Source organism: Capsicum annuum, chromosome 7 (genome assembly GCF_002878395.1).
Source record: "Capsicum annuum cultivar UCD-10X-F1 chromosome 7, UCD10Xv1.1, whole genome shotgun sequence".
NCBI lineage: Eukaryota > Viridiplantae > Streptophyta > Magnoliopsida > Solanales > Solanaceae > Capsicum > Capsicum annuum.
In genome coordinates this window covers 70552502-70624590 of record NC_061117.1, presented here as the reverse complement: position 1 = coordinate 70624590, position 72089 = coordinate 70552502, and the positions used below count along the sequence as shown (strand labels likewise).

Sequence of the window (72089 nt, the reverse complement as noted above, 5' to 3'; positions counted from 1 at the left end):
TCAAACACATGCTATTGCGAATCATCGAAACTTGCCCAAGGGAAGAATTGTAAAATGTCATAGACGAATCTCAAATCATATATAAGAAAAAAACTTTCTTCTTTGGGGTATTGCATATCCCATAAGATAGTTTTGAATCCTAAGCTTGAAACCCCAAAACAGAAAGTGTGTAATCAACTTTGGAGGCTTAAATTTCTTAGTTTCTTGTTGAAGAATGAATTCTTTGATTGAACCACATGGTATATCTCTCTTTACTTTCTTCATGAGTAGCTAAATAATTTAGTCTTGGGAATATGTTAAACTAGAGTATAATTGTGTGTGGTTATTGTTGTGTTTGCATGAATTTTAGTTGTTGAGTATTGATTTCACCATTTCTTGAGCTTATGTGTTGGAATTTGATGGGTGAAAATTCCAAATATCCAAATGAGTTTGATGGGTGAAAGCTCCAAGATCTAGAAACCCTTTTTTCATCCTCATCAAAGGAATTTAGGTGAATATTAGGTAACCCATAACATCCTCGAAAGAGGGTTATCGGGGAATAAAGTAATGGTAAACAACTAAGTCTATGGTTTACTACCCTTTGTAATCTTAGAAATAAGTATTTAGGGAATGTAAATCATGTCAATAGAATCATCATAGAAATATGGATGCTTGGTTGAGGTTTTGGATGGCTATATAAACCCCGTACTTGTTAGGTGCTCGAAAGGGCCAATGGGTGAAATCATTGGGGGTTTGTCGAAAGATTGACCCCAATGATCCTCGACCTAGCCTATCCATTAATTAACAACTAACTCCCATGATAAACCAACATTATCCCGCATGCTTCAACTCTAAGGAGATATAATCCCAAGATTTCTCCAAACCTTGAATCCAAACCATAGTTAGCATTCACTATGTATTTATTGAAGTTTGTGTATAGAATTTTCAAACAAATCCTCCATTTACTTATGCATGTTGATTTTATTAATAGTCCGGGTAACCTTATAGTAACTTGAGGACCCATAGGTTGGAAGTCTATAGCTTTCACTCCTTGAGATTTGACCCTAATTTACATTAGGTTACTTAACAATGACCGCCTCACCCCTCAATTATGGGAGTGATTTGAGCATTATCATGTATCACTTTGGGGTGCACCTATCTTGTTTTTTAATAATAAGGATGGATCTATGCATATGTGTATTGATTGTCGGTAGTTTAACTAAGTGAAAGTTAAGAATATCATCTTCCTTATGTTGATGATTTATTTGATCAGTTTGAAGATGCTTAAGTGTTTTTGAACATTTATTTGTGGTTCAAGTATCACCAATTGAGTATTACGTCTTTGGATATTCTAAAGATAACTTTTTAGAATCGATACAATCATTATGAGTTGTTGGTCATGTCTCTTTGATTGACCAATACCCTAACAACGTTCATAGAGTTGATGAACTAGGTATTTTAATCGTATCTCAACTCTTTGTCCTTGTTTATAGATATAACTAGGTTTACTCCAAGAGTATGGTTGACCATGAGGAGCACTTGTGAATTGTACTTCACAGATTGAGAAATGAGTAGTTGTATGCCAAGTTCTCCAAGAGTGAGTTTTGGTCAGAGTCTGTTTCTTTCTTGGGTCATGTAGTGACAAATAATGGTATTTTGGTCTATCCCTCCAAGATTCAATTGGTTTGTTATTAGGCTAGGCCTACTTCTCCTACCAAGATTTTGAGTTTTGTTGGTTTGGTAGATTACTTTTGGGGATTTGTTGAGGGTATTTCATTTATTACGGCTCCATTAACCAAATTGACTTAGAAATAGATTTCCATTTTGTGGTCTGATGCTTGTGAGGCGAGCTTCCAAAACAAAAAGTATTTATTAACCTTACCTCCTACCTTGATATTACCCAAGAAGAGCATTGGCTTTATCATCTTTTATAATGCTTCTAGTATCGGGTTAGATGTTATTTGGTTGAAAGAGGGTAAGGTGATTGCGTATGCTTCTCATCAGTTGAAGCCCCATGAAAAGAATTACCCTACCTACGATTTTGAGTTGTACATAGTGTTTTTTTCTTGAAGATATGGAGGCACTGCTTATATGGAGTCTATTATGAGATCTTGTCAAATCATTATAGCCTTCAGTATTTCTTCACCAGGTGAGATCTTAATATGAGACAATTTTGTTGGCTTGAGTTGCTTAAGGATTATGACCTGACTATTCTCTATCATTCGGGAAAGGCTAATATTGTTGGGGATTCCTTGAGCTAAAATTTCTCTAGCATGGACAGCTTGACATATCTTTTAACCTAGGAAAGGTCTTTGACCTTTGAGGTTAAGTCTTTGGCTAACTAAATAGTAAGGCTTGGTATTTTTACACTTGGATGTGTTTTTGCATTTGTGGAGGCTACATCTTCTATGATGGAGAAAATTTAGGCTCATTAGTTTTATGATGTTGGGTTGAGAGTGAATGGGATACAACATTAAGCTTGAGGCTAAGGAAGTCTCACTTGATTTAGATGGAATTTTAAGGATTGGAGGTCGAGTTTGTGTATTGAGAGTGGGGGATTGAGTGATACTAAATTTGGAGAATACTCATTGTTCTTGGTATTTCATCCATTTATGACTGACTAATATGTATCATTATTTGAGACAACACTACTTGTAGGGTGGCATGATGAAGGAAGAAGCATATTTTGTAGCTTATTACTTATGTTGCTAGTAAATAAAGGTCAAGAATTTGAGGTCTGGTGGTTTGTTTCAGAGGTTACCCATTCTCAAGTAGATATGGGAACAAGTCACTATGGACTTTGTGAATGATTTCTCATACTTCTTATGGTTCTAATAATATTTAGGTCATTGTGGATCAATTAACCAAATTTGCTTATTTACTCATGTTCAGGTTCCTTTTAGTGCTCAAAGGTTGGCCCATACACATATTTGTGAGATAGTTTATCTTTATGGTTTACTAGTGTTTATCATCTCAGACAAGGTTTGGTGTTCACGTCTTACAGTTGGAAAACTTTTTAGGAGGAATTGGGTACTCAAGATAATCTTAGCATACCCCCTAGATCAACGGTCAGTCAAAATGAACTATTTAGGTTTTGGAGGATATACTCTACGCTTATGTTATGGACTTTGGTGGTCAGTGGGGGCAGCATCTAGATTTAGCTGATTTTGCATATAATAATAGCTAGTATTACAGTATTGAGATGGCACCTTTGAGGCTTAGTATGATAGGTATTGTCGCTCTTTAGTCAGTTTGTTTGAGGTTGTTGAGATTAGAACTCGAGGTATGGACTTTCTTCGTAAGTCCTTGTATAGAGTTTGGGTCATTTAGGATAGACTTTGAGTAGCTTAGGGTAGGTAAAAGTGCTGTGTAGATCATAGAATTCATGTCTTATTTAGTGTTGGTGATCAAGTATTCCTTCGAGTATCGCCATAAAGGGCGTGATAAGCTTTGGGAAGAGGGTCAGGCTTAGACCTATGTATATTGGACCTTTTGAGATTCTTTGGACTATTGAGGATATGTCTTATGAATTAGCATCCCCTTAAGATTTATCAGTTGTCCATCCAGTTTTTCATGTTTTCATACTTTGACATTACATTTCCTATGAGTCTCTTGTCAGTCGTTAGAATTCAGTTCAATTAGATGAGAGGTTGTCTTTTGTGGAGAAGTCAGTCTCTATTCTAGCCATGGATATGATATTGTTTCGTTCTAGAGATATCCCAATGGTTAAGGTTCAGTATAGACATCAACCTATAGATGAGGGTATGTGGGAGATCGAGTTTCATATGCATGGAAGTTATCCCAACTTTTTGGTGATTTATGTGTTTTCCTTATCTATAGTTTAAAGAAAAACTAGATTTTTAGAGGTGGATAATGTAATGACTTAAGTTTTGGGGATTTTTTTGAATTATTCAGTTGGATATGATTTGACTATTTTACCCTTCTCCTTATTTGCTTTATGGTACACAATTCCTCATGCATTTTGGTGTGGTATGTGTGAGTTTATGGTTTTTGGAGGTTAAAAAGGCTTTATAGTAGACTTTGGTCAACATTTATTATTTTGTGCATCGGATAGCAAAATAGACTGCGCCAGTAGATCTAGAACATTGATTATAGTTTGGTGACATGGTTTGTGTGGTTTTACGACATTGGTATCTCATTTCAACCCTCGGTTCAAGAAGTTGTGAAATTAGGTCTCGAGGGTCAATATATGTGAAAATGATGTCTTTTTGAAAATCAGCTATCACTATTGAGTCTAGAGCGTTGAATTTGATAAGGTAGCATAATTTGTTTGCATTCTCGAAATTCTGAATGAATCCTGAGTAGTCTGTGGGGACTTGGAATTTTTCAGGTCTCCAGCTGGTGCAAGAAATCTAGTGTGACCACTAAAGTGACCCAAAGGGCGCTTTAGCGACCCTGGCCTACTAGCACGTACTGATTTGGCAATCACCTAGGCATTTCAGAACTAACCACTAAAGTGGCCCATTAGTCGCTTTAGCTCCCTACACCTAATTTTTGTTATCTCTTTAACGGCACCTTGGTGCTTTAGTGGTAACTGCTTAAGCAGCCCAAGTCCTCTTTAACTGCACTTGGGTATGTATATACCCCTTTCTAGATTTTTCCACTATTTTGAGACCTTTAGCATTGCATTTTTGAGTTTTTGGGTGATTTTTCCATTCTCAACTTGGGTATGTTCCAAATTCCTAATTAAATTATTTGTTTTGTTTCTTATCATCTAAATCCTATTAAAAATTAATTTCAGACGTGGAACTTGGGGATTTTTTCTTGAAATGACTAAATTAGTATTCTTCTATTTAACCCTCTTTAATCATGGGTAATATGTTTTTGAACTAAAACTCTAGGTTTACACTTCTTTTTTGAAAACCTATTTTGGGGGTCCATTTTGATCCCAACTTGAAAATAGGCAATATGGGTATCGTTGGCTTTCTTTCGATGTATAGATTTAATATTTACATGTTCTAGTTGATTCCAAGTCTGTTCGTGAGGGAAAGGCTCCATGTTGAAGGCTTTTGGATTCAGTTTTCTTTATTTGAGATAGGTTATTTCTTAACTTTCTTTAGAGTGGGATGAGTAGTTAATACAAATATAAAAACATGTTATGAGTATGGGAACTATTCATCAAAATGGTTTTATTACTGCTTTATACCTTTATGGGGGCCTATATTGTTGTTAGTTAGTAGTTTTGAGATATTATTTTCTATATGTGATAGTGTTGCATCTTATATGATGTTATTGGCCTGGTATTTATTCATTTGGTTGTTTTTCTAGGTAAAAATTTTCTAAATTTGAGGATTATGTGTTATCAAATGGCATATTATGGTATATCTTACTCTATTAGTGTATGGGTTATATTAGATCATGGATGGTTGTCTTATTGAGTGAATTTTGGCTCACGTACTTGGTATATTGGTTGAATTTTGAAATTCTCAATCTGGTTGGTTGTGAGCATTACATCCTCATATCATATATATTCATAAAACATTTGTACCACCATGGAAATGGAAATACTAGTTTTTCTGACAAAAATATGACATCTTTACAAACCTTTTACCGATGTATATACAGAAGAGGAGTTATGGATATTTAATTTTTATTGGTTATAGGATTGTATGGGTTGACGAACCCCCATGCGTCCTACCTCGGGAGCACAACTCGGTAGGTTTATATAGAGGTTATGCAACAAACTTTTGCATCACATCTCATCATCATTGTCATCTTGTTTCTTTATGTGTTGTCTTTCGATGCTTTATTTGATGTTTATCTATTGTGTTCCTTTTCTCGTACTTGTATTTGGAATATGTGCGTATTTTAGAAAAGTTAGTGGAGATGGTATGGGCTATCGATTTTGAAATTTTCTTATTATAGGTGATGTGCCCATAGTTTGTGTTTATATACTTTATTTTCTACTTGGCTTAGTTTCCCTATGATACTTACTAAGTAAAAGAGGAGTGTACTCCTCCTTACTGCACCTTTTTGGTGCAGATCCTGGTACAAGTGTGTTGCACGACAGCTCATTCAGGTGGTGTTTGGAGTATTTTTGAGGTATGGGTCAGTCTACGCTTCCAAAAGTTGGTCTACTACCTCTTCTCATCTAGTATATGTCTTGTTTTTTCTATTCAGAGACAAATTGTGTTTCTTTTTTGTGTAATAGTCGTATATTTTGACTTTGAGATGTATTTAGTTGGTTTTTACACAGTGACACTGGATTTTGGGGTGATTTATAGCATCGTTGTATGTACTTTTCCTTTATTCTCATGTATAAGTTGTTCGGCTTTGTTCTAGAAGTCTTCAATGAGTGTTGGTGTTGCTTTTGTCATTTCATATCAGTATGGCTTACTTGTGAATGTTCACTACGATAAGTACAATTAGAATGTCAAAATATAAGGGTGTGTTAGAAAAATGGAAAAACTAGAGAAAATCCTAAGTTTCTGTCTTGACTACCCTTCTATAGAGGGTGGCAAGCCACTACCACTTTTAACACCCCAAAATTCAAGCAAAGATTAGAATTATGCTTCAAGTATATATAAAAACAAACATAATGTTTTAGTAGTATGAGAAGTGATTTGGACATGTATTAAGGCCACAATTAACTCCTAGCCTATAGCCATGTTGAAACCTTCCTTACTGGTTTGTTTCTTATGAAGAATCCTTCTATAGTCAAATTTAAATGAGCATAACTCCAAGATTCTAAACACTTTTTTCTCTCAAGACTCACCAAATAAAAGGTTTTTGAGTCTTCTTTCTTATGCATGCAATTTCGCCTTAATCCTATTAAGGAGCTAAAAGTTATGGCCATTTTAGTAAAGTATTGTCCAGTAGTGAGATAGTACGATTGTAACCACGATCGTGGGTTGGATCGTACGACCATAAAATCCACTCATCTATATGAAATATCCAAAAAACCTTTAAGGTTACAAGTATACCTTTCAAGTACGAAAGGGTACTATGATATTTGTTAGAAACCATGATCTTGGATACGACCTTGACTCCAAAAGGTCATTCGACTTGGACAACAATCCTACGAACCAAGGTACAATTATTGGTGGGTTCCATGATTGTACCATGGATCATCTGATCAAGACCAAAGAACCCCCAGTCCATCCATCCAACTAAGAGAACTACCTATGATTTTTGGTAGGTCCTGCGATCGTGAGATGGTCTGTTCGTCACTTTTTTGTTATGTATTTAAAAGGGTACATCAGACTTTTCCCACTTTTTAACATCAAAACTAAATTGCTTAAGTTACTCCTACACTGATTATTGTGTTAAATACTACCATAAGTCCTTCATTACCCAAATTCATTTAATACTTAGCCTCAAATAGCAAAAAGAAATAATTCTTCTTCCTCCAAGGCAAACTATGGTCCATCTCCTTCCCGCTCCAATTTCAAAAAAATCACCAGAGGTTCTATCTTCAGGAATGTGGGATTTCATTTTTTTTATTTCCTTTGACCCATTGAGTCCCTAAGTTAACCTAAATTACCATAATTTAGATCCTCCTTCAAAGCCTAGGGTTTATGAGTAGTATAAATTACTTTATATTTCAGTTCCTTGTCATAATTGAACCATGGACCCATGTTACCCCCACGAATTTCAATATCATCACATACTTATAATTATAAACACTAAGTGTAATGTATAATTCAAGATTTTAGACTTGAGTTGTAAATTTTTTTATTTTATTCTGTTTATGGGAATTATCATAGTCGTTGAATTCTTCAATGATGGCAGGTTATGAACACCTCATGACCTAGGATTTTGAGCATATATTTATGAATATACAATCTTTCAGTTTTCATAATTTGAATTCTTTCAGATAAAGTACTTATTTTGAGACCTTAGATTATTAATATTAATGCACATTCCATTTATTAGTTGTTTTTCAGTTTGAACTAGTACATAGTACCGTGCATACACAGAAATGAAAGTTCACCTATTAGTAGGCTGAAGACATTAGTAGAAATCCCAAAGTCCCCAAACTACGAAGCCACTGTAGGTTCTAAGTGGCACTTATCATACAAGGCTTGATAGATTAGTCCTTTTCGACATCAGTTTAGAGGATCCATATCCTTCAATGTTCGACCTTTTGGAAAGGTACAAAGCACCCTTCAAGATGGGTTTACAGGTTTCACCCAGTTAGCTTAGATTAGAGTATGTTGGATAACAGTATCTCCCACAGTACACAGTTTAGATTCAGATAGTGCATGACCTTGTACTCAGTTATTCAGCATATCATATATCACATGTTTATTACGTGGTTTTTCATAGTTTATCATGTTATATGCATCATGTTCAGCCTAAATCAGTTATTTCTGATCTGACATACTCACTACATTTAAATTACTAACCACATACTTCCTTTGCGCTCGATTTTCTGATAATATAGGCTCCAATGTTTTGCATCCCATCAAGGCTAGTATGATTCATCATTACATCAACAACAATATTTAGTGAGCCCTCAACATTTGTGGATCGGTTATTAAGATTTCTTTATAGTAGTATTTCAATTTCAAATTGGAGTTAGTTAGGAGTTTGTCCCAACAACTCATATTAGTAGAGGCTTTCAAACAGACAATAGAGGTTAAGTTTAATGTCATGTTCAGTGATTTCTATTTTGTTTTCAACATTGATTCTTGGGTTTGATTATTGTTATATCATTCAGACTTTAGCTTTCGCATAGTGTTATTTCATTTTATATAGTATTTATAATGTCATTACAGGCTTTAGGTTATCTTGGGATCATATGTGAATCAAAGCACCGTGTTATGACTAGAGGGTAGTCTCAAGTCATGAAACAACTACAACACTGTAGCAGTAATTTCCCCCCTATAATGGGAGTTTGATTTGGTTAATTTTGTCATAGCAGGTGGATCCCGCTATTTTGATGCTACTATAAATGGATAGGTGTCACGATTCAATTTAATGGATCATGATGGCACCTACTAACCCATTAGTTTGTAAGCTAAATCCTAGCAAGGAATGAAAAGTAACGGGCTACTAGTAGAAAATAAAATAAATACCAAAAATATGCTATAATTATATTTCAAGCGATAAAACATAAAAGTAATAGCATCTAGAGATTATAAGGAGGGAGAATAAAGTATCCCACGACCTAGTAAGGTCGGTACAAAATCCTCTTGAAAAATAATAAGAGTACTAGTAGTATCAAATATACAATAGTCTCGAATGGAAAGACCATTCCAAATAAAAGGAGAGAAAGTCAGCTTTGGCTTGGAAAGTTAACACTATCTCTGAACTTTGACCAACACTAATATAGAGGTCAACTACGGTAGCTAGTACTTGGATCTATATCAGAAAAAGATGCAGAAATGTAGCATTAGTTCCAAAATAATGGGTACTCAGTAGGAATCATCGGCCGACTGAGTTAAATCATAATAAAAGTATAAAAATATGATAGAAGGTAAACTAAAGTCAAAAAATGAGACAATCCTAGAACAACGCTTTGGATATGGAAAACAGATAACTGACTAACCATTATTGAAAAGAAAGCATATCACTATGGCCTAAATGGATCCACATAAGCCCAGAAAGCATAAACAAAAGTAACTAATCCACTGAGCCCTCATAAGCCCGACGAATGCAATCAAGAAATAAGTATAGATAGTGATAATCGCATTGTATCCAAACCTCGGATACATAAACTAGATCCTCTCATACCATTAACACCAAACTAAAATTGAAGATACTATCTTAGATGTAGGACTCGAAACTGTCTTAATATCATAAATGCCAAACTCGAACTGATTATAGTATCATAAATTTCAAACTCGAACGAATCTTAATATCATAATTTTGCAAACTCGAACCTGTCTTAATAATGTAATTTATTGTACTAAAACCAATTTTCATATCATAATTTGCTAGAGTTAAACCAGTGTTTATATCATAATTTCTAAACTCAAACCAGTCTTAATAAATCACAGGTGCCAATCCAGTCAAAGGTGGAAAATAATCCTCCTCGAGCTCAAAAATATAAATAGGATGGTGGAAGAAGGCTTCTTAAGTCTACAAGGAGCTTATTACAATATTAACCTAGTGAGAGATGAAGGGGCTTATTTCTAACCCAAAAAGTCCATTCTAGGAAATTTCTACTCCAAACAAGTGGCTCCTCAATTGGCTAAATAATGCAAATTTTTCTAACAACACAATCATGTTGTTCTATTCCAACCCAAAAATATCATAATATCATACCAATACCATAAAAAATCTCAATCTATGAAGCATGAAATTCTAGCCTACCTGGACGCAGAATAATGCTTGATAAAGTTTGCTAAATTAGAGATTCTCCCTGCCGAGAAACCTCTGCATGATGCCATGCTATCAAAATAGTGATCTACACATTAATACGAGAATAGTGATGCCTATAATGCATTTTAATGCTTTGTATCCCAAATCAAGTAAAAATCCCATATAGGTCCCACCTGCAAAATCATAATTTTGAAACTGTTAACACATCCTTGTATGCTTATAGACCATTTACACTTAGGAATGAGTAAATTCAAAGTTCAAACTACACAAAAATAAATACATCAAGAACTAGGGATTTAAGACTAAATTAGAGAAATAAATCAAGTATTAGATAGAAACTTACAGGGATTGTGAAGAGTAAATGAATTTCCTAAGCTCACCAATACCCCACTATCACCTAACGATCAATTAGTAATTTCTCTAACCTCTGTAGGGTTTAACGACTTTTGGGACATTAAGTAAATGAGAGAAAAATGGGTGAAAGGGGAAATAAATGCCCCTATAGTTAATGCTTAATGTCTATTTGACCACTTAAGCGATCGCTGCTAAAGCACATGGTCGTTTAAGCAACTCCTACACAAGGCTGACCTCTAATAAAGTGGAAAATATGTCAATTAAGAAACATATGCTAAAGCTGTTAGGTCTCCACTTAAGAGACTGAGCAAGGACAGACTTAGCCACTAAAGCGAATGTACTAGCTGCTTAAGTGACCAAAGATCCGCTTAAGTAGTTGCACCAGCTGCAACTTGGTTTTTCCCATGTTTTCATCGACCCCTTGATATTTTTCAAAATAACATACACGTAAATCAACTATGCTATCTTATCAAATTTGATATTCCTGACTCAATGACGCCATCCAAATTTTAATTCGGAGATGCTTTGATGAAATATGGGCCTGACACTTGAGGGCCACTTTTATCAAACTCCACCCAATATCTCGCAATGATTTTGGAAGTCTTGGGACTAAAACCAGAGGTCCCCTAGACTAAAATCAACCTTTCAGAGCCGATGGAACTGTCATAATTGGTGTACAAGGTTGTTAACCTAAAGTTTAAACCCGATGGCCAATACTTAACAATGAAAACTTCAAAATAGTGAATTGGCTCTAAGAACCAAACAACCTTCCTGGTAGCCAAACTATTAGCTCCAACAAGTCATAAATGACTTAGGGAAGCTATAGAAAAGGCCTAAATGGCAAAAATGTGTAGAAATGCAAAACATAACATGGAGGATCATTACAATATCCATTACTAAAAGGATTTTTGTACATAAAAGTAGATGGTTAGGATGAACCTACAGGATAAAAAATATGGTGATACTGGGTACTCCTCTTATTCTTAATCACCCATGTATCCTCCTCTATTAGGTGGTGTCTTCATTAAACCTTAACCACAGTAATCTCTCAAGTTCACAACTGCCTGACATCCCTGACTAATATAAGGATTGGATCCTTTATGAAGGTCAACGTATCATCCAATTCAATCAAGTCCAACATTACATAGGACTTACCTAGGATATGATGCCATAACATGGAGATATAAAATACTGGATGAAAAATAAAAAAATCTGGGGGCAGGGATAGCTCATAAGCTATCTATCCAATGTGCGAAGTATCTCAAAAGGCCCAACATATATGAAGCTGATCTTCCCTCACCTCCCCAAACTCATAATGCCCTTTATAGGTAATGCTCAAAGGAATACTCGATCTCAAGTTCCAAATATCAAGGAACAAAGTCTGTGATATGCATAATCCTTCTACCTACTATAACTTAACCCCAGTCTATCCGAAATCACCCATGACTCTATCCAATGACTCCCAAAGTAAGTTAGTACTATGAGGTTAAGCCTCAGGGTCTCAAACTAACTTACCAGTAAATGACAATACCTACCATATGTGCTTCAAATGGTGCTATCTTAATGCTCAAATAGTAACTGCTATTATAAGAAAACTTTACTAATGCTAGGTGTTGTTCCCACTATCCTCCAAATTCATGCCACAAGATCGGAGTGCATCCTTAAAAACCAAAATAGACCAAACCCACACATAAATTTGTAAGTGAAAAGTGGTGTTAAGTCTACTTGAGAACCCAAATCTGCTCAAAAAGTCCTCTAGAAGCTAGAATTCAATATCGAGCCCCTCTCTGAAATAATAGATATTGGTATTCCATGTAAGAGAACTATATGACAAACATAGATATAAGTGAATCTCTCAGTAATAAAGGACATCTAAATAGAAAGAAAATATGTTATTTGGTCAATCAATATATAATCAGCCAAATGCCATAAGAACCATGGGATGTGTGAGGCAAACCATTAACAAAGTCGATAGTAATCCGCCCTCCTTCTACTCGAGAATGGGTGTGTGAGGCAAACCATTAACAAAGTTGATAGTAATCCGCCCTTCTTCTACTTGAGAATGGGTAATCTCTGAATCTATATGCCAGCGTATAATGCTCAGCTTCACCTTTTTACAACATACACAATGGGTTACAAAGTCTTCTATATCTATATTCATGACACTCCACTAATAGTGCTGCCTCAAGTTCCTATACATCTTAATATATCAAGGTGAATAAAGTATCTCAAGCTATGAGACTCATGCAATATCAATTGAATCAATACTCTAACTGGTATATCTTATTTTTATGATAATCAGCTAATAAAAGGCCAGGTCTCGAGGTCTTCATAGAAACAAACAGCTATCATAAGTCCTACACAGTTTTGTCTTCTAGTGTAACAAACTGTACAAGTGAGATGTGTAATAGTCAAGAAATTTGGCCCATTTAGATTTCTACCCTAATCATTATTCCACTATAAAAGGAAAAAATGCTTCTTAATTTGTAAGTTTTTACAATATCAAAATATAGAAGTGATAGAGTGGCAAAAACTTAAATTTGCAATATTACTAAAGTTCTTGAATTCTCTATGTACTAAAAGAGTGGGTGTTCTTGAGTAGAGTCATGGTCTGTAACTAAATTACTCGTTTTATAAGATTAATGCTTTCTTTGCTTCTTAAGAGTTATTTGAAAGAGTTACCTAAGTTCAATATTGGTTAGAGTTAATCAGTACTAAGGTATGTTCTTGGAACAATTATAAAGGTAGGTTTGTAATAGAGTTATTCAAAATTGGTGGACCATCGATTTAGGTTCATTGGTGTTTGTAATCTAGAGTCTGATTATAGTTGACTATTAAGTGCTTGTGAGGGCAAGACGTGGTTTTTTCTTCTTTGAGCAAGGAGGTTTCCATGTTAAATTACTGTGTTCTTTAGTTTTCACCAAAGTCTTAGTTTTCCAGTGCTTAACTACTTGATTGCATATGACTGACTATAAAGGAACTGGTCCCTCATAGTGTGGTAGACCTCCTTGCATTCCATAAATTGGTATCAAAGCTAGGACAGTCTAAAAGGTTAACACCTAAAGTTATTTGGCTATTATGGCTACTCCACCTAATCTAGAATAAGGGCAATCTACCACTAGACCATCTAGATTTAATGGGTAGTTCTAAAGGTGGTGGAAAACAAGCATATATGAATTCATTATGGCTGAGAAAAATGAGTTGATAGATGTAATACTGGATGGTCTTCATATGCTAGTTAGAGAGGTCAAAGAAGGAGATATAACTAGAATGGTTGTTAAAAGCAGGAGATAATATGATGATAAAGATAGAAGGAAAGTTGAGAAGAATTATAAGTCCAAGAAACTGCTAGTTTGTGGCATAGGTCTTGATGAATACAATGGGATTTCTATATGTGAAAATACTAAAGAAATTTGGGGTTATTTGAATACTGCTCATGAAGGAACCACTGATGTGAAGGATTCAAAATTTGATAGGCTAACTACTGAAACCTTCACCATGAAAATGGGAGAAACTATCGAATAGATGCATACATAATTCACTTCAATCACCAATGATTTGCACTACTTAGGAGAAGTAATCCTTTTGTACAAATAGGTAAGAATAATTTTGGGGGTTCTAACTAAATCTTGGGAAAGCAAAGTTTATTATATCACAAAGGAAAGGAACCTAAAAACTCTCACGATGGATGAGCTTACTAGTAATCTGAAGACACATGAACTCAAGAAGCAGCAAGGACAAGAGAAGACGAAAGTAAAAAGTGAAAAATCTCTGGGATTGAAGGATTCTATGTTAGATTCAAGTGAAAAAGACACAGATGCTGCCTATTTGGAAAAATGAATTGATAGAGCAATGACAAAAAGTGGTCAGTTTCAAAGAAGAGGAAGCATCAACAAAAAAAGAAGCTCAGTTGAAGTTTGTCACAAATGCAGAAGTCTTTAGCATTTCATTAAGGATTGTCCAATACATAAAATGGACTATCAAGATTATCTCAAGACTGGAGGTGACAAAGGTAACAATAGGGACCAGGTCCCAATAAAATCAAGAAGAAAAAAAGTAACTGATTTTGCAATTAAGTAGGCCTTAGCTGTCTTGGGGTATTCTTCTAGTGAATCAAAAGAAAATGAAAAACATGAAGATATTTCTATGGTGGCAGTGGAGGATGAGAAAGAGAGTTTTGATTCCTTTTTTTCTCTAATTGAAAACATTTAATATGAAGAAGAAAGTGAGGTAACTCTTTCTACCATTAATGAAAACATGGAAAACTACTCTATTAGAAAGATAAAAAAGCTTGCTAGTATTTTAAGTGATTTTATGTGTGAACTGACTATTGACAAAAATGCTCTAGAAGAATAGGTAGTGAATTAGGAGCTTGAATTAATTACTTTAACTCTCCAAATATCAGAAACTGAGGAACAGGTTACTTAGTTAAAATCTGGAAATATGATTCTAGTAAGTCAAGTGGAGAAAGTAGATGATACCAATGATAAAAGGGAAGAAAAATTTTCTAGAAGAGAAAATAGAATATTGTGATCTTGAATTAATTACTTTAACTCTCCAAATATCTGAAATTGAGGAATAAGTTGCTAAGTTGAAATACAAAAATCTTAGTTTGGTGGGTCAATTAGAGAAAGAAGACGATTCTAATAGTAAAGAAAAGAAAGAAGACTTACAGTTTCAGATTGAGCATGAAGAAAAATTGAAGTTTTCTCAAAAGTATGTCATGACTACACTCCATAAGAATAAGGAGTTAAAAAGGGACCTGGTCCACCTGAGAGAAGAACTTAATAAATCTCTACAATGGAACACATCCTCACAGATCCTTTCTAATTTAGCTAGTCAAGATGTTAGTAATTGTTAGGGACTTGGGTATCATTACAAATATCAATAACTTAGGTCTCAAGGTATGGTTGATCAAGATGTTTGTAGCATAGTCCACAAACCTTTGTGCACTCATTGTGGGAGAGATGGTCACATAAATAAAAATTGTCAAAGTTGGATTATAGCTAGAATAAGTAGTGTTAGACAAATCCAGAAAGGGTATACCTATCCTAAGGGTTCCAAAACTTTAAAGAATATGAAGAATCTCTTATTACCTAGATGGGCAAAGAAAGATTTGATTACACCCTTGTCTTCCTTGTGGGAACTCAAATTTGAATCATTTCCCAAATCTAACAATGACCTTATGTGTAGGTGGGAAAAAGTGATTACGTTTAGAACTAGTTCATTGATAGTAAATGTTCAATGCATATGATTGGAAGATCTGATTGTATTCTCTCTCTCAAGACACTTCAAGGTGGGGGTGTCTCATTTGGAAAAGGCAATCAGGTTAAACTCTCATTTGATGAAATTACTATGTCAATCTTGAAGTATGGAACAGTTTTTCTCAAAGTACAGAATATAAAAAATATGTTGGTACATGTAAGTTACTGTTTGCTCAAATAGTTGATTTAAGGACCTAGTCTGTGGGATGCCAAAGCTAAAATTTCAAGAAAACAAGTACTAAGTAGAAGAGGAAAAAAGTGTGTTCTTGTCATTGTAATTAACTTATGATATACACCTCATTAAGCTAAGCATACAAATTTGCCAAAAAAAAAAGATCTCTATGTGTTGAAGAAAGTGTGAATGTGATCTTTGATGAGTTAGGAAAGCTAGTGATTCCAAGTGATAAGGAAGATTCTGACATTGAAGAACTTTTCTCTGTTCAAAGGGTTGATATTGATAAAGATGATGGTGATCTAAGATCTCAGTCACAAACCCCAACACTAGTTGAAAAAATATCGAGAAGGGTCAAGTCAAGTTGTTCAGGAACCTAGTCCCTATAAAACTCATCTCAGAAGGTCAAACTGGAGGCACAGATCTTTTCATCCCCTTTACATTCTAGCTTTACCTTTATAGACTTGAGTCTAAACAAAACATTAAGTCAGAAAATTCATAGTTTTCTCAGCACCCTCGTCCTAAAGTAAGTTAAAAAATGTGAAAGAGGTTCTAAATGATGTTGATTTTCTTAGTGCAAACAAAAGGATCCTAAGTAATTTAAAGATGTTATGTCATGGACTTGGTCCCTAGACCTACTGACATAATAAGTCATTGAATAAAGTGGTATACTTAAACTAACAAATTGAGACTGGAATTGATCAAATCAACCTGACCAACTCAATGAATTAGTTTCTCTTCCTAAAATTAGCTATGATCAGGAGACGAGTATCCTTGGTAATGTAAGTACATATTGTTCTAACTTAGTACAATACCTCTACAGGTATACACCCAAGGGAATAGCTTTAGAAGATAATAGATGGGACTTGCACAAAATTAAGGATTCTATAAGGAATGAGAGGGACCTAGTACCATCTCTCAAGGTTAATACCAAAATAATGTGCTTTGATAATCATAAAATTCTATCTAAAAGGCCACACGTCTTTTCTTATCTAAGAAAAAGCTATCATTTCTAAGCAATGTGAAGAGTTGCCCTGTAAAATTTAGACCCGTCATTTAAACAATGCAAATTTTTAATGACAACGGTCACCTCACTTAAATCACTAAACCAAAATTTTCTCCTTTTGATCTGTTTCAAAAATCAACTCAAATCATTTGCTCCAATTGTCCCTTATCTTTGAATTGAGAGGGTCCCTTTCTTTTTTTCTCACAAAACCTTGAAATAGTAGATATTCCCACTTTCTCAACCTTTGTTAAAGATTCTAAAGTCATTAAAGCTGCATAAAATCAATTAGAACAATCCCAAATCGAATCTTCTGATCCTTTAACATCAAAAACCATAGAAGACTTCTCCTTAAGTACTAAACAAGAACCTATGTCAACTCATCCTTCTGAACGTTCTCTAGAAATTCTAGAACCCCCAAGTGAGTCTATCCCTATTGAAACATCCTTAACAATCAAAATTATTGTTGAATCGACCTTGGTAGAGGATCTAAATTATGTGTTTGTTAACTAATTGAACAAGAAATTTGTCAGTCTTAAATCCTCCTTCCCTAGAAGAATCAAAACTTCCTAAAAAATCCCCTTAAATCCATATCTTTTCTAAAGAACCAGATAATATTGAACTCTCAGAAAGTTCTCAAGTACCTGGTTCCCCTACTCTCTTTGAGTAACACCCCATATTTTCCTAATTGTGTTACAAAGAAATATACGTGAAGAGATCTAATCTATCATGAAGTGAAAATTAGGTAGTTGAAAATTTGCTTCTGCTTGCAGATGATCCCAAGGAAAGCTATCTTAGTGTAGAAGAACAAATAGTAGGTGAAAAGGACAATATGACAAAGGATAGAGAAATTGTGCTGCCTCCAAAGAAGGAGGATGAGGAGAATGAGGATGAACTATCTTTGAGATGGCCTATGAAAAAACAAAGAAGTAATAAAGGCAAAGGGAAAATGATCGAGTCTGGTGTAAGAGTTTCTAGATCTTATTCTACTAGTAGATCTGAAAAGAAGTTGTTAGCTAATGCTATGAAGGCTAGCAAGTCTTCTACCACTAAGAGAAGAACTCTCAAAATGGTTTTTATAGTAGAGGAGGAAAATTTCAAAGTTGTATAGGTTAGAGAGAATGAGAACATTGATCCTGATGTTACTGCAACAACAAAAAAAAGAAGACAAAAAATTCATGTCTCAGGAAGGACCAGGTCCTCCTTTTCAAAGTATAGTAGCCCTGTAGAAATAAAGAAGAAACATATTTCTATGAAAAACAAGAAAGTCTCTGAGGGACCTGGTCCCAAGAAGAGAAAAAATATTGAAAGAAAGATCCAAGTAGTTATGTCAAAAGAAGAACAAAGGAGGAAGAAAAGAAGGTTGTCTAGAGAACAAAGGAATAAAATTTTAAAAGCACAAAAACTTTTATCTAAGAGAGTGTTTGATCACAAGATTTATGAAAAACCTAGGACTGTTGGATTGGTGGAATATATCAAACACTAGGGATGGTTACACCTCCTGGATGAACCAACTCCCATGGTTTTTCAAGAGAAAATGAGATAATTTTATTATACAATGGAGTTCTCAGATAACAGTTTAAGATTGACTAATAAAGTGTAAGGAAAACAAATTAGATTGGAAGAAGAGTCACTAAGGAAAATCCTAGATATGTCTGTTATAGGGGTGAGGACTGTTGTAAAGCAACAAACCTCAACTGAGTTCATGATGAATACTTTTAAGGTAGGAGGAACAGTAATAGTTGGTGTGAGAAAGAAATTCCTGACAAGTGAGTTCCAATTAGTATTTGTATTTTTGAATAAGGTCCTTTTTCCCAGGTCAAAGAAAAGGACCATTGCCTCTGATGTTGATTATTTTCTATTAGAGTGTCTAAGTAAATTCGAGCTAATAAGTCTACCCGTACTTAAGATAAAGCACATAATAAAGTGATCATTAAGAAGGAAGGAAAACATGGGATGCCGTATGTTTAATTTTTGAACAAGGTTTTTAATCACTTTGAAATGATTGGGAAAAAAGAGCAATCCTTGAACAGTCAAATAAAATTTTAGTCTGACAACTTTGGTGGAAAATGAATTCATAAAAGAAAAAGTTGGAACTATGTCCTAGTTGTCAGAACTTTAAACTTCTCAAGAGAATTTAAGCAAGGAAATGGAGGAGATGAGGATCCAGTTAGCTACAAAGAAAGCTAATATAGTTCACTTGACGATGAAAAATCAGAAGTTGTCCTCAGACGGACCTGGTGTCACTGAGGAACTTATAGCAAAAAATGCAAAACTCTAGGTGAAGGTTACAAAACTCACTCAGGAGGTTCATGGTAAGAATGTCATAGTTAAAAACCTAACTAAACAATTTCTAAATGATTATGATACTGAGATTTCTAGAATAGAGTTTTTGTTGAAATCCTTCTACCTTAAGTTCCCCCCACCCTCCTAAGTCTTGTAATCTCTATGTCACTTTGTTATTTCTGTGTGCCAGTTTCTAGTCCTTATTCTTAGAGTGTGTTTTGATGAATTAGAATTTTCATATTTATTCTAGTATAATGTAATGGTACTAATCTCTCTTACCAATTAATGAATCCTTTTATTGTGTGTTTCATATGTATGTTCTTTATATTTAAAGTTGTGCTTCATGTTTATATTTTCCCAATGTCCATGAGTTAACTAACCTATGCTTATCTTATTCTTGGTTTACTATTATTCCTTTTTCAATGATGCCAAAATAAGGAATACTAAATTCAGGTGGTAGAGACCAGGTGTGACTGTTACATGTGTGTTCGGGACTAAGGGATCAAGTACCAGGTGTAGGTGTTGAAATGCAAATGGAGCCATATATGTTAAATGTCCTATTGACAGGGGGAAGACTACTCATATACATGTTGATGTGTGCAAGTATATTGAGAGGGGGATTTTAAAATACAGTGAATGAATTTTAATGTCAACTGACAACAAGGGACTAGGTCCCTAAGTTGACATTTTGATAAGAGGAAGCAAAGTGCAAAATGATAGTGAGAAAATTCACTGACAGTGGTGATGATCACTACGATTGAATAAGGTAAATGAATTTGATGCTCCAAAGTTTTATGGTCATGTTCTGTGGTTTGTCATCATCAAAAAGGGGGAAAATTGCTATATTTTGTTTTTATGATGATCATCTGGCAATAAGGGATCAGGTCCCTGGGTCTTCATGGAAACATACAGTTGTCTGAAGGCCAGCACAGTTTTGTCGTCTAGTGTAAAAAACTGAAAACCGTGCAGGTGAGATATGTACCAGTTAAGAAACTTGGCCCAAATAGATTTCTACCCTAATAATTATTCCACTACAAAAGGAAAATAGCGCTTTTATTTTTTTAGTTTATTGGTTCTTTTATCAACACTACTAGGTCATGGGATATTGTTATTACTTCTCTTATTTCTCTTCCATTTCATTATTTTTCCATGATTTTTTGCTTGTAAGTCGTGTACTTGCATATTTTCAGAATTTATGCCATATTCCAACAAATTAGCCTATTTTTGTAGCTTTGGGCTATGATTTGGCTTGCCTACTAGTGTGAAAAAGTTGGTGTCATCATGACTCAAAAATTGAGTCGTGACAAATTATTATTAGGGTGTTAGGTTCATTAGTATTTTGTTCAAAAGCAAGTGTCTAGTAGAGTCCAGCAGACTAGAGTGATAACATCTGTTTCTTATCTTCGGGAGGCTATAGGACATTCTTAAGAGTTCTTCACTTCTTTCACTCATTTAATGCTAAGATTCAGAGTTATTTTCTACGATTCCTTTGGTTTCATTCTTTTGCGGATAGCTAAATGCATGCTACCGGTATATGAGATGAGGACCCTAACTCCGTGATTATGTATCCTATAAAAGTTTATGAATGATCCAAAGGTTTAGGATATTTGAGAGATTCAGCCCCATCCAGAGACTAGGATATGGAGCCTTCACTAGACCCTATTCATGCTCCTTTGGTATAGATTCCTTCACTCCAACTAATAGTGGTCCAGGGGCCATCCCAGGCTCCACCGATATTTATTTCTTTGCCACTACTCAGGGATATATTGGTTAAGCTCTTGGGATTAGGTGGAGGTGCACCATATAGTTACAAATTAGAGTAGTACTATGATAGGGTCGGAGCCTATAGTTGCGGCTCCCAGAGATGAGATTCCTCTAGGTCTAGTAGTTACTTATTCAGCAGTCTCTGAACCTACTATGTCTGTTATAGAGAAAAATATATTGGGTAGCTTCTTGAGGTTAACTCTGCCTAGGTATTCTAGTACAACGAGCGAGGGTGATTATGAGTTTTTGGTTGCTTGTGAGGATAGGTTTCATAATTTAGGCCTATTTAAGACTCGTGGTGTAGATTACACTATTTTTTAGTTAGATCTAGTAGCTCGACATTGGTGGAGAGGTTATCTTAATTACAGGCCAGATAGATTTCCCCATTCGACATGGACTCAATTCTCCGAAGTCTTCTTGGAGAAGTATATGCCTCGGAGCCTTAAACATCATTTGAAGGAGAAGTTTTTGTGATTAGATAAAGTTTCCATGACTATTATAGAGTATGAGGCTTGATTATATATGTTGTATAGGTATGCAATATGTATCTTGGAAATTGAGTATTGTTTTGTTTGAGGATTGAGACTTCTGCTATGCATGGCTATGCAATATTTTTGTTGCTTCTAGTATATCTTTTTTTAAGGTTTCTAATCATGCTCATATTATGGAAGAGATACATCGCGAGGCCTAAGGGGGAAGCAATAAAAGGGCATGATATCAAGGCAATTTCAGTGAGAGCCGAAGTGGCCCACCATTCAAAGGCAGTGGTTCTTAGGGTAGGTACCCTATGTATTAGCCTTACCATCATTTGGGTTAGTCTAGTAATCCCATTCATGTAGCTCATCAAATTATAGATGGAGGACAACCTAACTTTCGTGATCATTCTATCCAGAGTAGTGGCCACCTTTAAGAGGTTAATCTTCTATGTATTCTAGCAAAGGTCATTATTTTGGGTCAGCCTAATCTTTTACTTTTAGTATAATTCCTAGGCCTTTTATTACTAATAAAGGGACTTCGGCCATTTCTCTACCAATTAGGGTCGTTATTCCAGCATCTCAGAGTGATCCACCAATCAGGGTGGTCCACAGGGTGCTTTTGGAGGCCCCTATAAATACAAGACAAGTGATTAGTCAGGTGCCCAACTAGGTGGTAGGAGACGTTATTTTTATTTTATACCTAGTAAACCCAAGGCTGAGTATTCAGATGTTGTTATTACAGGTACGCTTTCAGTGTTTCATTAATAAAAATTTTCTTTAATTGATCCAGGATCCACTTATTATTATGTATCTTTTTATTATGCACTGTAGTAAGAGTTAACTTGTTATTCTTTATCTTTTCCATTATATGAATCTACTCCTATGGGAAATTCTTTAGTAGTGTATTAGGTTTATAGATCATATGTTGTGACTATGCAAGAGTTTGATACTCAGGCTGATCTTATGGTATTAGATATGGTGGATTTTAATGTGATTCTAGGCATGGACTAGTTATCCCCCTTTCACGTGTTCTTGGATTGTTTGTCAATGACCTTTACCTTAGCTATAATCAGCATACCCTAGGTTGTGTGGCAAGGATCTATTAGTCATGATCCGATTAGGATTATTTCTTATGTTTGGTCTAGGAGAATTATATTGAGGTGATGCGAGTCTTATACAACAACATACCTAGTGTATTCCCATCAAGTGGTGTCTGGGGGGTAACGTATACGTAGTTCATACCACTGCCTCAGGTGAAGGAGATAGGTTGTTTTCGATAGGCCCTCAGCTCAAGACAAATAACAATATAATAAACAAAACACATAAAATCATGCAACAACAAAGGATATCACATTTCTCGTTAATAAAGGATAATAATAGAAACAAGACACGCACAAGGTGATACTATAAAATATCTATTCAAAAATATAGGTATCACCAATGCACCAGAGACATACTCCTACACACTAAACCTCTACCCTAATTTGTATCACCACACCTTCCCATTAAGGTTCATGTCATCCATAAGCTATAACTGCTCCATGTCATGTCTAATAACCTCCCACTAATACTTTTTAGGCCTACCTCTACCTTGCTTAAAACTATCCATAGTCAGCCTCCAACACCTCCAACTGGAGCATCCATTACCCTCCTAATCACATGCTCCAACCATCGTAACCTCACTTCCAGTATCTTGTCCTACATCAAAGCCACTTTATCTTCTCTCGAATAATCTCATTTCTAACTCTATATTTTTTTATGTCCACACCTCCATCACAAAATCCTTATTTTTGGAAGTGGGAGTTGTTAAATTTCTAATACTCTACGCCATACAACATATTCGGCCTAACTACCACTCTATAGAACTTATCTTTAAGTTTAGGAGGAACCTTCTTGTCATACAAGACTCCTATAGTGAGCTTCTATTTTAATCACCCTGCACTAATACGGTGTGTGACATACTCATCAATCTCGCTATTCCCTTGAATCATATACCCAAGGTACTTAAAACTCTCTCTTTTCTGGATGACCTGGCAATTAAGATTTACTATCATGTCCGCCTTGTGCAACAAATAACAAAAGTTACTTTAAAAGTACTATGCTTTAGTCCTGCTCAACCTAAATCATTAGACTCAAGGGCCTATCTCCAAAGCTCTTGCCATTAACTCCTCTAGGAGTCTCATCAATCAGTATAACATCATAAGCAAATAACATACACCAAGGCACCTCTCTTTAGATATGCCATGTCAAAACATCCATCACTAAGGAAAATAAAAACGGGCTAAGAGTCGATCCCTAGTGTAACTCTGTCAAAATTTAAAAGTTCTCCAATCACCTCTTCTTGTCCTCATATAAGTATTCGTACCATCTTACATGTACTAAATTGACCTAGTGTATTCCATGGAAACTCTCTAGCCTTTAATCGCCTCCATAAAATCTCCTTGGTAACTTTATCATATGCCTTCTCAAAATCGATAAACTCCATGTGCAAGCCATTATTTCTCTCCCTAAACTGCTCTACTAATCTTCTCACGAGGTAAATAGTCTCGATCTGGCTTAGTATCAACTCTAACGCCCTTTCCTAAACCTTCATAGTATGACTCAACAACTTGATACCCCTATAGTTGTTACAACATTGAATGTCCCCTTTTTTCATATATTAAGGAACAATCGTACTCTATCTCTACACTTCTAGAATTCTTTATGTCCTAAAACCTACCCCACTAGTGCTTTTCAAGAAATCCACTAAAATCTCATCTAGCCAGTCCACCTTTTCCCTACGCATCTTAAGAATAGACCCCTTGATCTCCTCCACCTTAATACACCTACAATAATTATAATAGTGACACTTCTTTGAGTTCTCCAAGTCCCCTAATACAAAACTTTACACCCTTCATCGTTAAAAAGTCTATGGAAATAAGATTTTCACTCATAATGTAAGTGTGGAGAATCGCTTGCTTGACTCTGTTCATACAGTCTGTAAGTATCCTAGGGTTTTCCTACCAATCTACCTAGTCTTTCTAATGAGTGTGATAATTATTTTATTTTTTATCGTGAGGTGGCACGCAACCTATTTCTATGGATCTTACTAGATGGCTCTTGCCAAATTTAAGGAGATGAATTCTTAGCTTCAAGTTCTTCTGGGTAAGGGTTTCTTACATCGTGTGTGTCACCTTGAGGTGCTCTTTTCTGGTTAATGAAGAATAAGGATGGTTCCTTTCGTATGTGCATTGACTATAGGTAGCTTAATAAGGTGACAATGAAGAATAGGTATCCTATGCCTCTTATTGATGATTTATTACAAATTTTGGTAACTATTTTTTAGTGCTGTTGTCGGGGAATACTGTTATGGATTTGTTGATTAAAGTTGTTGTAGATTTTGGGTATTAATTTTTAGTTATTCATTGGGTATTCTTTGATGTATGCCTAACACTAGGTTTCAAGGTAATCCATTACTCCCACTGAATCCTAACCCAGAGAGAATCTTATAGCCAAATCGTATGATAACAGAAAAAACACCATGTAATTATCCATATTTCAAAAATAATTATGCAAATGGGTTGAGTTTAATACCAATTCCAAGCTGAATTCCATAAATTTTTGTGGAATCCATGACCCTCTTCCCATTCACCATAATTATGCATAATTTTAGTTCAAAGACCGTGAGATAGAGCAGGAAAAACAATGCCAAGACCATGGGAAAAAACAAACTAAGTAGTAGTCATACAAAACCCCCAACCTATCATTTAAAACCCAATAGTTAAATCCATATAAACCATGATTAAACACATGTTTTATATAAAACTAGGTTAGGTAAGAGATACATTCCTGAAGATACCAGGAAATTCTGAGAGAAAACCCCAATTTGAAGAGTAGATGAGCAATTCTCTTGAAAACCTTAATTTTTATTTCTTAGGAAATATGATATAGAAGAGAGTGTTTATGTTATGTTAGTTTGTGGAAATAGGGCTAAGGGAAAGGTTTTAAGTCATGGAAAGTAATGAGATGAAAGGAAAAGATCACAGTGTCCTTAGTGAAATCGTGCAGAAATAATAACGAGTAGTTGCTATAGGTTTCATACCGAATCGTGGTCTCTGATCATGGGTCATAACCATGGCTCATAGTATGGGTATAAATTTTGGTCACCTTGACTAGTAAGGTCATGTGTGACACTCTCCAATTTATGGCCAGTCCTTAGGACTCGTAGGGTCCCAATCATACCCAAAATAGAAACACCAGACCATCTTATTGGTTAGACCATGATTGGCACTATATGACTCATGAGGAGTCTTCACAACTCATCACCTGAGCTATACTCGGAACAATGATGACTAAATCTAGAAATTTATAGGGTCCAAAACCTAGGGTATTACAACTAACACTAGTTCCTACTATGATTATGAGGTCTTAAAAATGCTAGTTTGTTGAATTAGGTTATACATAAAGTTGGCTTTGTATATATATATATATATATATATATATATATATATATATATATGAAGCTATGGTATAACCATGTATCCCTTCCTTGCATCATTTATTTAGATTTTATATTCATTCCTTCGCCTTGTATACTTATGTATATTCTTGTTTCACCCTTTATTCATATACTGGCCGGTAATATATGATATAGTGTTGAGATTGTTGATTATGGCTGGAATAAGATAGTTCATCCTTAAAACTTCCTTAGCCTTATTATGTTAGTTTCTTAGACATGAATTGGATAGAATATCCTTATTATCTCCTTGGATTTCTTAAGTGGTTGTTGGATATTTAGTTTCCAATCTACTTATATGTTATATTTATCTACATTATCTTTGCAGTTCAGTCGATAGTTGCCTACTGAGTACCATGTGTTTGGTACTCGTACTAAACTTCTACAGCCTACAAATCATAGTATGAGTAATCTCCGATATTGTGTACATTGTGTGGAGAAGCCATACTTCGGAGACATAAAATGAGCTCCTAACATTTTGAGTATTACTTTCCTCCTTCTTATGTACTAGACTAGTCTCTATGTTGTATTTATAGATGCTTGTATTTGTACATTTATTTAGTACTTCATTTGTATGCTTCTTATTATGCTAGAAGCTCTTGTACTACTACCACTATGTTTTGGCGCTATGTTATGTAATTGATCTTCTATCATATTTATTTTACATTCTTTCCTTCATTCTTGTGGTAGTCCATTACTAGTAGTTCTGGACTACGGATTGGGCTTGCCTACTGGTGGGATATAGTAGGTGCCAACATGACTTAAGAAATTGCCTTGTGTATGTCATGTTGTAGGATCAATTGATGTTTCTAAGTTGACCTGGATAGTGATCTTCAGTCGCTCTACTCCTCTAATTAATGGTGGAAGTTCTGTCCAGTCTTATTTTCTTACATTAGAAGCTCTTGTACCTGTTTAGACTAGGTCTTTGGGGTGGTTTTCATTCTGCATTCAATATTTATAAAATTTATTGTAATAAGGATTGGTATTTGTTAATTATTTAAGACTTCCACACATCTTCATAAAGGGTGGTAAGGGGTTCTCCTATCTACGTAGATTAGAATAAGTTCCCTAATGATCCAATAATTAGGACATGACAATAGTGGGTTAGGCGAGGCAAAAACTTAGGATTTTCCCAAATTTTGCTATTTTTTCAACACACCTTCATATTTTGACACTACGAACTAACCCCTTGATGTAAAATTCAATATCAAGAGTTCTACTCACCCAAATTCATTTTCAGAAGTTTCTACAGATTACTTATCATCTTAACTATTATGAAATCACCCCAAATCACTGAAACTTTAATTAAAAGATTTTCAAATTACCCTAGTAGATACCTCGCTATAATTTCATCTAAGACTAGTCTAGCAACAAATTTCTAAATCTTAATTTTGGGAAAACCTTAACCAAATTTTGGCTTACTAGACTTACCCATAATGAAAGGAAGGGTCATTACAATAGATACCAATTTACCCATCATTCGTCCCCAAATAACCAAATAAGAAAAATAGGTTTAGTAAGAAGTTAGAGTTAAATGTATCCTCAAACAAGAGAATGTACTTGTCCTGTATGTCCCTCATGGTTTTCCAAGTAGCCTATTCAATATTATGATGCTTTTACTAAAACTTTACTGCCTAAATCTACTTTGTCCATAATTTCTAAACACCTCGATCAAGAATTGCAACTGGTTCCTCTTCTTATGAAAGATTCTTATCCAACAAAACTAAATCTCATTTAATGATAGTATCAATTTCCATATGGCATTTACTGAGCAATGTCACATAAATTATTTGGTGGACTCTTGACAGGATTGGTGGAAAAGCCAACCTGTAATCTAACATGTTCATATTGTAAAAAAACCTCAAATAGACCAATATAATGAGGGTTAAGCCTACCCTTTTTGCTAAATTGCATGACTCCCTTTTCTAGAGATACATTTAATAAAACACATTCATCGGGTTTAAATGACATGTCCCTTACCATGTAGTTTGCATCTCTTTTTACCTACTTTTGGCTTCCAATGACTTATCTTGGATGAATCTCATCTTCTCCTAAACTTTTATCACCAAATCTATGCTGAAAGGATTCACTCACCATCTTTGAATAATTTATGGGTGATCTACCCATTTTCCAATATAATTATTTGAATGTATCCATATAGATGCTTGAATGGTAATTATTATTGTATTTAAACTCACACAATGGTAAGAACTTATCCCAGTGTCTATTAAAGTAAATCACATAGGCTCTTAACATACCATGCGGCACTAAAATAGTCCACTCTACCCATCAATCTAAGTATGAAATATAGTGCTAAATTCAATCTTGGAGCTAAACCTATTATGTAACATATACCAAAACTTAAAGGTGAATTGCGTGCCTTTATCATAAATGGTAGAAACTGGCACCCTATGCAATTTTAATATCTCTTTGACATAAATCTTGTCTAAATGTTTCAAGCTATAATAAAACCCTAATTGGAAAATATTGAGCAGACTTGGTTAGCCTTGCCACTACAACCTAAATCGAGATTAATGCAACCCCAAGGTTTTAGAAAGACATACTATGAATTTCATGGTTATCCTCTCCCACTTTCACCAAAGAATGGGCATCCTCTAAAGTAAACCTATAGGTTATTGGTTTTTGTATTTCACCTGCTGATATTTGTGGCATTTAGATACATGCTCTACCATATTTCTCTTAATTCTAAGCTACCAATAGAGTTTTCCTAAGGCATGGTACATATTCGTTGCACCCAGATAGATAGAGTATCGATAAAAATGATCTTTTGTAAGCAACCTTGAATCATATCATAAACCAAAGGCATGAACACGCATCCTCTCACCATTAAAAAGTCTTTTTATTGATAAGGAAAATGTACAGATACTATAGAGAGAAGATGGGAAATATGAAAAGTGGTAGAGAGTATTTTTGATTTTGGGAAATTTCATAATGTCCTTTACTGTTACAACTTGAAAGCTTTAAATAGGACTCAAAAGTGAAGACTAATATTTAACATACACTATCTATTTTACTTTTGTATTAATACATGTTATTACATCTATCTATGCACTAAGACATGCTATTTATTTTACACCTGTCTAGAAGTAGTTGACGACTATATATGTTCTCCACAAGTGTCCTTGAATAGTTGATCATCACCTTGAACATATTCCTTTGATGATTATAAGGAGATGTACCCTTTGATTATTTTTAAAGATTTTGGTCTTTTCTTCCATGAGGATTTGTGTCATTTGTCTTCTAGTATGTATAATTTTTTGTGGATGTCTGTAGGGTCCACTATGTTTTCTTCATTTTTGTGCCTTCATTTTTTATGTCTTGAAGATGTGCTTCTTTGTCTTGTTGTTACATAATTTTTTGATAGATTTTATGGGATCCACCTTTTGTTATATTAGCCTTTTAATTATAGCAGAAGTGTTTGCTCTTTTCCCTTTTGTTGAAGAGATATACTTGTTATTACTTGATTATTCCTCATGTCTCTATTGCTGGCATAACATCTAATAACTTCACTATCTGTTATGAACGGCGGGATTTCTCTCGTGAGGAGAATCATATGTTGACTTATCTAATGATATTTATCCTTTGATTCATTAGAACGACTAATAACATATGAAAACTAATTAATATTTTCTGATGGTGTAGAGATATTTTGCTATACTTGACACCTTTTAAAGTTGCAATTTCCATCTGCTCAATTTACATTAAATCAATAACTGTTTAAAATGTATTATGGATTGAAAGGGTTAATATTTACCCGCGGAAACCTTTTGCAAAATAAAATAAAAGACATTATAAAAATTTATATATTTCTATTTAGAATACTGAAAAGGTTTAGTTATCTGTTACACATGATATAAAATTTACTAATATACTTATAATATCTATGAGTATTTAGTAAATAATTTATTTTCATATAGTTTCAAAAAGGTTTTGCAACCCTGCTATTTAAATTTTAATCAAGTTCCATAATTGAAAAAATTATCATTTCAAATTTATTGATAATTTTTAATCCTGCTTGCAAATATGTCTCTTCATAGAAATATTTTTATTAGCTGATAAAAAACCTGTTTGAATAGTTGTAATTTGTGTAGACTAGTGATGGATTCTTTTGCAGTGATGAAAATTATGCCAATACAGAAAATCTTTTCATATTCACGTTGAAATAGGAGATTCAAAGGTTTATTTTTGTTATTTCGAGTCTCATTATTTTTCTGTAGAAATTTTCTAGATAAGAAATCTGGGTGAGAATTGTTTTCTCCCATTATAAATTCTATTTAAAAATTAAAAACTAGATAGTAATGCTTGTCATCTGGCAAATATCTATTTAGGAATTAAATTTTTAACATCCTTTTGTAAAATATCTTTGGCTGCTTTATAGTCCACTTATAGAAAAAATTCTTTTCTTATTAAATCATTTTGAAATTCAGTAATACATAGTACTATAGCAAAAATTTCTTTTTTAATAGTATTATAATTCTTTTGAGTATCATTCCAGATTCATGAAGTGAACCTCACTAATTGTTCAGTGGACTCTATAGGAATTCTCTATTTGAAGATGCTTTCGTATCCTACGTTTGAGTCATTAGTTTCTACAATTATAAGAGCCTCTGGATGTGGTATCCCTGGACATGGAATTTTTTAAACTATTGATTTAATTTTTTGAACTATATTAGTGTGCTCTATTCCCCAAGGTACTGGATTTTTCTTAAGACGCTGGTAATGAGGCTTACAAATCTATCTAATAGTAGAAATAAATTTACAACATAGTTGACACTTCCTAAAAATCTTTGAAGCTAAGTTTTATCAGTTAATTCATCTGAAAATTAGATAAGAATTCTATGGCTCTACAAATGGGATTTTAGGTTCCTTGATATAAATCATGACCAATAAATCCAATAGAAGTTTGGAATAATTTAATCTTTTTTATCACTGACTACTAGTCTTTTTCGTTTGACAATTTTTAAAAAAGCTTGAAGATGTTTAAAGTGTTGGTCAATATCTTCTGAAATTATTAAACCATCACCTACATAAACTATAGAAATATGACTATATTGATTGAATATATTATTCATAATATTTTAAAATTTAGATGGAATATTTTTTTAGTCCAAAATGCATTACATTTCATTCTTATTGTCCAAAAGAAACATTGAAGGTTGTTTTTCATTTATCTTTTTTTGCGATTTGTATCTGCCGAACTCCTGGTTTCATATAAAACTTTCTATAAATATTAGATTTATAATTTCTTTTAAGAAGGTCACGTTTGTTAGGTATCAGGTATCTAAAAAAATTTTAATACTTTGTTAAGAGGCTTATAATTGATAACAAGTCTTGGGGCACCTCTTTCTATTTTAGCAATAATATTGACATAAAAGGTTGAGCAACTCCAAGGCGATTTAGATGGTCTAATCATTTTTTATCTAATAAATCGTTAATTTCCTTTTTAAAAGTATTTCATTAATTCACCGTTCATTTGAATGCGTCTTGCTTTTTTGGAATAGCCCTTTCGTCAAATCCCTCAATATAGGGTAATTTAACAATATGCCTTTTCCTTTCCTAAAAGGCATTAGGAAAATTCGATCAAACTTCCCACTCTATGACTTCTTATAGACTTTTAATTCTTGCTTCTACTTCTGGTGATTTTAAGGAGGATTCAATTCTTTTAATTTTTATTTCATCTTTTAAATAATTGAATCCTCCTTAAAAACTCCTAAAGTAGAAGCTAGAATTAAAAGTCTACAAGAAGTCATAGAGAGAAGTTTGCTTCAGATTATAATTTTTTATTAGTTTTTTTCTTAAAATGTCATCTGCCAATTCAAAATTTTCTTTATCCTTTGAAAACTTAGGTAATTTAAATATTGGATGAGTTTTCAACTTTTTATCATGGTAGGTAAAACTTGGTTTATTATTTTATTGAAGTATTCTATTTATATCTTTATTTTTAGGATCACCTTTAGTATCTACTATATCTAGTTTCAATAGTGAAGCAGTAACAACTCTTCCATCTACTGGTAGGCTAATTTCTTCTAACATAGGAATTATAGATTTTACTAATGTGTCTCTAGTATATCAGTTATTAACAATCATATTTAACGATTCCTTTTGATTATTTAATTTTCCTGTAATTTTAAATTATTTGAAAAATTCAATATTACATCTTAATCTTTTCATATCATTGCACTATTTTTCTCTAAAAGAATATCTTTTGTTTAATGTTGTAAGTATAAATTTTTCTTTGTCTTATAAATTTTTCTACTTTTCTCTCCCATTTAACTACTTTTTTCTTTGCTTTTACTTTGTTCTTATTTTATTGTTTTAAAGTTTATTTTCAAAGTTTAAAGTACTTTGTTGACACGACCTGAACAACGGCCTAGTCTTGTCGGGTATCTCAAGTCCAGCCAGGATAAGAGACCACCCCCAATACCCCCACCGTTAACCATCCTACACCCCATGTAGGATGCATTCCAAACATATAACAATATAAAACAATAATAATCTAAAGACAATAAAGAAAGTCCATAACCATAACCAAACAACCACAACCAAATATCCAACAAATACAAATCTCAATGCCAATACCAATACCAATGTTAACACTAATACTGACACCGCCCATGCCCATAGTAGTTCGACTAAGTCTCTAACCAGAAGTAAAGAATATTTGATCGGGACATGCCCTTGACCATAGCCAAAACCAAAACCAAAGAAAATAACAATAATAAAAAGAAGTCCATAGAATGAAATGGGGTCTTTCATAGTATAGAAGCTCACCACTTTAATCTGACTCAAAGTTATCCCCGAATCCAAGTCACTGAGCAGGAGGAATGATAGCATAGCCGATTCCTGCATCGTGTGGAGATACAGTGCCTGAAGACGATTAATAGAGTGAACGCTAGCATGTAACCCAGTAATAAAGATAAAATAATGTCATCATTCAAAACAAAATCAAATACCCTTATGCAATCACATATATACATATATATATCGTGTCGGGATAGGGAACAAGGCTTGGCATGCATTTATAATCTTAACCTAGATTGTGTAGCTTTACCGTCATAAAATCTACCCGTGAGTTATATGGGTTCAGCTCCTCCTATTGAAAGGGCCCCGATGCGTGTTAGCTACATGAACTGGAGGTATCAAAGAAGAACAGAAATGCCCCGACCCAATGTCAAACATAGATATAATCATATAAATAGTGCAAACCATACATAGAGGTCATCAAGACCAAACCTCGTGATAGAAATCACGTGTTTCTAGCGTCCTTCCTTCGGATACACACCTTCACGGCTAGCTATCACAACTCATATTATTGGTTAATTAAAACCTTTAGCATATAAACCAATCATCAATTCCAGGAGTCAATTATTAAGGCATTGTAAATTGGTATCGTCATACCGACTATAACTTGCAAGCAATGTCACAAGTCAATAATTAGGGAAGTCCTTCATACCTCGCAGACTTCATTATTATGAGGGGATCTTTCAAAAATAGAAGCATTTGCTATAAAACCTACCTTTCATAGCCACATTTTACATAATTACCATTTATAGTCGTTGTATTCGATTTGTGTCAGCTGTATTCGGTTTTACAGATAGTATGTATTCATATAAAATGTGAATACAGTCCCTATTTAGTAATGTGAAAAATGGAATTCAATATTTTTAAAAAGAAACTAATCTCAATCACGCTTATCTCGTTGAAGTGAATATTTTTTTGCCTAACACTACCATTATCTTTTTTTATCTTTTTTTATTTTTTGTGCTTTTCCCCTTTTTTCTTCTTTTTTTTTTCTATTTTTTCCTACTTTTATTTTTTTCATTTCTTTCTTTTTTTTCTTTTTTCCTCTCTTTAATCTCTAACTTCTATTTCTCTTTCTTCTTTTCTTTACTTCTTTGATTTTTTTTATTTTATTTTTTGTACTTATTTTCTTTATTATTTTTTTGTTCTATTTTATATTTTTTGTATTTTAGAATAATATGACTAGTCGAGCACAGGTCATGGATGATAACGTAAATACCATAATTGTTTATCATATTTGTAGTCACATCGCCATTTATATTTTTGTATTTATTGATACAATTTTATTTGTATTTTAAAGTTTGCACTTGTATTTATATTTTATAGTTCGCATTTGTATTTGTATTTAATATTTTGCACTTGTATTTGTATTTATTAGTTTGCGCCATCATTTATATTTTATATAATTCACCCTTGTATTTTAAAGAACTATTTTCTATTTGTATTTTATAATTGATTGCATATTATATTGGATTATATTTATATTATGGTTTTATTGTGTTTGTATATTTAGATTATATTTGAATTATACTTGTATTTGTATTCTATTTTCTTCATTACCTTTTTATTTTTAAGAAACTATTTTATATTTGTAAGTTTATTGTATATTGTATTTAGTCGTGACTATGTACAATTTATCATTTGTATTTGAATACAAACAAGTAAGTGCATAATTGTATTTTCTTTATTCTAAAATATATAAATATGTAATACATTTGATACAAATGTACTGTTTTGTATTTGTATATCAAAATTATCATTCATATATGTAAATAAACAAATATCACTTGATACAAATACAATGACAAACAAATGAAACAAATAATTTTACAAATACAAATACAATATGTATTTGTATAAAAATTTGAGTTGTATTTATTTGTATCAGTAAATACAACTCGTATCAATAAGTACAAACAAGTATTCATGGAAAGAAAATCAATTGTTCCTTTTCAATAATTAAAAAATACAAATGATCGATCACACTTGTATTTATATGTTATAGATTGCATTTGTTTTTGTATTTTATAGTTCAAACTTGTATTTATATGTTATAGTTCACATTTGTATTTGTATTTTATAGTTTACACTTGTATTTGTATGTTATAGTTTGAATTTGTATTTGTATTTTATAATTCACACTTGTATTTGTGTTTGCTAGTTCACACAAATAAAAAGGAGAAAAATTGAAAAGAAAAAAAAAGAAAAAAAAGGAGAAAAAATGAGAGAGAAAAAAAAGGAGGAAAAATGCAAAAAGAAAAAGAGAGAGTAATAGAAAATAAGAAAAAAATACAAAAAAAGGAAAAAAAATAAAAAGGAAAAAAATGGAGAAAAAATACAAAAAAAAGGAGAAAAGGGAGAAAAATGAAAAGGACAAAAAAAGAAAAAAATGAATAAAAAATAAAAATAAAAAAGGAAAAATAAAGAGAAAGCAACAAAAAAAGGAAAAGAAAAACTGAAGAAAAAAAACTGAAAAAGTAAAAAAAAAAAGAAAAGAATAATAGAAAAGGAGAGAAAATACATGAGAAAGACTATGAATTGTAATTAGGAATAATTAATAGGAAAGAGTGGGCTATGAATTGTAATTAATTGAAAATTAGGCTTTGAGTGGTAATAAAAACCCAATAATGGCTAATACGAGTAATTTTCTCTTATTATAATCACTTGGGACGATCTGATGAGTGGTGATTTTACCACTCATTTGTACTCAATATTCATGCACATTACCATATTTTGAATTAATAAATGAGACATAACTTTTGATTGAATGCACTAATATCTGCTTTTTGCAGGCATATTATTGATGAGATAGAAAGATGCGGATTGGAGCTAAAATAGATTAAAAGGAAGCAAATAAGTGCAGCTGAAGACCTGGAGCAGACAAAACCTCAGTTACCATGGTCACAGTCTGAGGGTCGTGATCGCGGTCAATAAAGAAGGCCAACCAACTATGAACACATGGCTCAGACCGCCATCACAGTAGCCGCAGTTGCGGCTGAGCCTATGCAATCGCGGCCAAGTAAAAAAATACAGCCCAAGGGCAGAAATATAAATGCACGTTGTTGATCCTAAATTTGATGAAAGAAAGACTTAAACCCTAATGACATATCATATTCCATCTTCCCCACTTCTTAGACATTGTTCTAGGGTTGTACCATCCACTCTTGGAGAAGAAAATATTGTATACATTTTGGGTAAATAATATTTTGGAGTCACTTCCAAGTGAAGAATTAGTGAACTCCCATTGAAGATTGTTGGATCTCATAGTTTGAAGTAACATTCAGTTGGATTTACTCAAATCAAATCAATGGAGATTTTGGGTAAAATCTTTACTTATTTATCTTATGAGTATCTAGTTTTTTCTCTTGGGATTATGCTAGATTAGGGTGTAAATATGTGTGGGATGTGATTTGTTTGTACATTTACTAGTTTGTGATGTTGTATTCTACTATTTCTTGAGTAAATTTATTGGGATTTATGGGTGAAAGCCCCAACTACCCAAATGGGTTTGATGGATGAAACTCCCAAGCTCTTGAAAGTTCAAACCATCCTTGAAAGAGGGGCTTGGGTGAAATTTAGGAACCTACATCATCCTTGGAGGAGGGATGTGGGGACCAAGGCAATAATAAATTATTTATGAATATGGTTGACTAATTTTCACTATCTTAGACATAACAGTGATTGTGAAGTTTACAATACTTAGGGCATCATCCTAGAAATACGGGTGTCTACTTGAGGTATTAAGTGGTTTTGATAGATGTACTCATTAGGTACTCTAAAAGGTGAATGAATGATACCCTTGAGGTTTTCTTGAAAAACTAGCCTCAAGGATTTCTAATCTATCCTACCACATCACCAACACTTAGAATTTGCATCAAGTTATTACACGCTTATGCATATGTCGCCCCTAGGAAAGTATAGTCCCAAGATCAGTGCCTAATTTCCTAGACTTTAATTATTCATAGCCCCGAATTAATACTAGAAAATCCCCAAAATAAATATTAGGTCTGATATCTTTAAAACCCTACATTTTTATGTTTTCGTACTATTGGTTTGAATTTAGCTAGTATACCGTTCCAAACTAATTAGTCGCCACTCATATTGTTCCTCGTGGTTTCGACCCCGACTCCAAAGTTGGGTAAATATATAGACGATGACCACCTTGTATTTAAATTGATGTGTAAGTCTAGCGTTATCAGATTCCTTCGTACCCTACAAGGTTTTCAGAACCAGCCTTAAACTTTTAGCCATTTTTTCCATCCATTAGTTTCAAGAAATAGTCAAACCAAACACTTTGGGGAATCCATTATACCCCTAGTTCAGATTCCCACATTTATCATAACTACTAACTAGTTTTACAAAACATGGTTGGGGTTATAACAACTTAAAGAGTCACAAGTTCAAAGCAATTTACCATTATTATGTAAACAACCATACCCATGCAACCACATGTTCAAACTATAATTAAAACAAGGAAAACCATAATTAAACCATGAGAAACAATATTCATCCGTGAACAACCAAAACCTAACCTTTATTTCAAAACCATAACAATACCATAAAAACCATACATTAAAAAATATGCCTTGATCAAAACAACAACGAGGGAGGAGTAACATGCCTTAGACACCAAGAAGCATGAAGAAAAATCACCCTTGAAAGCATTAATTGATTAGCTTGATAAAACCCTAGATTTTGCTTGAACAAAGCGTTTGAGAGAGAATTTGAGAGTGTTTTACTGGCAAAAATGTGTTAATAAAGTCCCAAAGGATGTTTTAAGTCATGGTATCAAAGGGAATTAAAGTGGGAAATGTCCAGAATTCCCCCAACTTAAAAGCTACAAAAAGATCACAGTTGTTATGAGTTGACCCTTTGAATCATGACAACATATGACCCATACCCTTGAGTTCATCACCAAAACGGTGAGTTGGACACCCATACATTGTCTACCATATGACTTCATGATCTTACTCGTGACCTAACCATACGACTCGTATGGTCTAGTCGTATCCAAGACTAAACCCAAGGGATTGGAAACTGGACAACATACGACTCAACCCTACCTCTCGTAAACTATCCTCACAGCTTTTAACAAGCCAATCATACTCACAGCCAATCCAAGCCACCAAGTTACTGATTTGATTAAGGATCGTCTTAACGACTCACCACCACCTCTAATGACTCATACCACCAAGTTATTATCATGAAAAAAAACTAAACCACTACCTATTGGACATCTAATGACTAGGGTCACCTGAACTGTATCTACAACTTATGACTCGCATGATGAGTCGTCAATAGGGCAGAGAGCTTAAGGCTCAAGAGTTTTTCAAGGGCCAAAATCCAGGGTTTTTAATTCTTCCCCACTTTGATCATTCGTCCCCAAATAATGGGATAAGGCAAAGAATAGCATGATTAAACCCACAAATATCTATACTTTTACCTTTAAGACAGAAAATAATTTACCAAGGAATTCACAATCTACCTTTAACAAGGAAATAAAACAAAGATGTTAAGAACAACACATACCTCAAGCATGATTATCTAGAATGGGAAATAGGAATGGATACTTGGACTTTAAGTCTTTTTCAGCTTCCTATATAGCCTCTTCCACCTTGTGGTTCCTCCATAGAATATTTACCTAAGCTACATCCTTGGTCCGCAATGAACAAACCTGTCAATCCAAGATTTTAAAAGGACCTCCTCATAAGACAGGGAATCCAAAATACTAATATCCTTGATATGCACAATTAGCAATAGATCAGCCATACACTTCCTTAACATTAAAACATGGAACACCGGGTGGATGGAGCTCAAACTAGAAGGTAAATCTAACTCATAGGCAACATTGCCAACCCTTCTAAAAAATAAGTACGGACCGACATTCTGGGAACTAAGCTTCCCTTTCTTCCCAAACTGCATCACTTCCTTTATGGTAGAAACCTTTAACAACACCCTATACCCATCCTCAAACTCTAATATCCTATGCCTCACATCTGCATAGGACTTCTTATGACTTTTGGCAGCTTTAAGCCTATCCCGTATCACCTTCACCTTCTCTATAGCTTGGTTAGCCAAATTCGAACCAAATATCTCTGCCTTACCAACCTCAAACAACCCAACAGGAGACCTACACCTCCTACCATACAAGGCCTCAAACGGAGCCATCCTAATGATAGAGTGATTTCTATTATTATATGCAAACTCTATAAGAGGCAAATGCTTACCCAACTACCACTATAGTCAATAACGCAAGCTCGAAGCATATCTTCCAATGTCTGAATAGTTCTTTCTGCTTGGTCATCCAACTACAGGTGAAAAGTAGTACTAAGACTCAACTTGGTCCCCAAACCTTTATGAAACAATCACCAAAAGTGTGATGAAAACTGCATACCACAATCTGAGATAATAGAAATAAGTACCCCAAGAAACTTCACCATATCTTGGAGGTACAACCTTGCATAGTCCTCTATTAAAAAATTAGTCCTCGCTGGAAAAATGTGAGCAGACTTAGTCACCCTATCTATGAGGATGCTGATTAAATTGAACCGATTACAAGACCGGGAAAGGTCGATAACAAAATCCATTTTGATCAATTCCCACTTCCACACAAGCAACTCAATTTCTTGATATAACCCTCCGAGCCTTAAGTGCTCAACTTTAACTTATTGGCAGACCATAAACTTAGACATAAAAATAGCCACATCCTATTTCATATTGTTCCACTAATATATCTCCATAAGGTCATGATATATTTTTATTGAGCCAAGATGAAGAGCATAGCGCGACTTATCTGCCTCAGCCAAGATCTTCTCTCGCAATCCATCCACATCTGGAAAGCACAATCACCCTTGTTACCACAAGGTACTATCACCACTAACCTCAAAATCCATTACTTTTTACCTACCTACATCACCCTTGATCCTCATCAAGATTGGATCTAACACTTGCTTCTCTTTCACCTCAGCACCTAGGGATGACTTTGCTACCTCCTGAAAAAACACACCACTATCCTCAAAGTCCAAGAGATAGAATCCAAGGTTAGCCAAATGGTGAACATCTTTCACCAATTCTCACTTTCCCTAATCCACATGAGCTAGACTCCACGTGGATAACTTGCTAAAAGCATCAACAACCACATTAGCTTTACTTGTATGGTAGTGAAGACACATGTCATAATCCTTGAGAAGCTCAAGCCATCCCCTTTGCCTGAGGTTAAGCTCTTTCTAGGTAAACACATATTGTAGGCTCTTATGATTTGAAAAAATATCTACTTGCACTCAATACAATAGTGACACCAGATTTTTAATGAGAACACTATAACCAATAGCTCCAAGACATAAGTCAGATAATTTTTCTCATGCACCTTCAATTATCTAGAGGCATAAGCTATCACCTTGCCATGATGCATCAAAATGCAACCAAGCCCTACACTGGATGCATAAAAATAGCTGACAAAATCATACGTGCCTTCAGGCAAAGTCAAGACTGGTGCCGAAGTCAGCTTATCCTTTAGCTTCTCAAAACTACCCTCAAAAGCACCAAACCATAATAACTTTATCTTCTTTTAAGTTAACTTAGTCAACGGGGCAACTATAGTCGAAAAACAATCAACAAACCTCCTATAGTATCCAGCTAAACCCAAGAAGCTTCGAATATCAATTAAAGTCATAGGTCTAGGCTACTTCTTAACCACTACGATTTTCTGTAAATCCACCATGATCCCTTCACTAGAAATGATATAGCCTAAAAAAGTGATAGCATTTAACTAGAATTCTTATTTCAAAAATTTGGCCTATAAATATTGATCCTTTCAGGTCTGCAATACAATGTAAAGGTGATCGGCATGATCCACCTCACTCTTTGAGTACACCAGAATATTGTTTGTGAACCTAATGAAAAACAGATCCAAAAACTGCTGAAAGACTCTATTCATCAAGTCCATGAATATCGTTGGGGCATTGGTCTATGCAAAACACATAACTAGAAACTCAAAATGCCCATATCGGGTACGAAAAGCAGTCTTAGGAATATCCATATGCCTAATCCTTAGTTGATGATACCTAGACCGAAGATCAATCTTGGAGAAAAACTTACCACCCTGAAGCTGATCAAGCAAAATATCTATCCTTTGGAGTGGGCACTTATTCTTTATTGTCACCTAATTCAGTTATTGGTAACCAATACATATTCGAAAGGAACCATCCTTCTTAAGCTTGAATAACACTGGTGCACCATGGAGACATACTAGGAAGGATGAAAACCTTATATAAAAGATCCTTTAGTTGCATCTTAAGCTCCCTTAAGTCAGTCAGAGCCATTTGATACGGGGGAATAGAAATAGAATGAGTGTACGAAATAAGATCAATCTCAAAATCAATATCCCTATCCAGAGAGACACCAAAAAGGTCATCAGGGAAGACCTTAGGTAATTCATTCACCATCGGGACTGAATGTAAAGAAGGACCCTCCGAGTTAGAATATTTAACTCGAACCAGATAATAGAGACACCCCTTGGAAATTAATCTTTGCGCTCTAAGATATAATATTAACCTCCCCTTAGGATCTAGGTAACCTCCCTCCCACTCGATAACTAGCTCATTTGAGAATTTAAAAATGACCTTATGGGTCTGACAGTCTAAAGAATCATAGCTTGAGTGCAACATATCCATTCCCAATATGACACCAAAATCTACCATGTCTAATTCAAATAGATCCACTAAAGTCTCCTAACAACTCAGAGATACCACACAACCCCTATACTCTTCTAGCCACCATAGAGTCACCCACAGGAGTTAAAACAAAAAAAGGTTCAAAATACACTCCGGACCAAAACTAAATTACACATCTACAAATAGGGTCACATATGAAAGAGTGGACCCCGAATCAAGTAAACAGTACAAATAATGGGAAAAGAGTTTCAATATACCAGTAAAGGCATCGGGTGATGTTTCAGACTCCTGATAGGTAGTGAAAGCATAGAGTTGGTTTTGAACAGTATCAAAGCCAGTTGGTGTACCCTTTGGTGTCGGAGCTGGTAAAGATGCAACCAAAACCTTTTTTGCTTAGAAGTAACACTAGCCACTAGACAGTTTCTAAGCATATGCCTAGCTGACCATATTTGAAGCACTTGTTCTTTTCTTTATCACAGTAACCTCGATACAAATGACCATAAAATTTTTAGGGAGGATAGGATTGAGCTAATTAGGCCCCGTTAGCCTGAGATTAGACACCCTGTGCCTTATAACTGTCACCACCATGAAAATATGTTTCATTCAACAGATTTAGGTAGGGAGCACTAGTCATCGAGTAAGACCTAGAATCACCTCATATTTTGTAGACCACTTTCCACTATCCCATCCTTTCTACTGTTGACCACTACCCTACTCAGAAAATCTAAACTTCTTGGCCTATCTCTCCTCTATCTTCACCTATTTTTTCTCTTTCTCAACCTGTTGCATGTACACCACCAATCTGGAGATGTCCATGTCCTTGTTCAACAAGGAAACCTTACTATCTAAAATCAAGTCCCGGGATAACCCAAAAGTGCTCATACTCATTCTAGCCCTTATTCTAGAAACCAACTCTGGAGTATACTAAGACAAATGGTGAAACTTCAAGGCATACTCCTTGACAAACGTCTTGCCTTGCTTCAGTTTAACAAAATTTTCCACCTTTAGCACCCTCAACTCTTGAGAAAAGGATAGGTCCAAGAAAGCATTAGAAAAATCATCCCATAGGGTTGACTAAGCATTGTCACCCCTCAACTGGTCTCATTCCTCGTACCACTAATAGGCCATATCTTTCAGCTGGTAGGTAGCAAACTCTACGTCTCTATATTAGTGGCATGCATAACACATAAGATATTTTCCATCTCATTAAATAAAATTTGAGGATCCTCCTCAACATTAACTCCAGTAAAGGTTGAAGGGTTCAGCCTTATAAATTGGCCAACCCTTGTAACCTTAGAAGATGAATAATAGAAGCACCAAGCTTGGCCAAAGAAGTTACCAATTGTGCCAACATATCAATAGACAAATATGGAACTCAAAATTTTTCATATCAGACTAAGGATCTCTAGAAGGACTAGAGGGGATTGGGGAAACTTCAAGAACTGGACCCCTAGATTGAGTCTAGACCTCATAAGTAGGACATATCCCATAAATATTGTCCTCGGGTGGTATAGATGAGTTTCTGTGAACTTTAAATCGTCTGGGAGGCATGATCTAAAAAGTGAATAAATTGGAAATAGAGAAGATTTTGGGACCTTAGACTCTGCAGCCTGAAAACAAAACACAAGAATGGCTTGTAGCCTCTCCCTTATGAGTATGGCACGCTACACATCCTTAAAAGAGACTCTACTCGATACGGTTTTGTGGACTCCCAATGGACCATGAGCCTACGGCTCTAATACCAATCTGACAAGACTCGAACTAGGGCTTAGTCGTGTCGGGTAGCTCAAGTCCAAAAAGGATCAGAGACCACCCCCAATACCCACCGTTAACCACTCTACACCTCATGTCAGATGTATTTCAAACATATAAAAAATAAAACAATAATAACCTAAGGATAATAAAGTAATTTTATAACCATAAAAAAATAGCCACAACTAAATATCTAACCAATACCAATCCAATGCTAATACCAATACCAATACTAATACTAATACCGATACCACCTATGTCTATAAATAGTCTGGCAATGCCTTTAACCAGAATCAAAGAATATTCAATTGGTACATGCCCCTGACCATTGCCAAAACCAAAGCAAAAGAAAATAACAATACTAAAAAAAATTCTATAGCATGAATTAGGGTCTTTCAGAGTATGGAATCTTACCACTTTAATCTAACTAAAAGTTATCCTCGAATCCAAGTCATTAAGCTGGAGGAATGGTAATATGGCTGGTTCCTACATCTCATGGAGATACAACCCCCAAAGATGGTTAGCGGAGTGACAATAGCATGTAACTCAAGGATAAATATAAATAATATCATCATTCAAAACAAAATCAAATAACCATATGCAATTACATATATATATATATATATATCATGCTGGGATAGGGAAGAAGGTTTAGCATGCATTTAAAATCTTAACCTTAATTGTGTAGATTAGTCATCATAAAATCTATCCACGGGCTATATGGGTTCAACTCCCTTGCTAAAAGTGCCCCAGTGTGTGTTAACTGCATAAAATGGAGGTATCAAAGAAGAATAAAAAAATGCCCTGACCCCATGTCAAGCCAAGATACAATCATATTAATAGTGTGAACCATACAGAAAGGTCATCAAGACCAAACCTCCTGATGGTAATCACGAGTTTCCAGTGTCCGTTCTTTGGACCCACACCTATATGGCTTGCTATAACAACCCCCATTATTGCTTAATTAAAAACTTTAGCACATAACAAAACTACCGATTCCAGGAGTCAATTATTAAGGAACTATAAAGTTGTATTGTCATACCGACTATAGCTTGCAAGCAATGTCACTAGCCAACACTTAGGGGGTCATTTGTACCCCACAGATTCTATTATTGAAACCACTTGGGAGATTCCTTCATACCCTATAAGGTTTTCAGAACTAGCTTAATTATTTAACCTTTTTCTTTCATGCATTAGTTTAAAGAAATAGTCAAACCATACACTTTGGTATTCTATTGTACCCCTGGTTCAAATTCCCACCTTTCTCATAACTACTAATGAGTTTTACAAAACAATGTTGGGGTTATAACCACTTAAAAAGTCACAAGTTTAAATACATTTACCATTATAATGTTCAATTACCATACCTATTCACCACATGTTCAAAACCATAATTAAATAAGGAAAACCATAATTAAACCATAAGAAATAATATTCATCCATGAACAAACAAAACCCCTGATGAGTGGTGATCTTACCTCTCATTTGCACTCAACATTCATTCACACTACCAAGTTTTGTATAAATAAATGAGACATTGTGATGCCCCGGAAAAATTTTTCGTTAAGATCTGGGATGAAAATATGTTGAATTCTGTTCTTTATCGTGATTAATAATTTTTTTGTGTGGAATTTCTGGATATGTGACCCATCATCGCGTATAGCATCAAATAATATTTCCAACAATATGTGTATCATCCAAAACGGACACTCGAGCGATGAGTTTTGATCATTTTGATCTAATCGTGAATAGTGGTGAACAATAAATGTGCAGGAAAAAAGTACTGAGGCCAGGCAAAATTTAGGTTCAACTTCAAACGATCATAACTCCTTGTACATAATGATATGGGTGAGCTACTACATATCAACAGAAAACTCTAATAGTTCTCTTTCCAATGAAATTAGTTTCATCCAATTTGGCCATCGGAGCAAAATGTTATGGTCAATCTACTTCAGCCAATCAAAACAGTCCACCAGATAATAGATTTCACATTTTTTTATTTTTAAGGGTATTTTGGTCATTCGCACTCCAATCCATTCGGGTAAACCATGTATTTAAGTCCATTAAGAGCATTTAATAGCTCATTTTTCTCCAAAATTTCCTAAGGCTCAAACCCCAACCCTACTACTCCAAATTTCATCCTTCTATGTCTATTGGTTGAACTGTAGAAATTTTAAATTGATTTGAGATTCGAGTTGATCATGTTAAGGGCTTCGAGAAGCACACTTTATTTTCGTGAATAAAGTTCCGGAGTTGGAAGTTCATATTCATCTTCCATTTTGAGGTATGTGGGGCTTTGAACAAGATTATCCTTTCGATCTTGTGCCCGGTATTTTATTGAATTACATTGACATGATATTTTACATGTTTTACCATAAATTGGAAATATAGCTTTATATCTTATATTATTGTCCATGAGCTATGAGATTATATCATCCGATATGTGTATGATGTTGAGATTGAATTATGTCTAAAAAGTATTTGTTTATAAGAGTATGATGATTTAATTTGTTAAGCCTTGATTTATACTATCATTCCACTATTTCCTTATTATAAATTTATAATTGATATTGGAAATTCTATATCCTTACTATGGGTTGATGTCTCAAGTATCTTTAAATGAGAGTTGGATGGCAAATTGAGAAATATTGATATTGAAGTTGCAATGAGTCTTGGTATTTTTTGAATGGTTTTGATGAGTTAAATTGTTGAAAATATTATGTATTGAGTCTTTATATCCTTGTCCAAATGTCGAGTCGGTTATGGTTTAATGCAATGATACCTTGTTGATGTTGAGGAAGATTAAAATGTTTTAAGCTAAAATATATTGAGTTAGGAATCCACAAATTGATATGATTTGAAAAATGAGAAAGAGATTTGATTTGGTCTTTATGATAGACCCTTGTGATGTTGTGGTGGATTTTCTAATGTGTTCTGAGCTTGTCGGGGAGTATTACTTAGCACCGACAAGGAAATTTGGTATTTCCCCAAACCTATGTGCTACCGTAGGGTTGTTTGATGATAATATTATTGGCCTGAGAGCCCAATTATGATTATTGTAGTTTTGAGGTCGTACTCCCTGGCAAAGAGTATGACGCTCCCGCCAATGGGGGTTTTAAATATTGGTATTCCACGTAGCTCACGTGGAGTTGTTAGTTATAGGAAACTCCCCTATCCATAAGATTCATGTTTATTAAAATACCGAGTCACTCCAAGTTTTGACGTGGTAAGTCAAGTTGCCTATGATGATCTATAATAATTTATAAGGTTTTTCTCCTACATTTCCTATCGAAGATGTTATGAGTTGCATGATTCAATGTCACTCAAGCCAGGTGTGTCATTATGGTCTGTATGTACATTTTTATGAAATTTATGCTATTATTTATATTTTGCATGCGCCCCCACATACTCAGTACGTATCTTGTGTTGACCCACATATTTCTCTATGGGCTACATTCTTACCATGATGTAGGTTTAGGTACTCAGCCACAACTGCGATAGTGATATTCGAGTGCCGCATTTACATTCCTTCAGTGGTGAGTCCTCATGATTTGAGGACCAAGTTGCTAGTTTTGGTGCTGTTGTTTTGTGATCCCTTTGGTCTGTTGAGTCATTTGGGGGTTTGTCCTTATGGCTTGTTGATTTTACTGTATAGAGGCTATGTCAGACTAGTGTATTGTTGGGTTGGTTTGTGTATAGACATTCTATATATGTACAGTCTAACGATATTCCTTGCCATGTACGATATGATATGATATGTACTTATATATATATATATCCATAGCATAGCATGTATGTTGTTGTGTTGGAACCCAAGGGTAGTGTTTTGGCTTAAATGGTTAGCTTGTGGCTACGTGTAGCCTTGGGCACTGTGTGATGTCTTAGGATAATATTTCAGGGCGTTACAAACTTGGTATCAGAGCCTAAGTTGTGAAGAGTCCTAGGGAGTCTGACAAGCCGCATTACGTTGAGTCTTGAGCATCGGTGTGTAGCGCGCCACACCTATGATCAAGACGCTGTGGGGCATTATAGGAAAAGTCATTTCTTTCTTTCTACAAGAGTCTATCATGCTTACAACTGTTTCCTTGTATTGTTAATTCGTGTGTTCTTATGACAGAAAATGCCTCCACGTCGAGCTCGCGGAAATAACAACCAACTTCAAGCCGTTGATTCGTTACATGAGATGGTATCCCATGCTGAATTTTGGGTAGCTTTTCAGATGCTAGCCCAGGCAGTTACCGCCAATAATCAGGCCAACGCTCTACCTTCACAGGAAAATAATTTGGTAGCAGCATGAATTTATCACTTTATGCGGATGAATCTACCAAAGTTTCATGGGTCGAGAGCAGGTGAGGACCCATAGATGTATGTTGATAAAATGAAGAAAATAACACAGATTATGCACGTGACCAAGGAAGAAAGTGTAAAGCTGGCTTCTTATCGATTGAAGGATGTTGCCTATGACTGGGTGCAGATGTGGAATAAGGGTAGAGAGTAAGATACCACTCCGGTGACTTAGTAATTATTCCAAGATTCTTTCTTGGATAGATTCTTTCCTCTTGAGTTACGGGAAGCTAAGATAGAGGAGTTTACGAATTTGAGACAAGGCTCCATGTCGGTTAAGGAGTATTGTCTTAAGTTTAATCAGATATCAAAGTATGCTCCTAATATGATGGCTGACTCAAGGACTAGTCTGAGCAAGTTTCTAACTGGGGTGTCGAGTTATGTGGTGAAAGAATGTAGATCTGCTATGATCAACAGGGAGATTAATCTTTCTAGGTTAATGATTCACGCCCAAAAGATTGAGTCAGACAAGATAAAGGAAAGAGAAAGGGTAAGAGGGATTAAGAGAGTTAGATCGGAGCAACAGGGGTTTGGTCAGACTAGATTCTCTGAAGGGAGTCACCCTCGATTTCAGAGACATCCATTTATACCTGCACCTTTCTCAACTAGTGCTCCCGTATATTGAGGAAAGCAGGAGCTCGAGAATAGGTTAGTACCTTCTAGTTCTCAGAATAGTATAAGTAACTGGCCTCATCCTCCTTTGTGTGCTAAGTGTGGTAAAGACCATTTTAGGGAGTGTTATATGGGGAAGCGGGGCTATTTTGGTTGTGGTAAGTTAGGCCACATACTTAGAGACTGCTTGTATGCTAGATAGCGGAGTCGTGATACCCTTCCCCAGAGTCAGGCTACCAGTGCCCCGCCTCCCGCAGCCCGTCCAGTTTCTCCTCAGGGTGCTTCATCTAGTACTACTGGCAGTCAGCGCTAGAATCATTTCTATGCTATACCACCTCATCAGGAGTAGGAGGACTCTCTCAATGTTGTCACTGGTATGCTCCATGCTTTCTATTTTGATGTCTATGTGTGGATGGACCCCGATTCGAGTTTTTCTTATGTGACACCTCTAGTTGCTGTAAATTTTGAAACGGATCCTGAACTAATTTCTGAGCCTATTTAGGTTTCTACTCCGGTAGGAGAGTCTGTCATTGCTAAGCGGGTGTATAAAAAATGTCCCATTACTGTCTTTCATCGGGTTATGTATGTTGACTTAATTGAGCTAGATATGGTTGACTTTGATATCATTCTGGGTATGGATTGCGTCTATTAATTATCGTGCCCGTCTGGTTAAGTTTTAGTTTCCTGATGAACCTATCCTCGAATGGTCCGAGATTTCTTTGATTCCTAAGGGTTGTTTCATATCATATCTCAAAGCTAGGAAGTTGATTTCCAAGGGTTGCATCCACCATTTGGTTTGGGTTAAAGACACTAAGTCTAAAACCCCGACCATTCAGTCAATTAATGTTGTTAATGAGTTTTTTGATATCTTTCCGAAAGATCTCCCTAGAGTACCTCTTGATAGAGAGAGAGATAGAGTTCCAGACTGACCTTCTTCCCGATACTCATCCTATTTCCATTTCTCCGTATCGTATGTCTCCTACGGAACTTAAAGAGTTAAAGGAGCAATTGAAAGATCTTTTAGAAAAAACCTTTATAAGAGCTAGTGTGTCCCCATGGGGTACACCTGTCCTGTTTGTGCATAAGAAAGATGGTTCTTTACGGATGTGTATTGATTACCGACAGCTTAATAGGGTTACTATCAAGAATAAATATCCGCTTCCTCGAATTGATGATTTATTTGATCAATTGCAAGGTGTGAGCTATTTTTCAAAGATAGACCTCAGATTCAATTATCACCAACTTAAGGTTAGGGAATGTGATATCTCCAAGACGGCCTTCCAAACCCATTACGGTCATTTTGAATTTCTAGTGATGTCTTTCGGGTTACCTAATGCTCCAGCGGCCTTCATGGATCTTATGAACCATGTATTCCGGCCATATCTGGATTTATTTGTTATAGTATTCCTTGATAATATTCTTATTTACTCCCAAGGTGAGGGTGATCATGCGGATCATCTCCGAATTATGTTGGAAACTCTTCGAACTCATCAGTTGTATGCTAAGTTTAGTAAGTGTGAGTTCTGGTTGAACTCTGTATCCTTCTTGGGTCATGTTGTTTCTTCCGAAGGTATTAGAGTTCATCCTCAAAAGATAGAGGCTATAAAGAGTTGGCCTACACCTATTTCTCCTTTTGATATCTAAAGTTTCTCGGGTCTAGCTAGTTATTATCGTCGTTTTGTTAAAGGTTTATCATCTATTGTGTCTCTAATGACCCATTTGACCCAAAAGAAAGTGAAATTCTTACAGTCTGAATCTTTTGAGAAGAGTTTACAGGAGTTGAAGACTCAACTCACTTCAGCCCCTTTGTTGACTTTGGCTGACGGTGTTGATGGTTTTGTGGTATATTGTGATGCTTCCAGAGTCGATTTGGGTTGTGTATTGATGCAAAAGGGCAAGTTTATAGCTTATGCTTCCAGGCAGCTAAAGCCTCACGAGAAGATTATCCTACCCATGACCTTGAATTAGCTGCCGTGGTTTTTGCTTTGAAAATTTTGAGACATTATTTTTATGGTGTCCATGTCGATGTCTTCACGGACCATAAGAGGTTACAGTATGTATTCACCCAAAAGGAGTTAAATCTTAGGCAGAGACAATGGTTAGAACTATTGAAAAATTATGATATGAGCGTGCTATATTATCTGGGCAAGGCCAATATAGTAGCAGATACCCTTAGTCGGAAGTCCATGGGTAGCGTAGCACATGTGGAGATTGGTAAGAAGGAGTTGGCTGGTGAGGTACATTGTTTGGCTAGATTGGGGGTTAGGTTGTTTGGTGATGCTGAGGGTAGTATAGGAGTGCAAACCGGTTCTGAATCCTCTTTAGTTTCGGAAGTGAAGGAGAAGCAAGACAGGATCCTACCTTGGTCAGGTTAAAAGAGTCAGTTAAAGACCAAAAGGTGGAGGTTTTCTCCTAAGAGGGAGATGGTATTTTGAGACTCCGAGAAAGATTATGTGTTCCTGATGTTGATAACTTGAAGCAGAGGATTATGGCGGAAGCGCATGGTACGCGATACTCCATCCATCCTGGTGCTACCAAGATGTACCATGATTTGCAGAAAATCTATTGGTGGAACGGTATGAAGAGGAACATAGCAGAATTTGTAGTGAAGTGTTCCACGTGTCAACAGGTTAAAATAGAGCATCAAATGCCCAGTGGCGTGATGCAAAAGTTTAGCATTCCTACTTGGAAGTAGAAAAAAGTGAATATGGACTTCATAGTTGGTTTGCCTCCTTCTCGTTGCCATCATGATTCGATTTGGGTTGTCATAGATCGGCTGACGAAATCAGCTCATGTCTTGCCTGTGCATTCATCGTATACAGCTGAAGATTATGCTAGAATATATATTCGGGAACTCATCAGACTTCATAGAATCCCTTTGGCTATTATTTCTGACAGAGGTACTCAATTTACCTCTCAGTTTTGGAAATCTTTCTAGAAAGGTCTCGGTACCCAAATTCATTGAAATTTTGCTTTCCATCCGCAAACAGATGGTCAGGCCGAGCGGATCATTCAAACTTTAGAAGATATGTTGAGGGGTTGTGTGCTTGATTTTAAAGGTAGTTGGGATGAACACTTAGCATTAATCGAGTTTGCTTACAATAACAGTTTTCATGCTACTATTGGAATGACCCCGTTTGAAACTTTGTATGGTAGAAGGTGTAGATCACCCATTGGTTGGTTTGAAGTTTGTGAGGCTGCCGTGACTGGACCAGATGCGGTGTTCGAGGCCATGGAGAAGGTTAAGTTAATTTGAGAAAGGTTGAAAATCGCCCAAAGTCGTCAAAAATCATACACAGATGCAAGGAGGAAAGACCTTGAATTTGATGTTGGTGATTTAGTGTACTTGAAAGTTTCACCCATGAAAGGGGTGAAGAGATTTGGAAAGAAAGGGAAACTAAGTCCCCGTTACATTGGTCCCTATAAGATTATGGATCGCATTGGGAAGGTAGCGTATAAGTTTGAATTGCCCGCGGAGTTATCTAATGTCCATCCGGTTTTCCATGTTTCTATGCTTAAGAAGTCTATTGATGATTCTATTGTGATTGATCCTTTCGAAAGCTCGGGTATTCAAGATAGTCTTTCATATGAAGAGATTCCGGTTGAGGTTTTTGACTTTCAAGTTCGTAGGCTAAGAAACAAGGAAGTTCCTTTGGTTAAAGTGCTTTGGCGAAATCAATCCGTGGAGAGTGCTACTTGGGAAGCCTAACCGGATATGGGCGCAAAATATCCCCACCTATTTCCTACGAATCCTGAGCATGTCAAAGGTATCGTTCTTTTTTGATTTAATCCTTATTGCTATGTTTATCTTGGCTTGTGTGTTTTCTACGATATCCAAAAAAATCTAGAATGGAGTATATGCTTGGGCAAGATGATTTATATCTATATACTCATTTTCATAGTATTCTTGACCTATCTATCAACATTTGAGGATGAATGTTTCAAAGGGGGAGATGATGTGATGCCCCGAAAAAATTTTCCGTTAAGATCTCAGATGAAAATGTGTTGAATTCTATTCTTTATTGTGATTAATAATTTTTCTGTGTGGAATTTATGGATATGCAACCATCACGTAGAGCATCAAATGAGATTTCCAACGATATGTGGATCATCCAAAACAGACATTCGAGCGATGAGTTATGATCATTTCCATCTAACCGTGAATAGTGGTGAACAGTAAATGTGCAGGAAAAAAATACTGAGGCCAGGCGAATTTTAGGGTCAACTTCAAATGATCATAACTCCTTGTACATAATGATATGGGTGAGCTACTATATATCAACAGAAAGCCCTGAAAATCCTCTTTACAATGAAATTGGTTTCATCCAATTTGGCCATCGGATCAAAAAGTTATGGTCCATCTACTTCAGCCTATCAAAACAGTCCACCAAAGGACAGATTTTACATTATTTGATTTTTAAGGGTATTTTGGTCATTTCCACTCCAATCCATCTGGGTAAACCATGGATTTAAGTCCATTAAGAGCATTCAATAGCTCATTTTTCTCCAAAATTTCCTAAAGCTCAAACCCCAACCCTACTACTCCAAATTTCATCCTTCTATGTCTCTTGATTGAACCGTAGCAATTTTAAATTGATTTAGGATTCGAGATGATCATGTTAAGGGCTTCGAGAAGCACCCTTTATTTTCGTGAATAAAGTTCTAGAGTCAGAAGTTCATATTCATCTTCTATTTTTAGGTATGTGAGGCTTTGAACAAGATTATCCTTTCGATCTTGTGCCCGGTATTTTTGTTAAATTACATTGACATAAGATTTTACATGTTTTACCATGTATTGGAAATATGGTTTTATATCTTATATTATTGTCCATGAGCTATGGGATTATGTCATCCGATATGTGTATGATGTTGAGATGGAATTATGTCCAAAAAGTATTTGATTATGAGAGTATGATGATTTAATTTGTTAATCCTTGATTTATACTATCATTCCACTATTTCCTTATTATGAATTTATAATTGACATTGGAAATTTTATATCCCTACTATGGGTTGATGTCTCAAGTACCTTTAAATGAGAGTTGGATGGCAAATTAAGAAATGTTGATATTGAAGTTGCAATGAGTCTTGGTATTTTTCGAATGGTTTTGATGAGTTAAATTATTGAAAATATTATGTATTGAGTCTTCATATCCTTGTTTAAATATCGAGTCTGTTATGGTTCAATGCATTGATACCTTGTTGATGTTGAGGAAGATTAAAATGTTTTGAGGTAAAATGTGTTTAGTTAGGAATCCACAAATTGATATGATTTGAAAAACGAGAAAGAGATTTGATTTGGTCTTTATGATAGACCCTTGTGATGTTGTGGTGGATTTCCTAATGCGTTCTGAGCTTGTCGGGGAGTAGTACTTAGCACCAAGAGGGAAATTTGGTATTTTTCCAAACCTATGTGCCACCGTAGGGTTGTTTGATGATGATATTATTGGCCAGAGAGCCCGATTGTGATTATTGCAGTTTTAAGGTCATACTCCCTGGAAAAAAGTATGACGCTCTTGCCAACGGGGGTTTCAAATGTTGGTATTCCACGTAGCTCACGTGGGGTTGTCGGTTATAAGAAACTCCCCTATCCATAAGAGTCATGTTTATTGAAATATTGAGTCACATCGATTTTTGATATGGTAAGTCAAGTTTCCTATGATGGTCTATAATGATTTATGAGGTTTTTCTCCTTCATTTTCTATCTAAGATGTTATGAGTTGCATTATTCAATGTCACTCAAGCCAGGTGTGTCATTATGGTCCGTATGTACATTTTTATGAAATTTATGATATTATTTATATTTTGTATGCGCCCCCACATACTCAGTATGTATCTTGTTCTGACCCACATATTTCTCTATGGGCTACATTCGTACCATGATATAGGTTTAGGTACTTAGCCACAGCCGCGACAGTGATATCTGAGTGCCACATCTATGTTCCTTCAGTGGTGATTCCTCATGGTTCGAGGACCAAGTTGCTAGTTTTGGTGCTGTTGTTTTGTGATCCTTGTGGTCTGTTGAGTCAGTTGGGGGTTTGTCCCAATGGCTCGTTGATTTTGCTGTATAGAGGCTATGTCAGACTAGTGTATTGTTGGGTTGGTTTGTGTATAGACATTTCATATATGTAAAGTCTAACGATATTCTGTGCCATGTGCGATGTGATATGATATGTACTTATATATATATCCTTAGCGTATCGTGTATGTTGTTGTGTTGGAACCCAAGGGTAGTGTTTCGGTTTAAAGGGTTAGCTTGAGGCTACGTGTAGCCTTGGGCACCGTGTGGCTTCTCGGGATGATATTTCAGGGCATTATAGACATAATCATAATTTAATGCACTAATATCCATATTTTACAGGCTTAAAGTTGGTGATATGAAAAGATGTGGATTGAAGTTAAAAAAGATCAAGCGGGAGAAAAAAACTACAGTTGAAGACTTGGACCAGTCATTAGCCTCAGTTACAATGATCGCGGGCCAAGAGACACAGTTATGGTCAGGAAAGATGGTCAATAAAATGCGATTGTGAAACCATACCATAGTCGCGGAGAACCTCATATGATCGCGGCTAAGATGTAATATTTCCTAGGGCAGTTTTATAATTTCACTTGGCTAAATCCCAAACATTATATAGGAAAAAACCCTTTCTGCTTTGGATATTTCTTACCTTATAGAGACTTTTGAATTTGAAACAAGAACCCTAATTAGGAAAGATTGTAAATAATTTTGGACACTTAAATTCATAGTGTTTTGTGAAGGATGGATGCTTTGGATAATCCTGGTATATCTTTCTCTACTTCTTTATGAGTAGCGATATAATTTAGTCTAGGAATTATGTTGAACTAAAGTATAATTGTGTGTGGTTGTTGTTGTTTTTGGATGATTTTTAGTTGTTAAGTATGGATTCCACCATATCTTGAGTTTAATAGTTGGAATTTATGGGTGAAAACCCCAATTCTCCAAATGGGTTTGATGGGTGAAAACACCAAACTCTAAAAAACTTTTATCATCCTTGAAAAAGAGATGGATATGAACATATGTGAACCCATAGCATCCTTGAAACAGGGCTATAGGGGTACAAAGAAATGGTGGATAGTTAAGTATGTGGTTTACAACCTTTTACAATCTTAATGTGGTTTACAACCTTTTACAATCTTAGACATTAGTTTAAATGGAGTGTAAGTCATATCATAGGCATTTTCCTAGAAATAGGGAAGTGTATTTAATGTTTTGGGTGACTTTGAATGACACACTCGTTAGGTTCTAGAAATATCCAACGGGTGACATCTTTGTGGTTTTGTTTAAACACTAACCACAAAGACCTTCGACTTAGCCTATCTTTTTCCTAACAACTAAGATTTATGTTAAACTATCATTAACACACATGTTTTTTACTTTTAGGTAGGCATAATCAAAATATTACCCTCCAAACTTTATTTTAAATCGAAAGTGCTATACTAGTGCATTATTTGACTAAAGATTATTATAATCAAACTCCAAACCACCCCACCCCACCCCCCTATTTTAATTTAAATATTGTTTTTGTTTCCATTCTAGGTATCTTTTTAGTAATTAGAGCACCCATAGGACTTGAAATTTGAATTTCATTCTTTGCAGATTTGAACCTAATGACTGCCTTTCCCATTTAACATGGAAGTAAGTTGAGAATTATCAAAATGGAGCCATTGCTAGGGAGTTGAATATAGATTTCACTTGTGCGGTTTGATTTTTTCTTAGGTATACCCAGGGTGGTGTGATTTACTTTCTTTGTTGTTTTTAATTTTTGTAGGTGATCATAGTGTTAATGCAACAATGAGTAACAACACTAGTAATATAGGTCCCTTTGAAATTCCTTTCGATGATAAGGGACAACTCAATGATGCGGGTCAAATGATTGCAATCCTTATCCCACCAACTAATGGGAATGGAGTTTTTCATGTAGCTAGTGTTATGTTACTCATGTTACAAATGAAGTGGCTATATGGTGGACAAGCATATGAGGATACCAATGTTCACTTGAAGAATTATGTAGAGGTATGTGCACCTGCCAATATCGTACATATCACTCAAGAGTCTATTTGTTTTTACCTTTTCCCATTCTCTTTAATGGGTGAGGAGGTTTTGTGGCTCCGTTTACTCCCACCCAATTCAATTACTACTTGGGATGAGCTTACCATGGTTTTTCTTGATTGATACTTCCCACCGTTCAAAATTCTCCAAATATGGCATGAGATCATAAATTTTAGGCAATTGAGCAGGGAACCATTGTTTGAAGCATGGAAAATATTTAATGGAAAATTAGTGAAGTGTCCAAACTATGAGGTCCTGGAGAAGATGTTTCTCCAAATCATCTACCAAGTTATTGAGCTACTTAATAAAATTACGGTGGATAACACAGTGGGAGGCTCCCTAGTAAAGATGCACCACCATGTGGCAATTCAATTATTGTGAGAGGTGATAAAGAAAAACTAGGGTTGGCATACCCGAGATATCGAAGTTCCTAAAAGCTCTTATTCTACATCCGTGGTTGACAAAGAACAAAGAGAGCACAGGAAAAATAATGACCCAAATTGATTTCTTGACAAAGTATGTTATGGGTGCACCTACAAAAGCGATAAACTCCATAACTTCTAAGGCCTATGAGGATGATGAGGAGGCCAGGAAGTTGGATGAGGAGATCTGGTATTTAGCAAACTAGTCGGGGGGTTCCTAACCCACCTATCAAAGTCAAGGTGGGAATTAAGGTTGGATGGACCAAGAGCATGATAGGGAATGGAGGGATAAAGAGCATGATTATGACAGCTATCTGCCCCCATGATTGAGCTAAGAACAAAGAGTCAAGCTACATTGAATTTGAAAAGTTCAAGACCGAGGATGTTTTGGCCCAAATTTTGAAAAGGGTCGAAGGTACAGACAAGATGGTCCATGAATTGAAAGTTGAATTATCTCAACTCTCTCAAACCGTGGTGGCCCACTCTGGCTCCATTAAATAATTGGAGACCCAAATTAGGTAAATCTACATAGAACTAAATGCTAGGCCTAGAGGTGGACTCCTTAGTAACACGATTGCTAATCTAAATAATGATGCTCAAGTCCTAGAAATTGTAACTAGGAGTGAGAAGACACTTGATGAGCACTTAAAAGAAAACTTGAGTAGGAAGATGCCTAAGTCTAAGAAAAAGAAGGCGTTATATCAGAATCAAGAAAAAGAAGAAGAGAAATATGATGAAGAAGTGGTTGAGGTTGAAAAGACACAAAGTGAAACAAGGACTATAATCCAAGTTCCTCAACAATTCCCTCAATAATTTCAAAGAAACGCGGAGGGTGACAAGCTGAAAAAATTCATGTCCAAGCTTAGCAATCTATCTATAAACATCCCATTGCTTGAGGAAATGCAAGAGATCCCGGGATATGCTAAGCTAATGAAGAAATTAATGTCAAAAAAAAGCTTACCGAAGGTGACACCATTGAAGTCACACATAGTTTTAGTGCTATTGTGGATAGTAAGATTGTGGAAAAGAAAGATGATCCCAGAGCTTTCATAAGTCCTTGTACCATTAGAATGCATATGTTTGAAAAAGCTCTATGCGGCCTTAGTGCAAGCATCAACCTCATGCCCTTTTTCATCTACAAGAAACTTGGTTTGAATTCCCCTACCCTGACATCTATACAAATCTTAATGGTGGAATGGTCTATTAAAAGGCCGATGGGAATTTTATTTGATATCCTAGTTAAAGTGGACAAGTGTATACTTCCCACCGACTTTGCGGTCTTGGACTATGAAATGGACCAAGATGTACCTATCATCTTTGGTCATCCATTTTTAGCCATCGATAGGGCCATTTTTGACTTAGAAATAGGGGAGATAAAGTTTAGGGTGCAAGAGGATAAGGTCACTTTCAAGGTTTACAAGACGAAGAAGCAATCCATAGAGCTTCAAGTCATGTCCATGGTGGATGTTAATATTGAGGAGGCAAAAGAAGGTGGGCTTAAGGACCCACCTTAAGAATGAAAAAAAAGGAAGATGTCGTGCCATGACATTAACTATGGCGCTATGTGGGAGGCAACCCACAAATGCCATAAAAGTGGCTTGTATATTTTATCTATGGTGTTGTAGCTTAGATTTTAGTTTGGGCATTTCAATAACCCGTGCATTTGTGGCACTATAGAGCGCATTAGATGAGCTTAAAAAAAGGAAAAGTGAGAAATTTTGGTATTAAAAACTGAACAGGGAAAAAGCTGTAAATCTTTGAATTGAGATGAACAGCGAAAAGCAGGGGAGAAGAAATGCTCTAAGTTATCACTATCTCAGGACCTTGGTCATGATCGTGGTCACCCACATGCACACAATCGAAGTTTCTTCAGCTATTGACCAGCTAAATCCCCTATTTTCCTCACGCTTCCTTTTCATAACTTACTCTCTAATTGGACCAAATTCTAGCCAAGTTTGTGAGATCTTCAACAACATCCTTTCATCCCATTGCATCATAAATCTAGTAGGTGCCTTGAATCCATACATTGATTTTTGAAAATAGGCTAAAGAATGCATGATGTTGAAACAGCCTAGGTCTTTGATTCTTATTTTTTCATGTTTTCATACTTTGTATTTGTGTGGTGTTTAGCTGCTAGAGTATGGTGTGCATAAGTGGGAAAGTATGGAGTACCCAAAATATGTATAAAATGGAGTGTGCACACCAAATGTTCAATATATTGTCCAGATGAGTATTCAATAATGGTTTATGCATTCGAAAGGGCATAATTGAGCACCTAATAGGCTTGTTCATTGGTCTTAATGTGAATCCATATTGTAGAACATGCTTGTGGTCTAAAAATTTGGAAATTTTAAACATGAAAAGCTGGTAGGAAGTAGTCTTGGAATGATCTCGATCATGTCAACAAAAATTCAGTTATGACCCATGATTGTGGTAACCAAGGGTGATTTCCAGCCATGCCAAAAAAATCTACGCTCAAAATTTTTAACCAAGCACTATTAAGTGCCCATATAATAAGCTTTAGTGAACAATGTGGCTTAGTTTGTGTATAAAAATGTCATTGATTAACATCATATGTGCCTAGTTCTTTCAAGACAATCACATGGACAAGTATGATTATCTAATTAATGGCACCCAAGTGCCATACTCACTACTATAGTGATCTTCGAAGGATGAAGCTGCTCCTGGAGAGAGGAATTTTCTTGGATAATATGCCAGAAAAGCTTTTGACATTCCATGAAAAGCTTGAAGCCATAGGGTGGTGGTGTTTTACCCCGAGCACATGTAATATAAATGAGCAATAGGTCTATGAATTCTATGCCAACATTAGCATAATTTCTTTCTCAGATCCTTCCAACATGACTGTTAAGATCTGAGGACAAACGGTGCAGCAAAGCAAATCAATGATATTTATGGGCTCCCACATGCAGACATGGGGGAATTAAAAAGAAAAGGGTGTAAGCTAAGAAGTTGGTTGGCAGAAATATTGTGTCCCAGAAAGGAAGTCTTATGGATGAAAAGAGAAAGCAACATCTCTATGAATGAATTCACTTCCGAGGCTTGAATTTAGTTGCACATTATATGTAGCTGAGTCTCCCCTTGTACCTACATGACAACAGTCCCAGATCTACATGATCGAATGGTTATTTTCATTTTAGATGGCATTTCTTCGGATGTTGGTCAACTCGTGGTCAATAAAATGGACCACTTCAAGGACCAAAGTGGTACGCATCTCTTCTTTCCCTCATTTATTATTGGGGTTTTTAGGAAAGCAGGGGTTGAGAAGTATGCTGGAGATATTTAGGTGCGCCCTAGCCCCCAATCTAACCCTTTAGGATTCGAGGGGATGGTGCACCTGGAAAAAGGCAAGAATTGAAAGATCAACTTGGGGAAGTCAGCATGTATTGAGCCTAAGTTTCATAGGCCATCCAACACTGGTCCTCTTGAAGATATTGGAGTTGATATTGATTCCATCAGGGAGCTTGTGTCTAGTTTTCCCCAGGAACTGGGAGAATCCTTCACCACTCGTCATTCATATATGTCATGATCTGATGATGAGAAGTACAGATAGGATCAAAAGAAGCACGAAGCTACCATTTCTAGGCTTGAGAAAGCCTACTCATCTTTGGTGAAATCACATCAAGATCTCAAAATTGCACATAAAAATACTGTCATAAGGGAGAACATGAGGGATGAGTTCTTTAACAAGATGTGGAAGGGGGTGAAGGGCCTATGGAAGGTCCTACAACCCCAAGATCAACTTACTTCCTTCTGGGTGGAGAGTGATGATGAGGCACTGGCTGATTGGTCTGATCTTAAGGAGAATGATGATGATGCAAGGTTTGAGAGTGACAACAACCCTTGATGCAGTTTCAAGGAACACCCTTAGCTCTTTTATCCTTGATTATTTATGCAGTGAGGACACTTCTACCTTTTAAGCTGGGGATGTTTTTCTCCGTATTCATTTGATTTGGACATGTATCATTGATATTTCTGCATATTTTTTTTGCTCTTTTAGAGGATTCTTATTTTTATGTGGGTTGTAATATTTGGGCACTATGATGGTGCCCATATTTTGATGGATTAGTTAATTTGTTCCTAGTTTGTTGTTTTATTTAATTTTGGTCACTTGATGAGCTTTTCTCTATGATAGACTTAGTGATGACATTCTTATGGGGAAAGCATCGTGATTAGGTTTTAGTCATGGATGCAGGGGAAGTCTAAGAGCCTATGGCATAAAGGTCACAAATGCAAGAGAAGTCTGAGTACTTGTGTCATTGAGGTGTTGTTTATTTGGGATCGCACTCATATCCATTGGCGAAGTATGAGTAGCCACATGGGTGGGTAGCCCATATTAAAGCCTCAATGTGCGACAAAATCTTCGATTATTGTCATGATAAACAAATTATGCATGGTGCGAATGAAAAACAAACACCTCCTATCCAATTTTTTGCGAAATTCAAGGGTGTAGACATGAGAAACTTTGTAACAATTTTTTTTTCTTTTTATGACTCCAAAAATTGACTTAGGAAAATTATTTGTCTCGAGTGAGAGGAACAATTGAACCCCCTCAATGAGATTCACATGCCATGTATGGGATCTTATTTGTCTATATCTCATGTTAACTTGTACCATCTAGAACTTGCCCCATAAGTCTTTCAAGGCTAAATTTTGATGGTATTTTGTAGGTCAAAATGATTCGTGGCCATTCCTATGATATTGGAAGCCCACTTTAGCCTAAAAAGCCTACCAATACATAGATATAATTTTAAGTCACCCACTTTGAGCCCTTGGACTTTTCTTTGGGAAACACATTGCAAGTCGTGACCCTTATATTATCCTTCTCTTGAACCTTATCCTCCTTAAGCTTAAGAATGTAATTTGAGGCTAAAATCCTAATTAGTGGTAAAAGCTGAAAGAGGTGTCATAAGGCCACAAAGTCATAAGAAATTGCTGACATGCTTAAGAAAATAAATTAAAATGATTAGAATAAAGAAAGGATCCAACAAAGGAAAGAAATGAATAAATTATGCACACAAAAAAAGAGAAAGATAGAAGTAGAAAGAAAGTTGGAAAAATAAGAAAGGTAATGTAGGCACAATAGTGAAATAAAAGAAGTGGCCCAATAGAAAAATTAAAAAGAGTGTGTTATGGATGTTCAAATAGGGTTTAGCCTTGTTGTCCTAAAATTAATATCCTACCCTACCCTAAACCTACATTACAGGCTTAAAAATAGTCCATCCTGATTCCTAACCAAATGTGATCATTGTAGTGGCAATTGAAAATAGGTGCAAGCCTGTGGCATGGTACTTGTTATCATTGAGAGTTCTTAAGAGAGAGAGTGTTTGCACTTAAATTCCTTGTTGCATGGTTGATAGCTATGTGTGTGAAATCATCTTTCTTGTGAGGAGGCATGTGATCAAGTTGAGGTGGTTATTTTGTCACCTTCCGAACAATGAGGCAAAAGGAAGTATAATGTAGTTAAGGTCAAGAAGTGAGTTATTTCTAGAGTATTAGTAGTTGTCATATGGTTTCTCCTTAAAGTCTATTAAGCCCTTCAATATTCCATTTTATATTGAGGGGTGTAGTCAAAATCATTTTGCCCATGTGTGAATAGATTTTTGTGGTAGTAATCAAGTTTAAGTCATCATGATCATTGATTTAAGAATGTGGGCATACATGTGAAATTGTCTCATGATAAGGGGTGGTGTTTCTTGAAGACAAAAAAGTTTTTAAGTTGGGGGTGTTGATGAGTGATGATTTTACTATTCATTTACACCCAACTTTTATGTATACTACCAAGTTTTGTATAGATAAATGAGACATAATCTTTAATTAATGCACTAATATCCATATTTTTCAGACATAAAGTTGGTGAAATGAAAAGATGTGGACTGAAGCTAAAAGAGATCAAGTGGAAGCAAAGAAATGCACCTAAAAACCTGGAGCAGTCATTTTCCCCAGTTACCGTAATCGCGGGCCAAAGGCCGCGATCACAGTTAGTCAAGATGGTCAATAGAATGTGATCACGGGAACATACCGCGGTCACGTTGGCCGCGGTCGCATAAAACCTTATGTGATCGTGGCTAAGTGGGAAAGTTGCCTAGGGCAGTTTTGTAATTTCACTTGGATGAATCAAAAACCTGATATAAGCTAAAACCCTTTCTTCTTTGGGTATTGGTTACCTCATAGACACTTTTGAATTTGAAATAAGAACCCTAATTGGGCAAGATTGTAAATAAATTTGGAGACTTAAATTCTCAGTGTTTTGTGAATGGTGGATTCTTTGGATAATCCTTATGGTGTATCTTCCTCTACTTTCTTCATGAGTAGCTAAGTAATTTAGTCTTGGGATTATGTTGAACTAAAGGGTAATTGTGTGTAGGTGTTGTGTTGTTTGCATGATTTTTAGTTGTTAAGTATGGATTCCACCATTGCTTGAGTTTAATTTTTGGAATTTATGGGTGAAAACTTCAAATCACCAAATGGGTTTGATGGGTGAAAACCCCAAACAATAGAAACCCTTCATCATCCTTGAAAGAGGGATGGAGGTGAACATATATGAATACATTCCATCCTTGAAAGAGGGTTATAGGGGGACAAGACAATGGTGGACAATTAAGCATATGGTTTACTACCTTTTAGAACCTTAGACATTAGTGTAAATGGAGTGTAAGTCATATCATAGGCATTTTCCTAGAAATAGAGATGTCTAATTGAGGTTTTGGGTGACTATGAATGACACACTCATTAGGTGCTCGAAAGAGCCAGTGGATGACATTTTTGTGGTTTTGTTGAAAGACTAACCATAAAGACCATCGACCTAGCCTATCTCTAACTTAACAACTAAGATTTGTGTTAAACCATCATTAACCCACATGCTCTATACTTTTAGGTAGGCATAATCCCATGATTACCCTCCAAACTTGATTTTAAATTAGAAGTACTATACTAGTGTGTTGTTTGACTATAGATTGTTATAAGTAAACTCCAAACCAACCCCCCTCCCCCCAATTTACTTTAAATATTGTTTTTGTTTGCATTTCGAGTATCCTTTTAGTAATTAGAGCACCCATAGGACTTAAAAATTGAATTTCACTCCTTGTGGATTCGACCCTAACGTGAGCTGGGATATTGACAGCGATCGCCTTACCCCTCTAACATGGGAGTAAGTTGAGCGTTATCAAACCCCAACCTTTATTTCAAACCATAAAAATACCATGAAAACCATAAATTAAAACATATGCCTTGAGGAAAATAACAATGAGCGAGGAGTAACATGCCTTAGACACTAAGAAGCACGGAGAAAAATCACCCTTGAAAGCCTTAATTGATTAACCTAATGAAACCCTAGATTTTGCTTGAACCGATGATATCTCTCAACTTACACATCAAATTAAGTGCAAGGTGGTCGTCGTCAATATACTTATCAAACTTTGGAGTCGGGGTTGAATCCACAAGGAACGATTTCAGTGGCGATCAAATTAATTTCAAAATGATAGATACAAGTTAAATTTAAACAAATGGTACAAAAAGATAAAATGGGGGAGATAGGTTCCTACACTAATTTTTCTTTATTGTTTTTTCTAGTATAAATTTTGGGCTACGAATAATTAGAGTTTTAACAATTATACACAGATCTTGGGATTATGCATTATGATGTTGGGCGTATTTATACGTCTAAGCACCATAACTTACCCATGTTTTAGCTAAGTTTTGAGGATAAAATACATAATTCTTGCACTTTGTCTATTTTTAGTTAAGCGAGCTGACCTATGAGATTAGCATGCTTTTCAGGTACTAATGAGGAAGATTACGACACTTTGGGGACCTGTGGAAAGCAAAGGAAAGCAGCTTTTGGACTGAATGTGATATATGAGAACTTTTTCCCAGGCAAACTCAATATTTTTAAATAGTTAAGGATGCAGTAGAAATTTATTAGAGAAGGATGTTATTAAAAGCCTTATGGCTGAATTTTTAGGGATTGATTATTCTGTATTATTTTAAAAACAAGAGAAAGCGGCTTAGCTTGAGGAGAAAAAGAGAGAAACGTTTTTCTCTCTTATTTTTCGCTATTCATCTTCTCCACCAAGATCGTTCTAAGTTTTGGTATGATGAATATTTCTATTGTGATTTTCATTTTATTCATGAGTAGCTAAGTTTTTTTGTTAGGGTTATGGAAACCTTCTAGTATACTCTCTATTGCTATGGGTTTTTGAATTTATGATGTGTTAATTCACTTATATCATTACTCTCTTTGTCATGATTGAATTCTCGTGGTTGGAAGCAGAGGGAATGTGCCATTATAGCAATAACTTGTTCGATAGAAAAGTTACTATTTGGAAAATAGAGTAGTGACAAGAAAATAGGGTTTCCAACCTCTATTTTACACGTTAACGCCTTAGGAAGATTAACTACTTGGAGAGTTCGTATGATTGGTTGTACACTTTGGATTCGAGAGAACTAAGGTGAATAAATCCTTGATGGTTGAGAAACACTTGGATTTAGAATTAGAATACATCTCTCTATAAGTGCATGCATGTATAAATTCTTATTACTCATAGTTAATAGAGAAGTAAAAGCTACAAGTTGGACATAACCCTAACTTGTCATTCTCTGTGATCAAATATTAATATACATATTGCTTCATTGTTATATTATAACTATCATTTCAAATTTAAACCAAAACCCCCCATTCAGGAACCTCTGACCAACAGTCCAGTAACAACTACAATACTTAGTAACATAGTATTCCCTGTGGGATTCGACACCCAACCTGGTTGGGTTCTATATTTGACAGCGACCGTTTACTCTCTCATAAGAGAGGTATAATTTGGGCTTATCATATTACTAAGGGAGTGACATATGAGAGTCAGTAATCAACATCAATTTAGTAAGTCAAATATGGGTAGTTTTGGTTATAGATTTTGATGCTAGTCTTTCAACAAAACACCAAACTTTCACCCATTGATTCTTCCGAATAACTAATAGGCGTGTTCAATAATTTGTAACCACAACCTCAATCTAGGCATCCCTATATCTAGGATGATACCCATGGTATAGTCAACCTCATATTCACCCTTATGTCTAAGATAGTGAAAAATTAGCAAACTAAACACATAATTGTCTATCATTTCTTTGGTTTCCACATCCCTTTTTCCAGGATGATATGGATTCCTACACTTTACCCAAAACCCTTCTTTCAAAGATGGCCTTGAGCTTTATATAGCTTAGAGATTTCACTCATCAAACCTATGTGCGTATTTGGGGCTTTCACCCATCAAATATAAACTAAATTAGCATAGCAATGATAAAACCCATAAAGATAAATTACCAAATAGATGCTAACAATAATAACCCACATAGACTTTAACCTATATTCACACATAACCCCAAGAGGGAGATTTAGCTGCACATAATATAAATAAGCATAGATATACCCATAATCTCTATTGAAATGAATTGTTGAAGATTTAATAGAATGTTACTTCCAACTTGGTTCTCCCACAATATCAACAATGGTAGTGAGCAAATCTTTCACTTACAAAGTCTCCAATGTCTTCTTCACCCAAAATTTATACAATATTTTTTCTCCAAAAATGAAGGCTATGAAGTCTAGAGCTAAAACCTCAAAAATTGGAGAAGAAGGAATTTGTGCTTTTTTAGATAGGGTTTGAGTCTTTTTGTCAAAATTGGGATCAGCCATGTGCATTTCCAATTTTACCCTTGGGATGAACTCCTCCGCTAAGCTGCAATCGCGTAGGTCTGGTTGTGATCATGGCTACACGACCGTGGTTAACATCAGTAACCACGGTTGGAAGACTTTTGTTTGACCACCGCGATTGCGGTCGACAGACTGTGACCGCGGTACCTGAGGCTCTTCTGCTACAAGTCTTTAGCTGTACTTTTTTTGCTCTCTTTTGATCATTTTATTCTCTAATCCACATCTTTTGATCTCTTCAACTTTATACCTGAAAAGAGTGGATATTAGTGTATCTAACCATAAATTTGTCGCATTTATTCATTCAAAACAAGGTAATGTGCACGAATAATGAGTGCCAATGAGTGGGAAAATCAGCACTTATCAACACCCCAAACTTAGAAAATTTTCTTGTCATCAAGCATCATTACCTCTTACCATGAGACATAATCATTTAAGCCCAACCTTTATGCCTTAAATATCACAATGACCTCAACTTTAATCACAACCACAAGTAGCTCATTGCACATATGCTAAGCTAGTTTCACTGCACCCCTCATCATAAGATGCACTATCAAAAGATGCATAAGACTTCAAGGAACAATCAAGCAACAACCATTAATGCACTAGAAGTGACTCACCTTTTTACTAAAACTAAGTCAACTTGTTTCACATGCCATCCTTACAAGAAAAAGAATTTTACACACCGAGCTACAAGATATGGAAGATGGAGTTTTAAGTTTCCAACTCTATCCCTTACAAAAGAAATCTCTATGCAAGAAGTGTCATATCATAGGCTTGCCCCTATTTTCAATCACCACTACAAAGAAAGTAAATGGTAAGAGATCTCAAAGGACTTTCTAATCTTGTAACGTAGGTTCAAGTTAGGGTAGGATAAAATTTAGGAACAATATGGCTACACCTTTCCTTGAACATCTACATAACCTTTTACAATTCTTTCTTTATCGACTAAGGGCCACTCTTCTTTATTTTCTTTCTTTTCTTATGCTTACAATTCATTTCCCTTGTTCACCACTTTTCTTTCATTTCTTATTCTTGCAACTTACGTGCAATTCATTCCTTTGTTGGATTCTTTCTTTTTTCTAAACATTTGTTATCATCACTTAGGCACATTGGGCATTTTACTAACACTTCGTGGCTCCAAAATTCCTACCATCACTTTCACCACAACCAACTTAAGCTTTAGCTCTGAAGTTGTATTTTCAAGTTCAAGGAGGGTACGGTTCAAAAGATGGATAAAAAGAATGGAATATGTCTTGTAATGAGTTTGCAAAAGAAAGGTCTAAAGGCTCAAAGTGGGTACTAGGGATTACAATCATGCACATGAAGGCTTTTTAGGCTAGAGTGGGTTCCGAAACCAAAAGGATGGCCTAAGGTCATTTGTCCAACCACATACAATCAAAACTAGTTTTGAAAGACTAACGGGGCAAGTTTTAGATAAATCAAGTGTACAAGAGATGAATACCAAAATCTCACCATATGTGGCATGCAAAATTCTCCAAGGGAGTTAAAACATCCCTCCCACGAGAGACAAAAGTGGAGTATTTATCACTATTTATAAGTCAATAATATACGGAGCCACAAAAAGAGAAAATTATTTGTTGCAACATTACTCACGTCCATGCCCTTGATTTTTCAAAGATTTTGGGTGGAGAGGGTTTTTCATTTTGCAATAGCACTACGCATAATTTGCTAAACTATGGCTACAACCAAATAGTCTCACATCTTGGCTCAAAATGGGCTAACTACCTATATGTCTACTTAGAATTCACCAATGGTGTACAAAGTGACCCCAACTTTTACAAAATAAAATGCCACAGGTACTCAGACTTCCCTTACATTTCTGATACTCATACTATGGGTACTCATAATTCCCTTGCACCTATGTCTCCAAACCCAAACACGACGCTTCACCTGTAAGAATGTCATTGATCAATCCATCATAGGTCAAATCTAGTTATGCATCACCTAAATCAAAATAAATTTGAATTAAAAGAATACCAAAAATAAAAGAAAAGCATGATACTCCATAAAACGTGGGCACATTAGAGTGCCTAGATAAAACATCTTGAAAACACGACAAAACAATATCCAAAATATCATCCCAAAATAGAATTAAAAACATCATACAGAATATTATCCAAACAGAACCTAAAAATATTTAAGCAGTGCAAATATAGGGACAGGCACCCCCAACAGAAAAGCTGGAAATGCCCCCATTGCCTAGTCAACAAGATAAAAGTAAAGCATTCTCCAAGAATTAGCCTCACAAACTTCTCGCTCCGAAATACCCTATGTTAAATCTACTGTTATAAGTACCAGACCACTCAATAGGGGCTTAATTATCACTCTCGACACTTGGTGAAGGTAGACTTTTTTTAGGTTTGACCACCTTGAAGATGCCCTTTACCCCTCTCCACATTTTGGTGAAGAATTTTTCTCTCTTACTTTCTCTCTTTACCATCTTTTTTTTGCGACTTCCTGAGGTCCCTATGTGATATTTCTAAAGCTGAATATGGTCTCTCTAATTTGGCACTGCTGGCACCTTAATTTTTTACCTCCTCCTAATATATTTCGTAGTCAGATCGAGTTACATATTAGTGACGAGCAGTAGAGGATTCCCCTGGACCCTGGGGTAACCCTGGAACACATTTCCTAATAGTAGCAAGTCTATCAAAGAAATTTGGGAACTTTTCTGGGACTTTATCCATAGAGATACTCCTTTCTAGGAGTAGCTTGGTCCTTGGGAGCTCATTGTAATACTGGTTGTGGCTTTCCAGGGGCATGGATCTGGTATCGTCAAAATCTCCCATTTTGTAGCTGAATACTTATATAAAATAAACTTAAGACTATTCTTAATATTTAAAAGAAAAACTTATGCTAGATTAGCAAGAAAAGTGTGTGTGGTAATGATATAGGAGATTCAGGGATAAAAAATAGATGTACAAAAATTTGGATTTCTGCAAACAACAGTCCTTAGGTTTTGCGATCGCAGAGCATTGATTGTAATTGCTCTTCAGTGATCGCGGTCATCAGGACTTCAATCAAGATACCTGATACCATCATCAACAGTTCTACCCTCTCTCAAGATACGCACAGTTAACACTAACTTTATCTTCTAACTAGGCATATAAACATCATGATAATATAAAGTAAGTCTAGATTACGCGATTTAGCCCTTAAACTTAAAGAAGTTCACCTTGAACTCATTTGGGCATTGAATGAAGACATAATATACACGTCTATTTAAACCATGTTAGGCTAAAATATGGGTACTCAAGACTTCCCCAAATGACATGTAAACACCCTACAGTTGCTAACCACAATAATAAACACAAACAAGCACGATTTTGGCATTGAGAAAATAAAGTTATGTGTATTTCCAATCTATATGTCCTAGGCCTACAATGACACTAAAAGTAAGGGGGTTTGAGACTACATACTACATAGATAATGCAAAAGGGTTAAGATAAAATCTTGGATACTCTACACAATTCCAACGGATAGGAGAGTTTTGAGATAATTTTGAGAATGATCGTGTGGGAAAAATTGCAGTTGGATGGTCACTTAAATTGGAAAAACTATGATCACGATCCTCATTCCATGATCATGGACTCGTGGCCTCCACGATCGCGTTGACAAGGACCGCAGTTGCAGTAACTAAGGCCAAAATCTAGGCCTTTATACTTAGTTGTTTAGTCCAACAGGCTATTTTCCCAACTCTCATTTTCAATTTCAATCAAAATTTCTCCTAACAATCACTTTTTCATGGATTATGTATGAACAAATACAAAAAAAAAAAATCTACTCTATTATACATAAATAAAAGGATATGTGCCACTTCTCGTGGCGTGATGGGTTGCTTCCCATCAAGCACTAAGTTTAATGTCTTAACAAGACACCTTTTAAAATCCTCATTTGTGCCTCTACTTAGAGGATTTGAATTGTATACCCAATTTGACATCTAATTTTTGATTTGGCTCCTTGGGTAAAGGTGAGTACATCAATAGATCTCTCATTGTGTATCGGAAGTTGTGCTCTTTGGCCTTTGATGGATGGGGTTCCAATTGATCTTTTTGTATGTCAAACACTAAAATATAAGAATCGAACTCCATCTCCCTACAATCCACCATTCTTCAAAGTGGATGGATTTTCATTACATCTTTTAGGCATAATGTTGAAAAGTGGGATGAATGATAGATTATTTTAAATAAGATCTCCTTTTCCTTGTTACTATTGGTAATAACATTTATAGAATGACTATTGTAAGTGCAAAGTTCACTTGTACAATGATTAGCTAATTTAACACTAAGATTTTATTTTGAAGAAGAATTATTTTCATTTTCTTCAAAGGTACAATATAATTTATTCACTTCTTCTTTTAGTTCTAAGATATTTATCATATCTTTCTTTATATTAGCGACGTGATAATCTTTAATCTTATTTTCTATTTTTCCATACTTCTAGTATATATTATAATTGTTGATTCAGATTTTAATTGTTTATTAGTTTTTCTTAAAATGTCATCTGTGACTTCAAACTTGTCTTTATCCTTTGAAAATTCACGTAATTCAAAATATTGGATGAATTTCCAACTTTTTATTATGGTAGGAAGAACTTGGTTTATTATTTTGTTGAATTATTCTATTTATATCCTTATTTTTTGGATCACCTTTTGTATCTACTATATCTAGTTTAAAAGGTGAAACAGTAACAACTCTACCATCTATTGGTAGACTAATTTTTTCTAATGGAGAAATTATATATTCTACTAATTTGTCACTAGTATACCATTTATTAACAATCATATTTAATGATTCCTTTTGATTTTCTGATTTTTCGGTAATTTCAAACCATTTAAAAAATTTAATATTACATATTAATCTTTTGATATCATAGCACCAATTTTCTCTAAAAGAATATCTTTCTTTTAGTGAATATCTTCATTTATATCATTGCCTTTTAATAGAATTTTCTGGGCTAGTCCTTAATTTATCTAAATATTTAAAGTCGGGTTAAAATATTTTATCTGGCTTAATCATGCCTAGAGAATCTTTTACACCTAGCATTCACTAGCAGTGAGACTTATTGATTTTATAGTTTTAAAATTTCTAGATTCACATTCCATTTTAGGAATTGTTTCTAAGAAATCTACTCCTTTTAATTTCCTTTCTATATCTTCTAATGTCACTTCCCTTTCTTTAAAGACTTAGACCCCGTTCGGGATTACTATTATAAAACTTCTTATTTGAAAAGCACTTCTATAAAATAGCTTTTCAAAAAAGTGCTTTTGAAAAAAAGCAAATTGTATTTGGTAAATTCATTTGAATAGTATTTTTGATAAACAGATTATGTTTGGATAATCTTTATCAACAAGTATTTTTTTAGGCAAATGATCAAAAAGGACATGTATCAATAGACTTTTACTACTAAAATTAATTTAAAGAGAAATTATTTTAAATATCTATTATAATATTTTTTAATTAAAATTATGTTTTTATTTAATTAAAAAGTACGTACTCTAATTTTTTCAATAAATATTTATATACATAAATATAATAAAAAAAATTAAATAATGATATATTTCTTA

The 72089-nt window shown here is 35.2% G+C and overlaps 1 protein-coding gene across 1 annotated transcript; it reads left to right on the top strand.

Annotated features, from left to right (window-relative positions):
- The first annotated feature begins 55045 nt into the window (after nt 1-55045).
- On the top strand, nt 55046-58292 carry LOC124885733. Its single transcript, XM_047393987.1, has 5 exons — nt 55046-55067; nt 56076-56320; nt 56823-56968; nt 57399-57528; nt 57735-58292. The coding sequence occupies exons 1-5, from the start codon at nt 55046-55048 to the stop codon at nt 58290-58292; spliced, it is 1101 nt and encodes a 366-aa protein (XP_047249943.1).
- The last annotated feature ends 13797 nt before the right edge of the window (nt 58293-72089 follow it).

Excerpts from the sequence above, each read along its gene's own strand:
- LOC124885733 (XM_047393987.1), top strand. The coding sequence starts at position 55,046 with ATGGATGCTTTGGATAATCCTG. Across the intron at positions 56,321-56,822 it reads ACTTGAAGAATTATGTAGAG|AACAAAGAGAGCACAGGAAA; the intron begins GTATGTGCACCT and ends TGGTTGACAAAG. Across the intron at positions 56,969-57,398 it reads AAGTTGGATGAGGAGATCTG|GAGTGAGAAGACACTTGATG; the intron begins GTATTTAGCAAA and ends AATTGTAACTAG.